Source organism: Pyrus communis, chromosome 11 (assembly GCF_963583255.1).
Source record: "Pyrus communis chromosome 11, drPyrComm1.1, whole genome shotgun sequence".
Lineage (NCBI taxonomy): Eukaryota > Viridiplantae > Streptophyta > Magnoliopsida > Rosales > Rosaceae > Pyrus > Pyrus communis.
In genome coordinates this window covers 21,306,004-21,377,101 of record NC_084813.1, presented here as the reverse complement: position 1 = coordinate 21,377,101, position 71,098 = coordinate 21,306,004, and the positions used below count along the sequence as shown (strand labels likewise).

Below are 71,098 nucleotides of genomic sequence, written 5' to 3'. Positions count from 1 at the left end.
TAATACGAAATCAGGGCACAAAAACTATAATTAAAGATTTAATTATGGTAAAAAACTAATTCATTGATTAATTAAGACAAATGACTGAAAACGTGAACTTTTCAATTGTTATCAGTATTACATGGACTAAAAGAACAGGAGAAGTAAGATTTCATGTAGAAGATCGCTTGTATAAACTAAATCCAGTAAATCAGAGAAAAATGTAATACAACAGTACAGACTGGAAAAGAGAGTACAAAATCCAGTCTACTGCTTAAGCATGACTCTAGGTAAGATTCTTTTCCCTTCCGTTAAAGTTTGAACAGACCAACATATCACATTAAGGAAAACAAATCACCTTCTCAGCCTTGGCAGCAGCTTGTGCAGATTTTCCGTACATTTCTTCTCTAACAGCAAGTTGACCCTTCAATTTCTTATCTTTCAAGCCCTGAAAACACAAAATCCAAGATGCAGTGACAAATAAACATGTTTAAGTTTCATGAAAACTCAAAGTTACTAGGCCATACCTCCAAATTTGCTTCTGCTCCTCTAAGAAGCTTCTTCACTCTTATCTAACTCATCAGAAATCTTCTCCTGAAATTAAGGTACTGCCCATTTTATTTTCTCATTCCCTTTTAAAGAAAATTATGTGCACATAAGAGCCTAAAGTTCGGCTCTCACGTTGGTGAGTTAAACAGTGCCTTAACAGTGCAATGTACAAACGGTGAGAGCTTAATCCAGAGCTATCATAACCAAAATATCAATACTCGAAAATCTCCACCTAACAAAACATCTAAAAATCATATTTTCAATGAGGTTGAGTAGAATCATGACTGCAAGCAGATCTTGTGGGACTGTTACAAAAAATATAAACCAGTTGATTTCCGTAATAAAATAATATCAGTTGATTTTCAGCTGTACCTGTTCCATTGCAGGCACAGTGTCAATAGTGCCACCATCTTGTTTCACACCCATTTAGCTTACAGCAGTTTCGAATCCTTCAAACGCAAAATGCCTTGAAATTTGATGAGTAATACAATTCAACGACATTCAAATTTTATTTTTCCAAAGAAAAAAAAGATAAACTGGTCCACATAAATCTTTTGGCTTGAAAATCCGCACCCACAAACCAACCCAATTCAAATGGTGAATTTGTTATAAATGAACACTACGATTTGAGGATCGATCACATACCAGCTTAACAGCCACCTCCTCCCCACTGTGTACATTTACACCTAACACAAGAAGAGCAATTTCATTACAAAACACATTAAATTAACACAATGAATAATTTTCTAAGGAAAAAAGGATATCAAGCACTGATTACCAAACCTAAATAGAGTTCTCCGAAAGACCCACTCCCAATCTTCCTCCCCAACTTAAACTTCCTAGCAATCACATGCTCCATGATGCAACAATGTCGACCCACAGACTCAAACTGGCTTTATTTCACAACAATTGGTGCAAAATTCTTCCTTCCCAATCAAATCCAGCTGCACGGCATGCTCAACGGGCGAAAATATGCATATGCCCTTTTGATTCATCCACTCTGAAACCTGTAACCTATAACACATTATTACGAAAGTAGGGGAATTTCCAATTACTTATGATACAAACAAACACATTAACTAACAAAAATCCTAATTCCCTCTTTCACTCACTTTCTTTAACTAAAATTTAATTACTTTGATGCTTCTTTCAATTTGCTTTCATTTTCTGAGCAACCAAACAGAGGATAACACAAATTGCAAGGTAAGAAAGAAAGATGGAAACCTCGAGGGCTTGGGAGAAGCGTTTCCGCTTTCGGAGGTCGTGAATGATGCGCTGAAGCTCGGTGACTCGGACTTTGTTGAATTTGGGGCCAAAAAAAAAAAGTCAATATTCCATGGTTTGTCATTTGTCAACTTATACAATTCAAAGTAGCACATCTCTAATTCAACATATCCAATTCATATCAGCACATATCAAAATTTCAGTTCAATAAACCACAAAATAGATTTAGAACACTATAAAACCCTCTTAGTAGCAGAACATAAACATCAAAATCCAACAGAAAGACAAAGTAGCATACCAGTTCTCTATCTTGTATGCAGTTTTCAGGTGGATCTTCCTAACTCGTCCCAAAAAACCGTGTATATAGTTCACATGCATCCAAAAATTAGAAAGAACCAAGGAATACATAAGGAACCAAGAAATGGGAAAAAAAATCAACCAACAGAGGAATGAGAAGCAAACACCAGAAAATTTTGAAGAAGCACAGAAATGAGCACAGTGAAACCCAAAAATTCGAATGATAGTTCAAGCAAATGGAAAAGAAAACAATAAAGAATTATTTTCAAACAGTGCATAACCTGTTGAATCAGGGAGGCAGATTGTCTGCCCTTATGTTTGGATGATCTTTCCAACCCCTTTTATTTATGTAGTCACGCTTAAGTCATGTCAATATTTTATAGTCTTATTATTTATTATCTTAATATTTCTATAAAAAAATTCAATATAAAATGTTAACCTAATTTAATCGTGACCGTACAAAATAAAAAAGGATAGGAAAAGCACCCAAACAGGAGGACAGATAATCTGCCTCCTTGAATCAGAGGGAAAAACTGAAAACCCATAACTTGCCATACACCCCTCTGTCACTCTCTCCTCACTAACCCTGCGCACTAACCCATTAATTAACCCCAAAAAATGTACACAGCCATGCTTTCTCCTCTCTGTGTCTATCTCTATCTCCCTATCCATCTCTCTATAAAATCGGAAACCCCCCAAAACACGACCTAACATACTAAACTATTAGAAAATCTAAGGCACCATTAATCTGAAATTCGAATTGAAACACTGTTCATTTCTACCGTGCCAATTTCAAACCTTTCTTTAAACTAAAGTAATTGGTTAGTCGAAAGATGATGACAATCTCATCAAGTGATTGCTGGATAAAATAAAGGGATTGGACATGAAGATTACTTGAGGAGGAAGGACTTTCTAGTCCAGGAAAAGTGTGTAAGGTCACCTATTTCATAGGTCCTTCACACTCAAGGGAGGACATCTTTTGTAACGCAAAATATCCATATTGCATTTGAGTGAGCAAAGGAAGCCGTTTTGCACTTTGTTCAAATCCGATGTGTGCGACCCTAACAAGGCTCTCTTGGTTGTGTACCTGGGTCTTATTCTTGGAAAGTCTTCATCTTTTCCCTAGTTGATTATTGCTGGCAATCTTGCGCAAGGGTTTTTCTTCTTTGAGGATTTTCCCTTGTAAAGCTAATTTTTATATGTTTGGTATTTTTCTATTTTGCTTTGTTTTTTATCATTTCTTTGCACAAAACGGGATTAAAATTGACGTTCAATCTTTTAGTTTGAGTTCTTAGTTTTACTTTACATTTTCAGAACTCTTAGCCCATGAATTGAACAAAATTTACAATTACTGTGACGATGATGGTGATTCTGTAGCCAACAGAAGATATTGCAAAAGTGGCTGAGACCGATCACAGGGAATCTGCCTAAATGTCAGTTTAGCGATGTATTGTATTCAGATTTATTTAGACTTTTGCAACAAAAAAAATTATGTGATAGACTTTTGTAGATTTCTTAGAGTTTAATTGACTAGTAGAAACTACATGAAATTTACTATTTTTTTTAAATATACTTCTACAGATCTTTCAGTTTGGTAATCTAATTGTAAACAGTTTTCATACACTCACATACCTAGATCGAGTCAATTATGTCACTCGATTTTGATACCTAGTTTATAACTAAATTAGGTTGTATAAAGCTTAATGAGGTAGTGATTTTTAAATTATACAAGAATTTCACATCGAAGAATTGACACATTTACATATGACTTGTATAATGAATGGTCTTCGTTTCCTTGTGATAGCTGCTAAGGTTTTTTTTTCCCATAGTTTTTCTTTTTCCCTTAGAGATTCATGCATGAAGGATCTCATAAACTAAACACAATCATTCCTCTCTTCTACTTAACCAAACAATAATTCGTGCGCAAAGCAGCTCATGTAACCACAAACAATAACCTATTGATGACTGCCTCAGAATCTAAGACCTACGAAGAACGCTTGCACAAGCCAACATGGTAGCTCACACGAATTACAATATATCAAAACAATTACATAAGGCTTGGTAAATATTCAAAAGAGAAGTGGATATTTAAACAAAGAACACAAAAGTTTATTTGAAAAGGGGCTCATTGCAGGCCATGGTATAATTTTGTGGATCAATGTTGCATGAGACAATTACCAGCGGTCTTACATTTTTTTGGTATTCTCATAGTTTATTTGATAGTATGCCTAAAAAAATAAGAAAGTAAATTATATAACTTGGGGACACTGATAAAGTTGCATGAGTGATCACCATCAATTTTGCATGATTAAACTTCAGTCTGTGACTCGGTTAAATATAATTAACATAATATTCATCATCTCCATCTTTTATGTGATAGCATCCTAGCTATATATAGGTTAGGTTAAACAGAAACATATGCGTACTCCAATGAATGTGTACTAGTCCATTAGAAACGGAGATCAAGCTCAAAAAATTAAAAATGCCAAACACTATACTATCAGAAATGATCAGAAAAAATACAATCGCAAAACTAAACGTATTCTAATGGATCATAAAACGTACTAGTTCATTCGAATTAGAATAACTTATAAAATAATTCATTACTATATAGTTAAAATAGTCAATTTATTTTGGTCCAGCCGCCTAATTTCATTTCCATATATCCAATGGCGTGGCGTATTTAAACTAATTCAATTCCTAATTTTACTTTCTTTGTAGTAAATAATAAACACAACAAATTGAAATACCGAAGCCGTTCTCTTATTGATGGTTTTCATTTTATCTCCACAATCTTTGTACAATTTACATAAATGATTCCATCCGAGTTAACTCAATAATTGAGTTGTCCGTTTCAACTATCTGTTTCCATGACGCTCGTCAACGGAGTAACTCCCGAGTCCCGATCAACTCTCTTAACTTTTTTCCGCCGGAAAATTTCCAATCTCCGGTTGCCTTAGCCCTGACCCCAACAGTTCAAGTACATGACTTTTTGGATAGACTCGTCCGCGTGGTTCCGTCTCTCCTCGCAATTCCCCAACACTCCGGAGAAATCCGACCCAACTGCGCCGGATAACGGTCGGAGATCCGATGATGCGTCGCCGCCAGCGAAAGACGATCGCCCCCGGTTTAGCTGAAAGGATTTTAGGCCGGATTTCCACTTATGTCCATGGTCGACAGGGCCTTGCACCACCGCCACGCTCGCCGCCATCCACACTCGACTCAGTTGATTCATCGTACAAAGTTGTACCTGTTAACTTGAAAATTGAAGGTGAGATGATCGTTTTGTTTGTTGATGTGTGTTTTTGAGAGGTTGGTTTAAGTGTTGTACTGAGGAGACAAAGGCGGTTACTTATAGGCACAGGTGGGAAGTGATACTGCGTTTCGTGAAACCGGTGGTTTATGGGTGAGTGGGAAGTGGTTTTGGGAGATAAGTGGTGACTTTAGTTAGGCGTGGTGGCCCATTTGTTTTGGCGTTTTCTCTTTTGCTTTGGAGGTATCAATGATTCCCAAAATTTAATAATTGATTGTGTCCACACTTCACATTGTGATTTTATCCTCAGTTTCTCGCCGATTTTGATTTGTGATGTGATGTTAATATTCTTTTTTATTTTTGCAAATTGATGTTAATTATGTCATTCGGTTTAGGAGATTATTTATTGTTGATTGTGAGCTTAATTTTCAGAATCTCTACTACATGTGTTTCGGTAACGTACAAACTTCGTAATTGGAATTGTTATATTCTTAATTATTATTTTAAAATTATATTTATAAAAAATTATTTAATTAGAAGATAATTTAATCATTCGTGCATATCAATTGATCAATTGTTTGAATAACAAATAATGTTCTCATGATGAGTCATATATTTGTTGATATATATGAATTGCTACATGTTCTATTAAGTGACTAATCATTGACAAATATAATTTTTAAATAGTGATTTTGAAAATTAACATCCAATTATAAAGTTGATCTGGTAAATATACGTTAATTATAAATGGGGGATAAGTAGGTCATCTCCCTCTTGCAGAAGAACACAAGCATTATCTTTTCAAAATGAATAGTACTTCTGTTTTTACATGTAGTTTTATTAAACAAACTTCATAATTAAAACTGTTCATACTTGATCATGACAATATTTTGCGAGTCAAATCAATTACGTGTGGGTTATAGACGATTGTGAGGAGTACAAATAATTGAGTTACTATCACAGACACGAAGCATGGTGATTAGAAGATTGGTGTGCTTTTAAAAAGAAAGTGGAAATTGTATAAACGATAATAATTGCATCCCGTCTATGAGAAGGATGTACATATTCTTTTGTTTACGAATAATGGGCTTGATCAAAATCATTCAATTTATTAAGTTTTATTAAAGATCACACGTACTAAAATTATTTAAATTGGAAAATATTTATTCATATAAACGTATCATATAAATAGATAGTTCATTATGAAAATGATACTTTATACCTATATGTCTTTTTGTTATGTAAATTTGGATGCTTAATTAATATCCAATTGAAATATAATTTTCTATAGGTGATTTACAAATAAAAATTAAGAAATGGAACAATTCTGATTATAAAATTTGTACGACTATGATATTTGTCAGGTCTTGTGCTCCTCACCAAGGGACTTACTTGTACATTTTCACTTGGGATTAACAAACCTTTACAATCCAAATACCATAATCATAACTGTTTCTTCTCTTTACCATTATATATGTAAATAATTATATTTAAATTAGAGATCTTTCAGCTATTTATATACATAAAACAAATGGGTCGTTTATCATAAAGATACTACTAGTTACCAAACAGTTGATTAGTTTGATTAGTTTAACACATCTGGATAACTAAACGATTTCTAAATTGAATAATTGTTTTTCAGACATATATGATCTGTAAATGATGAAGAAGAAAAAAGAATGATTCCGATAATAGTTCATTAATCATGAGTGATAGAACAAGTAAATTCCCGTGGAGAGACATAAGCATTATTGTTAAGAAAATATGAAAGATAAAGCTAATTATCTTTATAAAAGTTGATAATTAAATACTAGATTGAGTACTCAAAGAAAAACTTTCTACTTTTATGTATTAATATTTTTTTCTACAAGTTATATCTGGAGATAAACATTTGAATTCGGGACACCACTCATAACGCGTAACAATCATTAGATTATACTATTCATTATCTTTTGATTTAATAACAACATTGTTTGGACAATACACTGTTCCTTATCAGACTTTTCTAACAAGCCGGATGAGATCGATCGCGATATGCAATGATGAACCCTAGAAGAAGAAATGAAGAGAAAAAGAATCCTTGTAGTAGCTAGAAGGCAGCCAATGAGGGCAAACAGGTGTCGTGCTTATCCGAACTTTCCCCTTCTATCTCATGACTCATCGCTCGTGCATCCAGCCAGTGCAAACACGTGTACGTACAACATCGTTTCATCGTCCCCTGCTACCCTCACGTCCTCTTTCAGCATGGGGCTCGCCCCTTGTCCTCTTCCCCCAGTTATCCTATAAAACCTCGGGGGTAGTTTCGTCTTTCCGATGGAGAGCGGATGAGGTTACGGAGGGAGAGGGACACGTGAGCAGGCAGGTGCCAGTGGTCCTTTTGGGCATTTTGGCGCCATTGGGTCGTCATGCTCATGGGGGCATGCATGGCCATCACGTGCTTTGACGTGGGGTCTGTCGTCTCTATTATCCTCGGGTTTTGAAGCTTTTAAAATGAATAAATTTTTGCTTTTGTTTTTAGTATTCTGATCTTTGAGCTTTTTGGACGGGTGAGATTTCATGCAGCGCGAACGAACGGTGTCTGATATCAGTCGGTTGATCATTCGACGGTCACTTCTTTTTCCCTTTTCTGTTGAAACTCGACCGACGACATTAAACTTTCATTTTTGTAACAGAACTTTGTTTTTTCTTCAAATTTTCATTTCATATGTGTCGAGAAAATTTTGTCTGGACCTCGTGTGAGTTGTATTGTATCATGCCGATATATTTACGGATACAAATTTTGGGAAAATTTGGTTACGGTTGTACGGTATCATCAATCATGTTTATGCAAAGAAAACTTGCTTGAAAGGATTGTATATTCATATTTGTACTGTTTAGGAGGATATTTTAGTTTTTAAAGTTAATGTCACATTTTGAATTTGCGAATACGTAATACTTCGTCAACATGAACCTTCTTGCTAAAGAAAAATAATTTCTAACTTCTGAAGTATGTTTACATGGACATGAAACTTTTATATATCCATATTGCATCCTCAAGAATATCTCCTTCCCCATCTAACTTCTCAAAATGTTTCTAGGTCAATAGTATTTTTTTCAATCACACATCTATTAAAAAATAACCTCTTTGGAGTTGGAAAATTTGTGTTGGTCACAACTTTATGACAATATAGAGGTTTTACCGTATAACTAATTAGGTATTGGCTAGTTGTAATCTCTATTACAATTGAAAACTATCTTCAAGTTTGAATTCTCACCTCTGTTGAGAGGTGATCAAAAGAGATATTTTTCTGATCTGGTTAAGTTTAAGTAGTTGACATGGTATAGTATGAATCTATATGAAATAATTGTAGATACATTGTTAGAGAGATTGGGATTGTGTACTTAAATATAGAATGGTTGGCAATAACCCTATATATGTATGTGGTGATAATGAAGATATAGAGATACTAACTGACTGAAATTGCCAAGTTAATAGAGAAATGACCTTTTTGAATGTGGAGAGGAAGAGGAAAGGTGGCTTACGATTGTAGGCATTTCCTAGCCCACACATTAGGATAAATCGTGAAATACAAATGGATTGTAGTTCGAGTTGTAAACATTACAACAGTTTTATATTCGATTCTGTCTTCGAATATCACTTATTTTCAGTTGTTAGATATTCTTAAACCATTTCTAACCCTTGGCCTAAAATCTAAAATTTTTAGCCTAAAAAATTTAGGTTTTAACCCAGAAACAACTTTTCTGGCCTAAAATTTTAGCCTCAAATTATTAAAGAATGAATTTTGGCTAAATTTTTTTTTTCTTAAAGTGACTTTTTTTAAAAGAAAAAAAAAATCTGTAGACTATCCTAATTTAATTTTATGAACATTTTAACCTAAAAATATTTAGATTTTGAAAAATACTGAAAAATTATTAACCGACATCATGAAACTCGTTAAACACTATAAAAAAAATATGAAACACATAAGATTTTTTTTTTTTTTAATTACTTTAAACGTTAGATTTAAATTTGGACCGTTAAATTTTTGTTTTTACCGTTGAATTTCATCAAATTAAATCTTAACCGTTGGATTTAATAAATTTATAAATATCGAACTAAATAAAATATACATATAAGATGGGTCAGCCCACTAATCCTGGGCTAAATTTGGCTTTATTTTAGGTTATAGGTTTTAGGTCGAATTTTAAGCTTGTGTTGGGTTAGATTGGATTTGGGGGAAGGAAGGAATAAAAGGGGGAAAATAGGTTATAGATCAGGTTGGAGATGACCTTAGGATTGAGTTTAGGATGAGAAGATTCATCATGGCTGTCACATACAGTGGATGGGGATCAAATTACAACTTGCTTCCCACCATTTACATTCTGTTCATTTTTATCATTACTGCAGATGGGTCACATTATATACAGTGGGACTTCCATTTCACTAAGGAGGTCCACCACCCATCAGGCATCAGTTTTGAGAATAATAATTGTGTTTACTATATGCTCTCGTCATTATCAGAGTGGGGAAGCTGGTGGAAATTGAACAACAAGAACTGGTCCCCATTGTAGAGATATCTATTATATCTACAGTTCCAAAAGTGCTTTTACAATATTCGCTTTTGGACTTTGTCAACAAAGAGAACATGAAAAGAAACCCAACTGTGCTGCTGCTGGTATTGGAAACCAAATGTTTTAGATGTATCCATTCCTTTTTTTGATAGATTTTGCACTACTGGAGATTATTGTTCTTAGTATAATCCACTAATGAAGATGGTTAATTGATTTTTGATTCTTTGTGGGTTTCATTTGCTGTCACTTAAGCTTTATCAATATTATACTAGTATATGCTCACATACAAAGTGTGTATAAAATGTTTTTTTTTAATTTTTAAAATTCAAGGAGAGAGAAAGAGACTGAGAGAGAATGTGAAAGCAAGGAAAAAGCGAGAGAGGTTGGTTTATTTATTTATTTTTTAAAATTAGAAACGTTAAAATCACTTATAGGTGATGCTAAAATAAATAATAATAAAATTTTGTTTTATGAAATTACGTTACTGCCCTTACCTTTTTTGTTGTGATTAAAAATTAAATAGTCTTTTAACCCTTCTTTAATTAACAAAGAAAGTTCTATTAATATGTAGTTCGGATAATAAATTTGAGATTGAACATACATAAGATCTTCCAAAAAGGGATTGAGGAGTTTGGAACTTTGGATAATGATAACTTTTTAATTATTTGTAATTACAGACAGGTATTCCATTGTTAAAGAACATTGTGATACCGATAATATATACTTAGTTGGGGATTAATTTATACTAATTATAGGCAGTTACCTATCATTGTCATTGGCTTACATTCCAATTCATTGTTAAGATTAGTTTAAAAGATAAGATCTCCTCTTATTCTCTACATCATATATATAATCTTTTATATTAGAGGATAACTTTGCCATCTGTCCAGCTCAAGTTACTGCACACCTCTTCTTCCGATAAACACTTTGATATGACTCTTTACAAATCTTCAATTAAACTTGGAACTTTTTATGCTAAAGGGGACCACACATGCAAGATGGAACACCAAACGATTTAAGAATTTTTTGGATGTGTTTTAATAAAATGTTTTTGAAATCAGATGAATTTTGAAAAAACACTTGAAGTGTTATGTGAAAGAAACACGTAACTGGCGTTTTTTTTAGGAAGCACTTCAAATGTTTTTGAAATTCAAAAATATTTTCTCTCAAAACGATTTCAGTCATTTTAAAAGTGCTTCCAAATGTGTCGTTAGTGTCCCTTATTAATGAAAAAAGTTCAAAAGTTATTTGTAAAAAGTTCTATCTATTTGTATTGTATTTAGTGTCTCTTTAGTGGAAAAGTTCAATTTCCTACTGAAAATTTGCAAAAAGCAAGTTTTATCTATTTGTATTTCTTTATTCTTTAAGCCTGAGTTTTTTTATTCTCTCTGTGTGGGACTAAAAAATTGTAAACTAGAATCTCAAAGATCATGAGCAAGATACTCCATGAAAATAAAAGGGATACCAAGAAATGGTCTTTGATGGATAAGTTTGGTATTAATATGTTTGTTTTATGGTTAGTGGACCAAAAAATAAGAATTAAACTCAGATCTCAATCCACTTTCCACTAATTCCATATAATTAGGAAATGGAGAGCAGCCTCAGTATTGCTCTCTTTCAAGCTGTCAACTCTGAAGCCTGAACAATAGCAAAAGTATAGTTGTACGTGTTTAGAACCACAACTTTCATAAAGTCATGAGTAATCTGAATCAAGATCATTTCAGATCAATACATACACGTATATCATGATCCTTAAAGTGTATGTCAACATGGAACAAATAATTGCACATAGTTTTTGCAAATTCAGCAAGGAAACCGTAAATTCGCCGTATCAAGAGGTGTTCATGCTGCACGTCTCAGGACAAAAAATGAAGCGAAACAACCAGCCAGAACAGAGATTATATTTCTGTCAAATTTAAAACATTCATTTATACTATCTACAGGTTATAAGGTAGAGATGGGGACCCGAACGAAACAGTACTTTATTATAATTTTTCTCTTGAAACATGCTTCCAATTAGAAAGAAATGCCCTAAACAAACACAACTCTACACTGAATCAGCCCCTTCAACCTGCTGCTGCGCTAGGTATCTTTCCCTGCGCTCTTTCTACAAACGAAACCACACATACCGTAAGTAAGAATGTGCACAAGAAGAATGGTCTAAACAAACACAACACCGTCACTCTACCAAAAGAAACAAAAACAAGTTGAGTGCCTCACCCATTCATCTATGACAAGTCCTTCCCCTACAATCCGGGGGCCTGCTTCTTCTGGAGGTTTCTTTCGGGTTTCAAGGGCAGCTTCAGCTTCGGCCAATTGCCGCTTAAGTTTCTCCATTGCCTTAAAAAAAAATTTGAAAGTGAAGGGGCTTGTTACTGAGGCTAAAGCTAAGACAACCAAAAAAGTATGTATTGTGCAAGAAATGGCAAATTGGTCCATCTACTTACAGGGGTAGGGCGCTCAGGGTCAAGGAAAACAACACGCAAAACCTGCTCAACCACGACTTCGTCCCTCTGCTCATCAAACTGCATAAAAAAATATTACAGTTGATGTTTAATATCTTTGAATTATGATGCACACTGGTTTCTATCTTGTCATAAAGTAAAAAATATACAGCAGATTTCAGGTCATAAATCGGATATATAGCAAGATCAACCTGTTGCAGAACCAAGAGATATGGTCTGAACAAATTATAAGGAAGCCTTAATTAGAAATTATGCCAAATGTTTGCTAATGTAGTATGTGACATCTGAATTTTCACTTATTAACATATGGCGCAGAAGGTTATAGACAGCATGTGCTTTCACAATTGCAAGAATATTCCCAATTTTCACACACTGGAGAAAACAACCGCAAATTTGATATCTCAAAGTCTACTCACAATATTTACTGATATTATCTTGAGGGAAAGTAAAAATGTTACTGTGGAAAAACAACGTAAATGAATATGGTAAAAGTTATATTACGAAATGCCTGCAACTATACCAGTTCTGGTACATAGTCCATATCTCCCTTCACTTTTAAGCTCATGATCTTGAACTTCACCCGGCTCTTCTGGTCTACAGCTGGTTTCTCATCGTTCTCCGGAGGTTCCACAAACTTGAAAACTGTCAAGATTTAATATTACAATTTTCAACAATGAACGTGCTAAAATATGACTAGCTAGTATGTTATTCATTGCAAATATATGGATGTGAAATATAACCCGAAATAATGGAAGATCATGAAAAATGAATTACCAGTTGCAATAAGACTTTCACCAGGAGCAAGTATTCCCCCAGGAGGACGCATGTAACAACTCTTTGGTGCAGTTGTTTGGAACTAAAGCAACCAACACGTAAGCAGTTAGATAGCCGTATCAAATTCGTAATAGGAAAACTCCTGATACTGTCATCCAATGCTATACAATTTTCAAAACTATGCTAACCAAATTTGGTCGTAAATCTAGTCGAACAGTCAGTTTGTCCAATTAGCTTTGACTAGTTTCGATAATGTTAGAGGTGAAATACATAACAGGGGAACTTAGAGGATCAATCCATACCTTGAAAGCTACAAGAGACTTGCTTGTGTTTTTTATCCCAATTGCACTCCTGACCTGTTTACCGGGTTCATCTTCAGACGAAACAATCTCAATGTGAGCCAAATATATCTACCTTGAATCATCTACCAGCGAAGGAACTCAGCCAACATTACACTTTTATAATGATTAGCAAATATTTCTGAGTGAAAAGCTTATAAGAAATCCCAAGTGGAACAAAACTACACAAGTGGATACTTAAAAACAAACTATCAAAGAACAGAGCATATCAGATGCACAGACACCACTTAGAACCGTCCAGATCAGCAAAAAGAAACAACATTTGGAACTACTATAAGGGCTTGTTTGGGGTCTGCTTGTAGAATGGTTAAAACCGCTTTCTAACAACCAAAAACAGCTTATGGCTACGTTTGGCAGAAAAAATTAAAGTGCTTTGACGGGTTTCATAGAAAAACAATTCTAGCAAAAGTGCTTATAAGCATAAATGCTTCTCATCGAAGCATCACCAAACGGTCGCCAAGACTTCCACAGTTTAACTCTTGAAACTAACAAATCATGCAACTTAAGCAAATCAAAGAACAAAAAATGTGGCATTATGTTTTATGTACTAAAGGTTGAAGACCCAGTTAAACATTTGTCATTGAAAAACAGAGTCTAAGCTTAAAAGCACGACATTTCACGCAACCAATTAGACAACCCAAAAGAAACAAAGGTCAACTTTTTCCATTGAAATTCTTAGAAACCAGAAAAACCCAGAGCACAATTATTACATAACAACAAAGATAACTAGAAAGATGCAAGTAAAGGGGCTTACATGGAAAAAAGAGCTTATTCGGAGGATCAAGATGCAGCCTTCTCCTAGCCGGAAGCAAAGACTTGGTCACGTACGACACCGTACTGGCGGAATGAAGAGCCATCCGCTCCGCCGCAGACTCGTGAATCTGACCCAGCTGGTGGTGAACATTGTGATGCATTGAAGACAAGGTCGAGGACGACGACGAAGAAGCGTTCCCAGACTGCCAAAACGGCATTTTGAATAGACTCCAAAGCTTCCCGTCAGGCCCAGATTTCTCAGCCTCCACAGCCATTCTCGACCAACTCGCCGGAAATCACTTCTCGTCGCTAGCAAGTGGGTTTCGCCAGAGATGGTGGGGAAAACAGTGAAAAGAGAGATTTTGTTTTTACGCGGATTGAAGGAGAAAGCTGAAAGATTGAGACTTTGGTGGCAAGTAGTGTTTGTGGGAGGCCTTTATGGGGTGCGAATGCCAAATGTGGATGAATGCGACCTTTCGTTCTGGACTTTTTGAATTGTCGGAACTGGCGGTGGTTACTTTTGCTCACTCCACTCTGTTCTCTTCTGTCGTTGTTGGCTGTCAGTTGGCAGATGTGGATCAAAGTTTAAAAACTTATTGTGGGCAACATATGGACTATATATTTCGATTTCATTCAAATTATTGGACTATATATTTTTTTTTAAGTAATATCCTAATCTAATATCTTTTTTTGTCTGACTAACGTCGTAATCTAATTCAAACAATGGGAGGGAATTCAAATTTGGATTGAAAGAGGGATACATTACCCTAATTAAAGTGGTTACGCTAAAATAAAATTATTGAATTATAAGAGCATAGTTGTATGTTTTTTCCTTTGTCGAATCTTACGCTAATTTGATTTTTGGGTGCCATCAATTTTATACAAGTACATACATACATATATATATATATAGAAATATAGAAATATTCCATGACACTATATTTTAGTCCAACATGGTTATTAACTTGATTTTTATTTTTACGATTTCTTTCCTTCTCCACCATCATTAATTATTTTTCCTTTCCTTCTCCTGAATATCTCCTCCCTCCTTACCCTCTCCCCTTTCCTTCTCCACCTTTTGGATCTTTCTTCATCCTCCCATGGTTGCCTCATAGAAAATTTACTCGCATATTCAAACTTCAAACCACATAAACAAATCCTGCATCTGTCCTCCATTGCTCCACCTTTTGAATCTCCATTGCTCCACCATTTCAATCTCTAGTTTTTTCATAAGTTTTTCTTAATCTAAAATATTAGCCGTTTAATTGTTACATATTTTTAGGTCTGTTATATTACTATGAAAGGAAAAAACAAATTCTTATGTTTTTATTTTCTTATTTTTTTATTTTTTTATTTTTTTACAAACGATATTATTTATACTAAAGGAAGGAGATGATCTTGTAATAATGTAGTTCAAACTCGTCTTAGGCAAGAATCGAACCTAAGACTCACTTACAAGTGAAGATGAATACCCCTAGTCCGTAGTACTAAGTGGCAAAAAAAAATAAATTCATATGTTATATACATAAGTTATCACATTCTCGCTATCGAAATAATTCTTATTGATCGATTCCTTTAGTAGATAACATTTTCTCTTCAATCCATTGTACTTCACGTTCAACCTCTCCCCTTAATATAATTTGAAGCAATAATATCGGTTGGAAAAGAAAAATTGATAGCTTGGTCCAAAGATAAAATTGACAACTAGGAAGAATATACCCAAACCGTTGGTGGAAGAACTATAGCTTTGGATACGACATGGACATGCACCAAATCCGCACTTTCTTTCAAATCTTCGCATGATTCTTTTTTCCTTTGATCTCTCTTTTTATTCTTTTGTTCTTAAAAGAATGGATCAATCGCATGAGGCCATAATTAAAATAGGCTAATCATGTTTAGAGCATTAGAACATGTTCTCCTGGTGGTGCCATTAAAGATAACGACGCAGCAATCAGCAACTCCACTGATATTCCCATGCGGCCCCCTCGCCAGTGGGTCTTTCAAAGGCATCTCATCTTTTTCCCATATTTCATGCACCATAATTTTGACCTGCCATTTTGCACTTGGGAAAATCACAAAGTTCAAACAGCTTTTGTGTAAAGTTACTTCCGTTCCCTTTATTTTTCTCACTGTGTTTATATAATAAGTTGATCGAGCCAAGGGCTAATTGCTTGGACCAACATAATTGACTAGTGAAATTTAAGATTTAAGGGTTTCTCTCTCTTAATTATGTTAAACACATCAATTTAGTCTTCCAACTTCCAAATCGCTCGATGCGCGTTTATACTTCGATATATATAATTAATTTTAAAGGGCACGTAACTAATGTCATGTCAAATAATATGATGACGACATTGAGTGACTTTGGAGTTTAAGTTGGAAGACCAAACTGATGAGTTTCCCGTAATTTGGAAGTATTTTCAATCAGAATCCAAATTTTATTGTTTTATTTTTGTTAAAGATGAAATTCAATTCATTATTTGCTCTTGTATGTGTCATACTCTAAAAGAGGAGGACCAAAAATATGTGATTTCCTTCTTTCTGAACAAATTAAAAGGATATCATACTAAAAGACTCCAAACACACAGCATACGTAACGCTTGGTAATGATTTCATAAACATGGGAGTGGGCAGGAATAGGATCTTTCCAGCTCAGTTGGGCCTCAACAACTCAAGTACATTATTAGTCTAAGTGGTCCTTCTAATTGCTTCAAAGTCCCCTTATTCTTTGACACCATTCTTTTTTCGAAGAAGAAGATTCTCCCACTTTGTGTAGAAAGTGGCTTCGATCATGTTGCTAATTAGGAGTCTTCATTTGGCACGTGGGCCATGGCCCTGCCCGGCCCATCGGAAAAAGCCCAACCTGATTCATTATGGGATACAGGCCGGGCCGTCTCATTATATAGAGAGCTAGGCTTGGGCTTCGGTGCTTGAGCCCAGGCTCGGCTCATAGGCACGTCTTATTTAAAGCCTAGGATGCCCGGCCCGTAGGCCCATTTCATTTCACACACGCATGATACACTTATACTAGTTGTTCCCATTTCAACCCAAACCCAACTCACTTTCTCTAGTCACTACTCGACCTTAAACTCAAACACATCCTTTCTCTCATCTCCAACTACAGAATCGAATCGATCTAACGGTAATTAACATAATGGTGAACAAAAATGTATCCTCCAAAATTTTGTTGACGAGTGTCCTTATGTGATTGGTGTAGTTAAGTCTCATGTATAAATAGGGAATCATTGTCACTATTTCCTAAATTCCGATTCCTCTGTTATCAAAGAGTCTCATGCAGACTTTCCTTTCCTTGCTTTCATCTTCTTTTCTCATCTAATTTCTGTCATCAATTCTATATTTCTTCACTTAATAAAATGCAGTTAATGAAAATAACAATTTATGGATGAATCTCCAAACTTTGTAGGGAATAAATATTTACGTGCCAGAAGAAAATGTTTCCAAAGTACGTACAGATTACAGTGACCTCAAGCTGAGTTTAATTTGGCCTCAGTTGGGAACCCAAGAATTTAGATACATAACTTTCCTCATAGACTCCTCTGCCGGCTTTGCTTTCTCTTCTCGCATGATTGTGTTTGAAACCCTAGCAGCAGAGGAAGGAGAAGAATACAGCTCCTTGGCCTCAGTTGGGAACCCAAGAATTTAGATACATAACTTTCCTCATAGACTCCTCTGCCGGCTTTGCTTTCTCTTCTCGCATGATTGTGTTTGAAACCCTAGCAGCAGAGGAAGGAGAAGAATACAGCTCCTTGGCCTGAGAAAACGACCTGGTGAGATGGTTCTTGGCATGCTGGTGCATCAGTCTTATGGGGTCGTTCCACCTGCACACCCCTTGGTCTTTCAGTACTTCCACAACTCCAACCGTTGCCCCCACGATCCAAGCGCTACTTGCTGCACTCATCATCTAAATTTTCTTTTTTTCCTTGGGACTCTCTTTTGATTTGTATTGAACAAAGTATCGGAATTGAGAAAGGTTGAGTTGAAATATTTGGCAAGGAGGATGTATTATGTAGATGGGATATTAAGGTTGAGTGGTTTGATTTGGATACACGAATGGATGGAAGCAAAGCCAAAAATATTGGGTAAAAAACAGAGGTTGCAGAAGTTGCTGCTTGTTTTCCAAGGAAATCCACTGGTTTTTGGTTAATTTTTAGTACTTTTCTGCTGGTTTTCACACGCGCACTTTGTTTCATCAATAAAATAGTGCTTTTAAGCAGCAGACTAATATGGAATGGAACTTTACACCGTGCACAACATTAAGAAAATTGCATGTGCATCATCACTGCATACATCACTTTCTCTAAATTTTTGTTTTTATTTTTATCAAAGGTAAATGTTATTACCAAGGAAAGATATGTATATAGATGGAGGCCCGATTACACAGAGATATAGACCTCCACAACAACACAAAAAAGAGTCCAACCCAAGCTTTTGAGCCCTGAATTTCTCTTTAATAATCGCAAATACTCTTGCGATGTAAACATTTCTATTAGACTTCAATAAATTCTACTCTTTGACAAACAAAAAAATCTTTAGAGCCCAAAACAGAAAAGCACAATACTAAAAAACCCGAGCAGCCAATTCCCTCTGCTGCCGCCGGAGCACCAACCATCCACCAAGAACCAGCTTCCCTTGTAGATGCCGAAGATCCAACAAGGCAACAACCTGAAAACGAAAAGAAGAAGGCTCCATCTACCTGCAACAAGAACCATAAATATCCAAATCGCAACCACAAAGGAAAGGAAGCCAGTGGAAAATTCCACAAGCAACAGTGTCGAGAATGGTAGACAACTGGATAGTGGTGGTGTACACACCTGAGCCAGAGCTCTATGCACCATCCGATAAACCCACAAACGCGGAGAAGGGAAGCAATTACAAATATGGAATTTTTTGGGAGTGAAGGCAGACTGAACCAATTGGGATTAGGTAGAAGATGAATTGATTAGAACTATGGAGGTGAAAAAACAGTAGGGAGAAGATGAAGGGGAACGTCGGAATTTTGACTAAGTTATTTACTAATTAATTGCTTGATAATTCTTGATTTCTCCCTGTAAACAACGCTTTATCATAATAACAAAAAATAATTATATTTATGAGATTTAATGCAGGTTCGATTCCCACTCATAATATGCCTTCCCCCTCTCTAAGAACTAATTAAGATTGGATTGTATTGCCACATGGGCTTGGTAGTTATCACTGTACTAGTATACATACACTATTGTATTGCCTTCGGTTCATTAATTGGAATTTAGTGATTCCTCTCTCTCTCTCTCTCTTTCTCTTACTTTCTTCTTTTGCGATTCATCTTTTTCTACAGAGTTACAGATTTATAACTCTGATTCAGTACTGTTAGGATAAGGAGTGCTAATTCATTTGACTAAAATACATGTTGGTTATTTCTAACTCCTAGTAATCATTATTTTAGTGAAATTAATGAGGTAGCACTCGCAACATCAAATTCCAACACTTGTCCCTTGTTATATATCCATTTTGCCAGAACAACTCTGTCTGTAAATGAATATTACTTTTAGAACCTCAGTAGTACGAGTTAATTTTATTAATAATATACAGATAAAGTGTCGATAACATATCAATAACAACAACACTTATTAATACCAACATATTGATACACACTAGTTTTGTTTTAATTAGCAAAGTCTAGCTATTTGAAGTTGAATATCAGAGTGCGCGATAACTAAGACTACAAAATAATAAGAATATTATTAACAAACAAGAATGCTAAAACAGCTACAAAATCCCAAAGGGCTACATCGTGACTAACTTGTTATTCATGCTAAACTATAAACTATATTTATAGAGAGCAAAACCTAGAAACCCTAATTCGGATATACTAACTAACAAGCAAACTCAAATAATTATAAAATACTAATATTTTCTAACATACGACATGGGTTTGCAAACAAGTAGATGCGGATTGGCTCCGTTAGGCGGATTGGCAGGTATGCAAACTTGACTTGACTTGACTTGACTGGCGAACTTGCGAACTTTTGAATTGATTTTGACTTGCTAGTGTTGAGAGTATGGAAAGAACCCGTCACTATACGGACGAGATTTCCATATCTCAATTGTACCCACAAACGAACAATGCCAAAAAATTCTAGTAACTATCACTCGAGTGGTCAGTACTCCAAACACTCGAGAATTCATTGCGAACGGCAACGGCAGATACCCAAACTTCAAAACAAAGCCAACAACTTGTGAGGGCCTTCAAACAAAAAGCCAACGTTTTTTTCCTTTTTATTTTCTACTTTTTTCTCTCTCTTATTCTTTTGGAATTGGATCCTCTCTTGAGCAGGAGATCTGAATCCTCCTGACTCATTAACATGGACTATTGGATTTTGATCCAACGACTACAAACAGGGAATTCCTTTGAAAGTTATAATAATTGTAGTGGTTGGATCAAAATTTAATGGTTGTGTTAGTGGGCCAGGAGGATCATGGTCTTAGGAGACGATCCAATTCCTTATTCTTTTTTTCTTCATAGCACGTCTTCTTTCTTTTCTTTCTTCCTGCATCCTTCTTCCATTCTCTTCTGTGCAACTGCAAACTAGTACAGCAATCATCAAACTGCATTGAAACTCCATTGCAATCGTCGGACCAACAAAAAACAGCAAGAATAAGGTTTTCAAACTAGCAGCGGCAGGGTTGCAGTGGTTCGACAGATCCGACTCATGGGAGTCGATTGAGGGTACGAGACTAGTCGATGCGGGTACGAGACTACGGCAAAGTGCTTGGATAGCGACGGAATCGATTCAAGTAGTGGAGTCGTGATTGCGGGGCGGCGAGGTGGTGCGAGGGTGTAGGTCAGAGCTGGGTCGATCTGGTAGTGGACATGCTGGTGCGGGTTGAGCAGCACCGATGGTACTAGCAGGCTGGGGCAAACAGACGCAAACCTTTTTCTAAAACAATACCTTATCAAAACTAATACCGAGCAAACTAAAAAATACAAACTAGCTACCAAGAACAGATTCAATCCCGAAGAATCAAACCTGCTTTAGACTAAATTGAATATCAATGTGCGTGATAACCAAGATTACAAAATAATAGGAATATTATTAAATAAACAAGAATTCCGAAACGGTTACAAAATTCCAAGAGGTTACATCGTGACTAACTTATTATTCATACTAAACTATAAGATATATTTATAGAGAGAAAAACCTAGAAACCTAATTCGGATGGGCTAGACCCATAAACTAACTAACAAGCAACTCAAATAATCATAAAATACTAATATTTTCCAACACTTGAATATTCAAGTGCATGCACAAGAGAAAAAATGGATAACTTCCATATTTGACAAGATGAGTAATTTAGATGGTAATAAATCAACACAGAAATTATATCCTCGTTGATCATGAGAAGAAACTAGTTGAATCTAAGGAATTTGGTAGAGGGGGACTTGTTTGACTGCAAAGTCGATTAAAATTCTTTTGTTCACCCATGAAATTGGAAGGGAAAGGCATACAAATAATCCAAAGCAAAGAGAGAGAAAAAAAAGGGCTAATGTTAATGTTGATCACATGATAAATTATTCATCATATTAATTTTAGATACATTACAGAAAATTCAGAGATCTAAAATTAACAATCAATTTATTGCGAAAAATTACAAATTCCCTTCAGGCTACAGTCTACAAGTTGTTCAACCATGGCCAGCGATTTGTTGCTTATCAAAATTGAAAGAGTGGCTGAATGAATGATCAATTGGGACCCCAGCAGCTGAGGTACATGACTTTCCTGAGAGACTCCTCAGACTGCTTTATCTTCTCATCTTGTCTAACTTGAATTGAGATCAAAGCAGAAGATGAGGAAGAGAACTTGTTGGCCTGAGAAAACGACCCAAGTTGGTTCTTGGCATGCTGCTGCAGTAATCTTATAGTATAATTCCACCTGCAGATCCCCTGGTCTTTCAAGGCCTCCACAACTCCAACACTTGCTGCCACTACCCAACCTCTCCTTGCTGCTGCTGATGAAATAGTCATATTTTCTATCTGTATATATTTTTAACAAAGAACTCTTGATGGAAAGTTGCAAGTGAAGAAAACTGATGATTGTTTGGTGTGTTTGAATTTTGATTTGATGAAGAAAATGGTGAGTGGGTGTTGCTTTTATATGGAGCGACACTTCAACTAAGTTCATGAATGTAGGAGGAAAGTGGAAGCCCATATAATGTGGGAAAAACCATGGGAATAAAGCCAATGGTATACTTAGCTGGTCACACTCACTCATTGACAGAGGAGACAAACTTGTTGGGTAGGACCAAGCAAAAGCACACGGTTTTCCTTTGAAAAAATCCATTTAAGCCTCAAGTATGGGAGGAGATACCACTTGTTTTAATTTATGGAGCTAAAACAGGGGCTCCGTTATTTTTTATTTTTTTATTTTTAATAAGAATTAGAGATGTCATTTTTAAAAGAAGTTGGGATTTTTATCATAAAACTAATTAATAATATGGGGGCTAGCTCAATTTTTCATAGGCACATGGTCTATTCTTTTTCGATGTGAGATTCTTCCTTCCAACAATTTTCCTAAATTAGAAGAATGGTTATAAGAAAATATTTAGGTTTGAGTCTCATACTAAATGCCATAAAGGGATAACACCATGAAACAGACTAAATTGGATTGGACTGGATTCTCACTAGTGAAGTCATCCAATCTGATTCAATCGTGTTGGTTTGAAATTTAGGGATCCAAAACCATTAAAATCGGATCGAACCAGATTGGATCAATCAGTTTGGGCGGTTTGAAAGGGATCTTGAACCCCTACAATCGTGGCTAATCTTCTGTCCTAGTTCAGACTATGTTTCTAATTCTGTTCTTTTTATCTAATGGAAAGTTTTTGCTCCCTTTTCTTTTGGTATGGTTGGAGGTTGCTAATTCTTTGAATCAGTTAATCACTCTTCTGGTATGGTTGAACGTCTTGCCAGCGACCACGGAGGCAGCCACACCGGAGAAAACGAGATGCATACAATTTTGTCTCAAATTTGAAAATCACCTAACTACGTTCAGCGACATTTCGAGGAAAGTGAGAGTATAACAGGCGCTTTTGTCAATCCATCATAGCACCATTTTTTGTGGGGACAATATTTGAACTTCAAATTCCATAAGAGCCCTTCTTCAAATGTACCGTTGTGAAAATAAAAAAATTCAACTCAATAGTGATCAGCAATTCTCAGATTTATATGTTTAATTTACATGGCAATTGTCATAACATAACAAAATTTACATCAATTTGCCAGGACCTAGCAGACATCAATTGCCTGTTACTTACGATCCCAAACGATAGCCTTTGCTAATAACTCAAGGACCCCTTCATGGGGTGTTCCATCAGCAAGCGCTTACACAAAAACATGCAATCTTAATTTGCTCTTGTTTCTGTGAATGAATAATTGGGTTAGTTGTTGGGACCCCAGCAGCTGAGGTACATGACTGTCCTCAAAGACTCCTCTGATTTCTTCATCTTCTCATCTCTCACTTTACTCAGAACTGAAGCAGAAGGAGAAGAGAGCTTGCTGTTGGCCTGAGAAAATGACCTCACTTGGCTCTTGGCTTGTTGGCCAGCATATCTCAAAGCAGAGTTCCATCTGCAAATCCCTTGGTCCTTGAGTGCCTCCACAACTCCAACACTTGCTGCCACTATAGCCCTGCTTGCACTTGATGAACTCATGATTTCTTTTCGCTCCTTTGGGTATTCTGAATTCTTTTGGTAGTGATTGTGAATGTTTAAGTGTTTGATGAAGGAGATGAGCATGAAGTGCTTTTTATATAGGTATTAGAAAGGGTGGGCCTTTCCACCAATAACTAGAGGCGGTTTAGAGAGCGTAAAGCCAAAGGTATATATTTCTTTTCTTCTCTTTCTGTCACAGTCATTGCCACTAACTATACAAATGAGCACACGGTTTTCCATATAAAATCCACCTTAGCCTCAGGTATGGGAGGAAACACCACTTGCTTTTGTTTGTTTTAGTGGGAAATTGTCAAACTGTTTCCAAGACAAGATAATATATTCAGCTAAACAACTAAATCCCTTTTTTTTTTTGGGATAAAAATTAATTGACGCAGATTTCAAAGATTTTAGATTTCATTTTTCTAAATAGTGCTATCTATACATTCATTTTTACCTCCTACCCATTCTTATTTGTTTTTGTTCATTGATCTTCTTCATTCATTCAATCCAACGGCCAGAAATTAAGAGGATGAATGAGAGATAAAATTTGGTGTGTGGATAGCATCACCCTTCCTATAAATAAATATCTAAGAAAATTGCTACTAAAAAATTACTACAAAAACAAACTTATTGAGAGTATAGATCTTACATCAAGTAAAATAAGTCTTATCTGATAGTTTAAATGGTTTTGGAATCTCTCACTCATTGTGAGTTGTGTTCGGATGGATAGTCACATTCTAATATGAAATCAAAGCAAGCTATCCACTTGTTGAGTCACGGGCCTACGTGCCCACATGTTAGCTAATTAATGTGGCCCACGTGTTAGACTTAAAATGACCTCATACTTCTTTGTCAATGATTACGAGATCATCAAAGAGTGGTGTAGTCTTTTCCTCGTGATGCCTTTATAGTATTTCTCCGGCTGTATTTGGACTCTCCGGGTGGTAGTCTTTTTTATGAGTTTGCAATTGCAGTATTTCTTATTGCATGAGTGGCCTCTCATTCCTGATCGAGAAAATTCTCATGTGGTTTTTCTTGCGCAAGGCTTCTTGTTGAGGAATAAATGTTATTATTCACTTTCTGATGATACCTGCTTTCACTTCTTGATTTTCAAGTGATTTTACCCTGAAATAATTCTAGCCTTTCTTAAATTACTCTCAAGCATGTCCAGTCAGTCCAGTCACTTACAAGCTTCATACTTAAATACTTGACTGCTCAATTAGTCTTAAACAATTTTAACTATCAGAGTAGGGTTGAATATTCTTAACTACCTAAACAGGCTCCAAATTACGTGTCCAAAAAGAAATTACCTAACTATGTTCATAAATTTCAATGGAAAAGAGAGAGTATACTGTATGCATTTCTGTCGCTCCATGTCGATGGTACCAACTTTGGTGGGAAATTTTACACAATGTCAATGATTTCCAGAGTTCTTGCATTCTCTCCTCGTCGCCCGTATATAGCGTATATGCTTGCACAGGCCTATAAATTTTAATAATTTTTTTTAATTACTGGCAAATTTTATCCAGGATGAGTCTACAATTCACCCTATGCGCGATTGTGCCTTTGCTAAGTGTGTCTGGCTTGCTACTCCGATTGGTATCCCTCCTTCTCCGCCTTATGTCCTCTCGATGTTGGATTGGATTCAGAGTTGGACTTCTCACCTTAATCCATCGAACTTTGCTCTTGGTTTAATGGTGCTTTGGGCGATCTGGGGTGCACGAAATAACCGTCTCTGGAATGACTGTACGGACTCTCCTTACATAATCGCTGCTCAGGGTCTCTCTTGGTGGCAGGAGTTCCAGAGAGTTGCTCCTGCCCATTTCTGGGGGGTTTCAAAACATTTTTCTCGAGAGTGATTCACCCCAGATTGTGACGCTTCTACATAATTCTTCCAATTATTTGTCCGACATTGGACTCTTAATTGAAGACTCGCGTGTGATCCTGTCTTCAACCACTGGAGCTTATGCTACCATGGTATTGCTCATCACTTTGTATGGTTTGCCTTTACTTCAAGTTCATCATGTAACTGGTTTCAAAAACCTCCGGACCTCATCTCAAATTTACTGTTTGACGAAGCTGTTTTGTAATTGATGTTAAAAAAAAAAATAAAAAAATACTGGCTAAAGATGAAAAAAGAAAAGAGATCAAGGGCGAAATTCTCAGCAACAATTTCTGTTCTATATGGTAATTGTTACAACGAAACAAAACTTACATCAATTAGCCCCAAGTAATCATCATAATTAGCCGTAATTTACAACCCTAATCTTTGCTCTTGTTTTTGTGAATGAATCATTGAATTAGTTGTTGGGACCCCAGCAGCTCAAAAACATGACTGTCCTCAAAGACTCCTCTGATTTCTTGAGCTTCTCATCTCTCACTTTACTCAGAGCTGAAGAAGAAGGAGAAGAGAGCTTGCTGTTGGCCTGAGAAAAGGACCTCACTTGGCTCTTGGCTTGTTGGCCTGCATATCTCAAAGCAGAGTTCCATCTGCAAATCCCTTGGTCCTTGAGTGCCTCCACAACTCCAACACTTGCTGCCACGATAGCCTTGCTTGCACTTGAACTCATGATTTCTTCTCTTTCCTTTGGATATTCTGAATTCTTTTGGCAGTGATTGTGAATGTCTTAGTGTTTGATGAAGGATATGAGCGTGAAGTGCTCTTTATATAGGAATTAGAAAGGGTGGGCCCTTCCACCAATAACTAGAGGCGGTTTAGAGAGTGTAAAGCCAATGGTATATATTTCTTTTCTTCTCTTTCTGTCACACTCATTGGCCATTGCCACTAACTATACAAATGAGCACACGGTTTTCCTTATAAAACCCACCTTAGCCTCAGGTATGGGAGGAAACACCACTTGCTTTTGTTTGTTCTAGTGGGAAATTGTCAAATTGTTTCCAAGACAATATAATCTATTCAGCTAAACAACTTTATCCAATATTTTTTTGGGATAAAAATTAATTAACTCAGATTTCAAAGATTTTAGATTTCATTTTTCTAAATAGTGTTATACATACATCCATTTTTAACTTCTACCCATTTTTATTAGTTTTTGTTCATTAAATTCAACGGCCGAAAATTAAGAAAGTGTATAAGAAGTAAAATTTGATGTATGGATAGCATCACCCTTCCTATAAATAAATATCTAAGAAAATTGCTATTACAAAATTACTACGAAAACAAACTTATTCCAAATAATCCAACACCTAATTTTAAATATAAAGAACTTGACCTATATAAAGGCCTTTGACAAATTGTTGTTCCCGATGTGGGACAATAGGAGCTCAAAACTCCATCACTAAGTGTGTCCTCTGCGGAATCCTGGGTGAGTCTACAATTCAGCTTATCCGCGATTGTGCCCTTGCTAAGTGTGTCTGGCTTGCTATTCCGATTGGTATCCCTCCTTCTCCGCCTTATGTCCTCTCGATGTTGGATTGGATTCTGAAATGGACTTCTTACCTTAATCCATCAAACTTTGCCCTTGGTTTAATGGTGCTTTGGGCAATCTGGGGTGCACGAAATAACCGTCTCTGGAATGACTGTATGGACTCTCCTGACATCATCGCTGCTCGGGGTCTCTCTTGGTGGCAAGAGTTCCAGAGAGTTGCTTTCCCCGCTTCCCCCTGAGACTCGCTACTCGCCCCCAAGTCCCTCATAGGTGGTCCCGCCCTCCTGCCCATTTCCTTAAAGCTAGGGGGTTTTCAAAACAGTATCCTCGAGAGGGATTCATTCCAGATTGTGACGCTTCCACATAATTCTTCCAATTATTTGTCCGACATTGGACTCTTAATTGAAGACTCGCGTGCGATCCTGTCTTCAACCACTAGAGCTTATGCTACCATGTTCGTCGCCAAGCCAATGGTATTGCTCATGGCCTTTCACAGTTTGCCTTTACTTCAAGTTCGTCATGTAACGGGTTTGAGAAACCTCCGGACCTCATCTCAATTTTACTGTTTGACGAACCTGTTTTGTAATTGATGTAGGGCCTTGTAACTCTGTTTTTGAAATGAAATGAATCTATCGAGAACTTCTTCAAAAAAATAAAAAACTACTGGCTAAGGATGAAAAAATAAAAGAGATCAAGGTAGAAATTCTCAGCAACAATTTCTGTTCTATATGGTAATTGTTACAACGAAACAAAATTTACATCAATTAGCCCCAAGCAAACATCATTAGTTGCCGTAATTTACAACCCTAATCTTTGCTCTTGTTTTTGTGAATGAATCATTCAATTAGTTGTTGGGACCCCAGCAGCTCAAAAACATGACCGTCCTCAAAGACTCCTCTGATTTCTTGAGCTTCTCATCTCTCACTTTACTCAGAGCTGAAGCAGAAGGAGAAGAGAGTTTGTTGTTGGCCTGAGAAAATGATCTCACTTGGCTCTTGGCTTGCTGGCCTGCGTATCTCAAAGCAGAGTTCCATCTGCAAATCCCTTGGTCCTTGAGTGCCTCTACAACTCCAACACTTGCTGCCACTATAGCCTTGCTCGCACTTGATGAACTCATGATTTCTTTTCTCTTTGATCTTCTGAACTCCTGTAGTAGTGATTGTGAATGTTTTAAGCGTTTGATGAAGAAGATAAGCACCAAGTGCTCTTTATATAGGGGGATTACAAACGGTGGGCCTTGTCACCAAAACTAGGGGCGTTTAGAGAGTGTAGAGCCGATGGTATTTGTTTTCCTTTGTCACAATCATTGATGGAGACAAAATTCGGCTGGGTGGAAGAAATGACACACACTGCCCACTGGATTACAAATGAGCATACGGTTTGCTTGTAAAAACCATTTAAGCCTCAAGTATGGGAGGGATTGTATGAGTGGAAATTGTCACATTGTTTGACACGCTAATCTTCTTTTTTTAAAGATGATACAAATCTTAAAGAAATCCTCCACCGATTATTAAATCATACGTGTCTAACTTATCCTATGTATGATTTTTGGGGGAAAAATTACATACGTATGTCGTAGATCAAGACAAGCTATTCTACTGATTACCAAGTAACTCAAATTTTTGTTTTTTATTACTGAGAAAAAATAAAATTACAAAACAAACTCATACAGAATAAAATATAGAGAAGCTAGGGAGAGAAAATAGACCAGATAAATATATGATATGAGTAATGCTGTATATTAATATTCTAATACGAACCATGTGATGTGTTAACAATATAAAATATGCACGTTAATCAACATTTAAGTAATAATTCGATCATAGATAACCACGTCATAAATAATTTATAAAACTTGATTAAAATAATTGATCTCTGTAATATTACTCGATATGATATATGATATATATATATATATATATATATTATACACACACATATGATTAAAATAATTGGTCTATGTAGTATTACTAGATATGATATATATATATATATATATATTATGGATTTTGAGATGCCTTATATATATTCTATTATTTTCAGATCATTACTTCCAAATTTCTTTTGAAAAAAACTTGCAAGCATATGGCGCCTTAATTTTATTTTATTTTTTTTATTTTTTTATTTTTATTTTTTTTGCTACCTGAATTTTTTTCACTTTTGTGCCTCTACCACTAGATTACGTTTGACGATCTAGGCTAAAATAACTTTTGACAATGTTGTTACCTGAATCCAATTTTCACTCAAAATTCCATTTAGGTTAACAAACGTGACTTGCACAAGACAACATTTTAAGGACAATTTCTTCAAGTCAAGCTTCAAAGAATAGCAGACGCATTTCTTACACACACAAAAAAACCAAAATTTTCACTCATGTAATGCCAATTGTAGATGTTTTGAGGTCATTTCCTCCAAAACAATTTGGATATCTTTTAATTTCTCGTATCCGTTTACGTAACCGTAATGAAAATAGGAGGAATTGGAATGAGGAGGAGTCAGAATCGTATTCTTGTTGAAGTTGTTTACTTAAATGTTCTAGAATCGGAATAGAAATGACACTAATTCCATAAAACTGTTTACTAATTCAGTAGAATCGGAATATAAACCAGTATGATTACTAAAATACGCTTATCCCGAATCAAATATTTTATATACTTTTTCTAATAAAATTTGATATAATATATAATAGTAAGAAAAAAAATTAAATTGCTTTTTTATTTCATAAACACATTAAAATGTTTTTGTTTATTTTTTTAATAAATTTAAGTGTGTACTTTATGTCACATCCCGCCCCGGGGCGGATCATTTCCCGGGCCCGCTCCACCACCGTAGCACGATATTGTCCGCTTTGAGCTTACCATTCCCTCACGGTTTTGTTTTTTGGGAACTCACGAGCAACTTCCCAGTGGGTCACCCATCCTGGGAGTGCTCTAGCCCCCTTCTCGCTTAACTTCGGAGTTCCTACGGAACCCGAAGCCAGTGAGCTCCCAAAAGGCCTCGTGCTAAGTAGGGATGAGAATATACATATAAGGATCACTCCCCTAGGCGATGTGGGATGTCACACTTTAATATTTAAATTTTCTCGCTCAAAATTGTAGTTTCTTTTCTTCGGCATATGCATGGAGTTGTGCATAATGTGAATGAGGGCATAATAGGAAGAAAAAAATGCATTCCTGATTCCTTCACCATCTAGAAATCCAAATACCTCACCCATGGAGGGAGTCCAATACCTCCAATTTCAGGAATTGAATTCCATTTTTCGTGTGGGTCCCATACGCTATTGATTCCTCCAAATCGTAGTGAACACAAGAATTATCTGTAATCGGAATCGGATTCCGTATTTTCATTCCGATTACGTGTGCATAAACACGACCTTAATCTAACCATAACCTAACTCGTATTTTGTAACTCTGCTCAAGATTGATGATGAACTAACCGCATTTTATCTTCTTGATGATGAACTAACCGCATTTTATCTTCTTGATGATGAACTAACCGCATTTTATCTTCTTCTCATTATCAAACTCCAATTAATTTTTAATTATGTAATTATTAGTTAAAAAACTTCTTTAGTATCACAAAATAAGTTGCATTTTTATCTATTTTTTAAAGTGGAAATTACGTGGAGGGTCCTTACAAGAGCTTGCAAGTAAATTGGCCAACTCTCTATGTTACTAATTAAATTTATGATGGAAACTCAATTTTGGGCGAAGTCCACCGGTCACACGCGCTCCACGTCATCATAATTGTTTTGTCCATATGTTTTTTTTAATGATATACCTAAACCACACAATGAGCTAGCCTAATTTAGTATTAATGTCGTAATTCACAAGCGTCAAACTTAAGACCTCTTGCTTACAAGTGAAGAGAAATATCACTACACTGTTATAGTAAGTGAATTATTGTTCATGTGACAATTCACCAATATTAAAAATAAGAGTAATGCTAGGGAGACTAAATGTATAGATTAAATTTTATAAACTAAATGATATGGAAGTTGATAATTGGAAAATTACTTAAGTGTTGATTAACGTGCTGATTTCTTATTGTTGACACATCATTTAGTTTATAAATTTGGTTTACCTAGCATTACTTAAGTGTTGATTAACATGCTTATTTCTTATTGGTGACACATCATTTAGTCCATCATCTCTGAGACTTTGTCATTCATATTTTTACACATACCTTGTATGTGTTGAATTTTTAGATTAAATATACAAACAATACTAATTCAGTGACATGGATATGTGGCAATTTTCAATATGATTGTCACATGTACCAACTTCAATTCTATTTCTAATGAATCTAAGTGGGTACATCCTCAAATTTAAGACTTGATGAATTCACCATGAGCTCCAATTTATGTCAACCAGCCTTCATGCACGTGCGTCATGGCATGCTACGCGCGACTTACACGTTTTAAATGAATTTATATGCGTTAATTGACAAAAGAAAGTCAAATATTGGAAGCAACCCCTTAAGTGTAGATAATATCGTTTATTAAAAAAAAAAAACAATAATTTGACAACTAATTTAATCACATTATTATACGTGTGCGAAAGACCTTTTTTATAACCGACATTACACGTCTATCAAGATATTTTGAACGTATTTAAAAATAGAGAAAATAATATTTAATGAACAACTGATAGAATCACATTATTACTAGCCTACAGTGAGGTACTAATAAAAAAAATAAAAATAAAAACTATACAAAAAATATTGTCAAAATAACGAAAATACCCTTACCACAATTCGTTATTTTTTATGAAGCTATTGACACCAAAAAATACTATTCATTGGGCTTGTTGGCTTTATAAAAGAAGATAATTAAGGTCCCCAGCAGCTCAGGTACATGACTTTTCTTAGAGAATCCTCATCTGCTTGGTTCTTCTTTTCGGATTTCAGTTTGTTCAAAACCATAGCAGAAGACGAAGGCGATAGTTCCTTTGCTTGCAAGAAAGATCTCACATTGCTCTTGGCATGCTGGTGAACAGATCTCATGGTGTAACTCCATCTGCCGAAACCTTGATCTTTCAAAGCCTCAACAGCTCCAACGCTAGCCGCTACTATCCACGCTCCTCTTGTTCCACACATCTTGAAATATAATCAACAGAACAAACAGCTTAGTTCTAGTTTAGTTTCTTCGGTGTGAATATATATAGGAGAAAGATGAGGCTAAAACCAGATGGATTCAGAAAGGTAAAAATACAAAGTTGCAGTGGATTTGTATATTTCAGGAAGCTGGCTTTGTCCTTTTGAGTTTTTTACATATGAAGTGACAAATTATGCAGTGGTTTTCAGTGAAGAAACCAGGGATCTTGCACCTTGTTTTTGCAAAATTTGATCAAAATAGTAACCGAAGGAGGACCCCAATATTGTGATCTCAGCTTATTTGTCTCAGTTGCGTGCTATCATGCCATCAAGCACCCATTCATCCCTGCTGTATATTCTAGTGGTTATGGTCTTATCTCCATCGTTCAGTATGGCGTGCCTGATGAGTACGAATACAATCCGTTTCGTGCTACTGTACGTTGTGTACCGGATCCGTTTTCATCTTATCGAAAAGAAGGAAACAAAATAATCTTATCGTTATGCTTCGTACCAACTTGATCCGTTTTGCCCTTTTCAAATTACGGTTTCAATAATCCTATACTTGCCTCTGCTCGATCAAGTTGCGGCCATAACTTCACTTATTTGTTGTTAGAATCAATCAACATCATCCCCACATAATTTAAGATGAAAATGAAATGTCACTTGGTGATCACATTATTTACAAATTTAAACTCATCTATATATCATCAGTACTTTTTGAACTCTAAAAGCTAGTAGCCATTACTTCAATCAAGAAACCCAAAATTTAACCAAAACCCGTTTAACATGATCCGAAAAGCCACATGCTTGGAATAAATTAACAAATTTTGTAAAAATTAGAAGAAGCTAGGCAACATCAATCATGCCTAATCATCATCACAAGTCTTCTGAAATAAGGTTTCCTACCATCTATGATGCCGTGACGAAGAAGATTGAAGTAGAAGAGAGACTGATCGCGTTACAGTACTAAAATAACTATATGTATACTGTGCATGTAATGTACTATCTCCTTATTATGCTACAACTATGCAGTTGAGCTTTCTTCCTTGGAAAGAGAGAGTTTTGGATTCAAGCCCTCGTATGGGATGTAATTTTTGTTAAGGCAAAATAACTAATTATATAAACACTTGCCTTGTCATACTCTGCAATTTTGTTCTTGACAAATACAAACTTGTGCATGGGAGGGTAATGAAATAAAGGAAATAAATTAAAAACCGTCATTTGTTTCATCCTATTTCATCATCTTTCAAAATTTTCACTCTTTCTTCATGATATAAAAGAAATGTTTTGAGCCGCCAAGAGGTCATTCTGTACTTCACTTTTATAAAAGTACAAAGGAAAATTTATACGTAGAGATGCAGGATGACATTTTTAGAGTACCAATAGCAACTCGTATAAAAAACACATAATATTTAACATTGCACGGGGAAAGAGGGAAGATCAAGATCTTGATGCATACAATTAATCCAACAAAATTAGCTATACATATTATTAACACTAGAAAACAAAAGGACTAGTAATACAGATCGATGACCATATCGCATCTGCATGGACCGTCTAATTAAACGCTAATTAACAAAGGATAATTGGGAGTTGAATTTCCAGATATATATTAGTAGGTAATTAGGAATAGTAATTAAGACTCATCGTCTCTCATGTATTAGGACCCCAACAACTCAAGTACATTACAGTCCGAAGAGATTCCTCAGCCTTCTGTTTAAGCCTGCACCGATGATCACAGCTGCTGGTACTATTCTTGTTTACAGCACCAGAAAAATCTGTGGCCAATTCCTTGCGACATGCCTTGCCTTTAGATGCTTGATCTCTATTAGTGCTTCCTCTTCCTTGCATTGCTTCTGATATTTGAATCATTTCAAATGAAAGTAGTGTTTTAGTTGTTGGGGTGTGGCTTAGAACTTGGGAAACCAAGTTTCATATATAGGCAGAGAAAAGGTCATTAGCATATAATAGCTGCAAAATTTTACTGGAGTAATTTAGTTTAACTGTAATTCTAATTAATAATTAGATATGACTCTCTAAGTTTTTCTAACTCTCAGAAATGTGGATTGCAGTAGCAAAAGCATCAGCTGGAGAAAATTTTCATTACTAAAACACGGGTAGTACACCATGTGATTTTATATAAGTGGTTGAAATTTTATTTTTTAAGTTATTAACTTTTTAGAATACATATCCCACAATTTATATAGTAACACGTGATGTACCACCTTATGTTCCGATCAGTCACATTGAAAAATCTCCCCACCAGCTGGCCCTTCTTTTAAAAAGTAAAAAAAAGATATGATTTGCTATCTGTAGCAAGCCGAGTGGAAAGTAATCCACATGACATTGAGAGTGATTCAAGTATTTAATTGCATTGAGGATCAAGGAGCAACACTGTGGTGTTCCACTTGGCATTATGTTTCCGCACTCGCTTCAAATTTATAGCAATCAACAGATAAAACCATTTTTTTTTCCTCTCACTTTGCTTGTTTATTTTGATGGATTCCCAAGCTAAGCTCCTCTTCTCGTATACAATATATGATCCTATGGTGTTTAATTAAGGAAATGGTTGTGGACTGAAACTAAAAAACAATAGGGTGCACGTTCCCTCCATCGACATTGGAGCAAAGAAAGGCATATTATCACATGGGTGGAAGATTAGCATATACACGTTTAGCTCTGCAACGGGATAAGATTGACACCTAACACACTTTCTTTAATTTCCTTTTGAAGTATTGGATTTTGCTCACTACTTTAGAAGCTAATCACTAGATTCACTACCACTCCTGTCATGTCCCGATCCCGACATACGTCCATGATCGACACATGACGTCATCATGTATCTGTATATTCAACAAACCCCGCCTCCGAGATATGTACAAAGCATAATTCAAGATTCGAATTGCGTAATAATTTTTGTATACTTTATGGTTGTATATAACCTTAGCATTAGACTGCATACGTACCCTATAAAGGGATCAAGCCATTCGTAGTTCACCATTCACTAAACTCAGACATTTATCCCAGTGCGTTCTAATAGGAAGGCATAACATTCCTCAATCAATTATTGGGACTTGACAAGCATGAATTACTAGATTCAAGTCTACATAACAAACCCACATGACAATCAAGATTTCCATTTCATCCATCTTATAAATCACTATGTTTCAACATAATACTGCAATTTATAGCATGCAACATCTCAAAGAAACCAACGAAGCACAATATTATTCTCTATCTACATTGGTCAACGAACCTAATCATAGTAATAACAATCATATTCAACATCATTCCACAATCACTCCAATTAATCAATCCTCCAAAGAATCAAAGATGCACGATATTAACATTTAACTACATTAATCAATCAATAAGATCACATATCAATTCACAAAATTTAATAAAGGAATCCTACGTAAATCCCTACATGGATTCCAAGTAATAATTGATAAATCTAATCTATAAACACAACGTCTACTGTGAGAAATTCCTATTCACTGGAATCTAGGGTCGGATTAGCCTTATGGAAATGAGCAAGAGTAAGGGTTCTGGACCACTCAACGAAATCCAACAACATAGGGTTCCGGACCACTTAACGAAACCAAAAATATTAAGCGACTACTTGTAATTTACTTAGACCTTTCATTTGTACAATCAGTGCCTACACCACGAAAATGGTGCACCGGGCAACAAGAACTTGGAAAAGCTGCGAAACTCGTGTGAGTGACAATAATACAACATATGTGAATCAATAAAAATAGACCATCGATCACGATTTATAAACTTCAAATATAAAATCATATTTTAGGAAATCATAGTCAAGTCACTGAAAACTCCGAAGGAGTCACCCAGACATCCAACAACTTTTCTAATTCCAACCACAAAGATTCTCAAAAACTATCGTTCATAAATACACTAAAAACTAGGCTAGAGGGACACAGTTCTGCCGAAGCCTACATAAGTAACCAAACAGGAAGTGGCCCCCCCATAGCGAATTAACCAAGCAAGGCTACCCTGGAGAAAGTAACCAAGTAGGCAGTGACCCCCCATCGCGGAATAACGAAGCACGATCCGTAAATAGTATGGTCCCCTATCACGGATTAACTAAGCAGAACCACCCCTGAGAAGGTAACTAAGTAGGTCGTGACCCCCCCCCCCCCATCATGGATTAACCAAGCAGGACCATCCCTGAGAAGGTAACCAAGTAGGTAGTGACCCTCTATTACGGATTAACCAAGCACAGTCACACCTACAAACTGTGAGGCAGTGATCACCCATCGCGGATTAACCAAATATGATCACTCCTAAGTATGTATAGCCATAAGGATCGTCCATCGCGGATTAACCAAGCATGATCCATAAATAGTACGGACCCCCATCGCGGATTAACCAAGCAGGACCATCCATGTACCATTGCTACATGGTCTAGACTCGGTGTCACCTAACCTCGTGACACTAGGGTATCGATCCCCTACTAACCCTCACGTTTCTCAAACATTTCAAACCTATATTTTAAAACACAATTCATAAACAATTCAATTAGGCAAGTCACGTAACATTTCATAAAGTAGATCGATGGCAAACTTTATAAAAACAATTATTTAACATAAAACATAATTTAGAAATCCATGCTATATCCACAAAGTATACTAGCACGGGAGGTTTTCAGGGTAATAACTATATCACATGTATTAAAGTCACCTGCCGAGATAAGTCCGCAAAACCTCACCGAGTCCTTAGCAATACTAATTTTAGTATTTCAAGCAGTTCTAGACATGCTAACCAAAAGTCAACTTTCAGTCAACAGTGGGGTCCATAACTCTACGTAACTCAATCCGGAATATCTGTTCACTAATTTCGGATCTATAATTTCCCAAAAGTTTCATTTATCTTCTAGACCAATATCCTAAAATTTCATAATGATCCAACAGTAGGATCTTCGTCAATCACAATTCAAGTAGCGGTCAATGTTTGGTTTTACAAACTTAGAAATTCAATTCGGGAAGATCCGTACATTGGATTCTCACGTATAATAACATATTAAAGTTTGGTATCAATCCAACGGTCGGATCGTCGATGCATATAATGATCAAGTGGCGGCCTTTATCAAAACTATGTTCAAATGATGGTATTTTGTCAATCGGACGTCACATATGGAATCGAGGCATCAAAACCTAGGAAGGTCAGGTGGGGTCTCGGGGCACTAGCTGTGGCCGCCCCGACTTGCTGAAAAATCAACTAATTCCAAAAATCACCAAAATTTACAGAATTGTAGATCTCAATGAGGGAAGAAATTTTCATACCTGGCCCGAAGTCCAATTATGTTGGGAAGTGGCCTGAAAACTTCTCGATCTGTGGCAAACCTTGGAAATAGATGTCCTCGATTCGACGCCAAAACGAACTCTAACGCTTCAACCAATGGATGGGCTTTGTTCTTGAGGTTGAGAGGAGTCTAATGGTGGTGGTGGTTGACAAAATTTGCTTCACGAATGGCGGATCGCCGCCACGGGACGCTCAGCGCACCCGTTGCCGTTCTTCGCCAAATTAAGTGAAAACTCATCAAGTTTTGAGTGTAAAATCAAGAAGAAGGGTCGTGGAGTTGATTCTAAGAGGTGTCCCGGCATAATTCATCGAAAATTGGCTAGAAAATCATCGGATTCCATGGTCTCCGGCCGGGTCGGGTCGGGTCGCAAGGAAGATGGGTTGGGGGTGATTCCATGCTTCTCTCCCCTCTCTCTCATCCCCTCATGTCCCCTTTTCTGATTGGGATGTTTCCCCCTTATTTCCCTCATTTCCCTCATTTCTCTCTTCCTTCTCCAATCACAACCACACACGTGGCACATATCAACTCTCCAACAAATATGGAGCCTTCCAAATTAATAATTAAATTACCATTTTACCCCTAACTTCATTCGTTAATAACTCCTTCGTTATAACTCCAATTACAAACCGTTTGCTGCCACGCGTTCCTATTGACATGTACTATCCAAATATGTAAAGAAATTTGAAAAATTATGAAAGGATCAAATACGTCCTCGAAAATTCTGTTTTGTTCATTAAGGGCATTTTCATCATTTTACTTATCGAGAAATTTATACACCACAACTACAAACGCGTCAAAACTACGAATACGAAAATGACATACGAAATGTGTAATTTTAAATAGTGAAATTTGGGGACGGGATTTCACAACTCCACCCCATTCATCCTTTTTTTTTCTTTTTCTTTTTTTTTTTAATTTTACTATTAGGAAGAGGAGAGAAAGCTCGAAATTATTATAATAATTTAGAGGAGAAAGGAATTTTGAACTCTGGACGTATGCATAGAAACCCAACAGCCTATCTGCTACAATATTGGACCATTCATGATCATCATGTATCATTTGTTACACATGATGCATAGACTTAAATTTATGTCATGTACTCATGCATGCATTCTCATATATCTCATTCAAAAACAACCATGCCATTTGTACCATATTCTCTAGCTATATTGATGACCAGTTGGCGAATAAATGTGCCATATCTACGTCTGTGGGAGCAACATATATAGAAAAAAATGTGCTCATTAATAAATAGAAAAACTAATAAAAAAGGTTTGAAAATTTTGAGTTTTAACGATAAGAACAAAATAAAGGATAAAATGAATAGTACCAAGATTGATTTTTTAATGTAAAAATATGATTTTTCATTAAAGTAAACAGTACCGAAAGTTTTTCGTTAAAGCTCCCATAAATAAATATGATTCTAGTTCCTATAGTTTGAGCAAAATTTCACTTTCAGTTCTTGTAGTTTCAATTCTCGCGATTTCAACCTTTATAGTTTATTAATTGTTGTTTGAGGACAATACCTCAATTGTGGTTTTGTTGGTCGCTACTACTTATATGACATATGTAAAGGTGGGCTGGTGTCTTTTTCTTTCTTTTCGCAATCTCTAATTTTGACTTTTCAATGTCGTAATATATATTACGCACACGCTTCTTAATTCACTAACTTCTTAAAAAAAAACTCTAAGAAAATGATTGTCCCTCAATCACACAATTATTAAACTACAAACCTAAATCGCAACATTTTTTTTTTAACAAACAATACACCAAACGGACTAATAATAATGTGGTTTAAATTCTTCATTAACGATAATTCAACATAAAACATCTCATTTATAAGTGAAAGTTTCAACAATTAAAGATCAAAGTGAAACTTTACTTAAACTACAGTAATTAAATCATACTTATTGACCCATAAAGTGAAAAGAAAATCTCAGTCTGCCAAAAAATAAAGCGGGCCGGTCCAATCCAATAATTCAACCCATTACAATTCTCTCTTTTGTACACGGCACTTCGCACAAAACTACTGGCTCACAAATCCTTTCAAACACTGGATAAGCCCGTCCTTTCGTGGACCTCTTTCTCTCCCACACTTCTCACCAACAATTAATATATAAATTAAAATTCTAAAACCCACGAAATCTTCTCTCCCCCTCCACCATGCTCAAAATTTTCCCGGAAAATTTTCAACGCTAAATTCTCTCTCTCCCCCTCCAATGGCGGCTGTTGCTGCTCTGTCTTTCTCGGCACTCAGTCAATGCTCTGATAGAAAATCGGTCGTCTCGTCCACTCGGAATTTGGCTTCCAACGCCGATGGCCTTCGATTCCGTACGAGCATTTCCAGCCATAACGGTGGAATTCGAGCTTCGAGTTCGAGCTCTCGCATGGTGGTTCATTGCATGGCAGGGTCGTCAGGTGGGTTTTTCTTGGTTACTTGTTTGGTGCCATTTAATCGTTTAAATTTGCTACATTTTCTCTGGAACTTGACTGGAGCTTTATTTTATATGTTTGCTGCCAAAGCTTGATTTATTTTTAAAAATATTGTGCATTGAACAATGTTTAAAGTATAATTAAGTTCGATCTAATTATATTTAATGCACTTTCTTTCTTTCCAAGTTATGGTCGTTTTTGTTTTTTGACGAACAACAAGATAATTACACTAAATTCATTTAACTACGAGCCGGTATTTGAACATGGATGCAGAGGGTGGAGTATGGCTAAACCTTTGTCTGCAAATTATGGTCTTTTTTGTTAAAAGTAGGAATTTTGACTTACAGATATGGAAATGAAGGATTTTCACTAATCATTTTGTGTAATCATGTTAAATAAGACTAATGGGTCCTTAATGAAGCTAACTATATTGCTAAATGTTCATATTCTTCAGCTGCTCAGCACCGTTTTCCGTTTTATTTTCTTTATGTTTGAGTTGAATCAGAGTTTTTAGTAGTCAAAGTTTTGTGCTTAGCATTTTTGGTCATTATGTGGTATCATTACTTGATTTGCAGATATTCCGACTGTGGCGGATACAAAGTTGAATTTTTTGAAGGCGTATAAGCGACCAATCCCGAGCGTTTACAACAGTGTCCTGCAGGAGCTGATTGTGCAGCAACATTTGATGAAGTACAAGAGGACATACCGGTATGATCCTGTGTTCGCTCTTGGTTTTGTCACTGTATACGATCAGCTCATGGATGGATACCCAAGCGATGAGGATCGAGTGGTAATCTTCCAAGCGTACATTAAAGCATTAAATGAGGACCCAGAGCAATACAGGTTTGTCACTTGTGTTTTCCCTTCTTCAGGGATCCGTTTTCTCTGTCTAGTGCCTCGCGTAACTTTTTCAAATGCAGCAATGTGGTATGTAAATTGAGACTCTGATATTGTAATGATGCAGTCCTTTCTGTGATAACTAAGGAAAATCCCATTAAGAAGATATTTTCTTTTCCGGTCATCAGAATCATACTAACTTCATAGTTCTACATCAGAATTTCCTAGTTTATGGCAGAAGGTTGACTGATAAAATAATGTGCTTAAGATGCTTTAGAAAAAGAAAAGGAATCCTAATTTACATATGATCAATCTCTTTCTAATATGTTTGAGAAAGTCTCTATCTTTACTAGATAAGTTTCCATGCTAAGCACTACAGAACTGATGCACAAAAGTTGGAAGAGTGGGCTCGGGCGCAAACTTCCAGTTCATTAGTGGAGTTTCCATCCAGAGAAGGAGAAGTTGAGGCAGCACTGAAGGACATTGCAGAGAGGGCAGCAGGAAAAGAAAGTTTTAGCTACAGTCGTTTCTTTGCTATTGGGCTTTTTCGTCTTCTTGAGGTGGCAAAAGCAACTGAACCAACAGTGTTAGAAAAGGTTAGACTTTCCAGTCCTATGAACATTGCAACTCGATGGATATTCATCCAAGTGATTAGGTTACTGCTAGCTTGTTTGAGTTAATGATTGTTTGGATTAAATTATTGAATGGTCCTGCATGATGGTCGCAATGTTTGAGCATTTACACTTTGGTTTCTGTTCAACAGTTATGTGCAGCCTTAAACATTGACAAAAGAAGTGTGGACCGGGACCTTGATGTGTACCGCAATCTGCTTTCCAAGCTGGTTCAGGCCAAAGAATTGCTAACGGAATATGTGGCCAGGTAACAAATCCCTCAGGATCACAGCAGTTAATGAATTCATAGCATTACATGTGATAGATAAGATAGACATGATAATAATCCTCAAATCGACTGATTTCGTAATCACAATTCAGACGACATCCACAAATTGACAAATTAACATCAAACCGGTTGATCCCCTATACCATCTAACATTAAAATTCATAGCTCCAGTTCGATTATCTATAGCTTAGTAGGAGTTTATGATTCAAGGACGGATGAGCTTTTGTGCTTACTTTCCATCATATTTGAATGCATTGAATTTGGCTTTCAGGGAGAAGAAGAGAAGAGAAGAACGGGTGGAAACACAGAAGGCCAGCGAAACAGTTGCGAAATGTCTGGGGGACTATAACCACGTTAGCCAGTAATCGAAGTGGTGGCTCCTTCAAAGCTGATCACTCTCCCCGAAGCTGAAGATCCCCAAATCTTTAAGGTTTTTTAGGTAGAGTTGGAGTTTTTACACTTGGGCAAGTACCGTTCATCAGCTTGTACGTTTGCAGTTTTAGTGTATTGCTTGCAGTGGTGATCCAGCAACAGCCTATGTACCGACATATCTTACATGCTTGTTTCTCATCAATTATCTTTAAGTTTTACGAAAAAGAAGTGTATTATAGCTTGTAACTACAATTCTCGATGTGCAAAATTTGGATCGAGTTCCCCATAGTAAAGCTAAATTTCTCATTGTCTCTGTCTTTCTCAAGACGACAACAAAAATGGCGTCAGCGCAGTCGCCAATTCTCGATTTAATTCAATGCTATTGGGTTTGAGAATAATTATTTGCATTCATTCACATAAATCAATCGTGTACGGCTAGATAACAGTGGGGTTGCTAAGTAAGAACCCTAGAAAGCAACCCGTCACAATACAATACTGAGAAAGATCTTCCATGGCTTCCTGCTAGAAATGTTACTAGGATGATTACGAAATTCCAAAAGAAATCTCACTTTCATAAGGGGATTTGGACGGGACTGAGAAACAAATTACTTAATAAGAAGTTAACTGAGGTGCGTAATATCAATCTCTTCCGGGAGCTTAAAGGTGTCTGCTGCACCAAACTTCTTATACTCTGCCGATTCACGAGTTTCTTCATCATCCCAATCCTCTTCCTCATTTCCCTCGCTGCTATGTGACTCAGGATTGTGAACGCTTCTAGACCTGCAGCCATGTCGAGCAAGAATGTTCACCTGGTGAAGGTGAGATATTTCAACCATGATAGTTTCATCATCGACTGGGAGGGGTTGCTTCCAGGGTTCCCCATCGATCCTCATGTACGTATGATCAATTACACCCTTGTGAAACTCAAAGCGAATACGGTGGGCCTATCATTGATAAAAAAATAATAGTGTGTAAATACCCACTGCTGGACAGTACAGTTGATTTATGAACATAAATCCAGCTTCTTGATCAAATACCTGGGCAAGACGAGTCCCATGTCCCTTCGGCGCAAGCAAAACAAGCCCATGCCATGCATCTCGAAATCCAACAACTTCAACAAGACCATCGTCTACATATGCTGGAGCAAAACCTCCCTGTAAAGTCATAATCCACCAAAATACGTTAGATTTGAGAAATACCAATATAAAGAGTATTTCAACTATTTATCTAAAACAAAAGGAGGAAAGGGGGAGTGTAGTGAACTAACATTATGCCTCCTAGCCGGGACTCCCCAAGGATTAAATCCACCAGAAAAGCTAGGCAAATTGAGGATCACAATTGACTTGATACTGGACATAGAAACAGAAAGTTTAATAAGACATAATTGCAAAGGGAAATCAAACGTAAATACATCAAGGTCCGGAGAGAAAACGGGGGGAAACAAGCAGTGCAAAGAAATTTGCATTGAGCAAGCAATGTACTTTGGAGGAATTTGGAGATCTTCCCATTGGCCATGGTTTTTTTTCATGATCTTCACCTTTGCGAACTCCGCTATCGCTATGTTCCTATTTCAAGAGAGATAATAAACTTCACATTCAGTAAAGAATGTTTTAGAAAGCAATTCCCTGCTGGACGGGCAACTCTCTAGATGCTCACCTTGAAGTAGATTGAGAAGGAGAAGAAAACCAGCCTTGTGAATGGGTAATCTTTGCATAAGTAGCCTGTATTTAGAATTAAAAAGACACAGGAGTAAGCATAGTTTACTGTATATGACACAGATAAAAATGAGCTAGAATACCCTGATCAACAAACAAGCAACCTTTTAGCTTATGTTATTTATATGAATTTGTTACAAGATTAAAATAGTTTTCATTCGTTCCATTAACACAATTGGGTTTTGCAGAAACTAAATACCTGATTGGTTAACTGATTTTTGAACTTTTCGGGATGCAGCTTTCGCTCGGTATGAAACGCATATGATACTTGAGCATCCATTCCTAAACACAACCACAAACATGTAGAGTTCATTTCAGAAAACACAGTTGAGTGAGAGAAGATATTGATAAACAATTAATCGGCTTATTTTGAATGTACAACGGTGGGACTTAAATGGACTGACAAAAGGAGAGATTTACTAGAATGATTAAGATAGCTTTGCAGATTTATGTTCAAAAATACTTGACAGGACTCCAAGGGAAGAACTCCTACCCATACTGAAGTAGTTCCAAAATCCCCCACGAAAGGTATGGCAGCCTTCCTGCAAAACACCGAAAGTTTGTGCCTATAAAATGTCCCCAAAAGTTTGTATCTAACAAGAAAGAGAAGAGCTTTGAGCTTAACAAAAGTAATGCAATCATTTAAAGTAACATTTTGACATGGAGCTTAGTTTTGCAAAGAAAAAATCAGCCACCAATAGCAAGCGGGCCCAGCTCCTGAAGCTTGACTTAGCAATAGCTGATTCTATCTGTCTGCTAATCCCTGAGACTGGTTCTTTTGGCTAATGAGCCAGATAAGTCAGAACTCTACTATATTGAGAATAGGGATAATTACCACGTTCAGCTCATTTGAATCAGAGACACGGCCAAATGCATGCAAAGAATGTGGTAGGTCAAGAGGCGCAATGGGATCACACGGACCTTCTTTTGGTTTCCTCATCCTCATGAGAATGTGCCAGCTATATCAGAATAAAGAAGGAAAAATAAAACTAGAACTTTTATTTACGGGAAAAATGAGAGGCAACTGGTTAAAACTACAAATAAAATGCAATAATGACCTAACGAGAAAAAGGGTGAACAAATTAGTCATAATGATTCATCACTCCATCATATGGAAACAGGTAAATCTAAGATATACGAACAATAAAGAGTAGATTTAAAATTATGAGATCTGATCATTTGATACATCTAGAAACAGGGCTGTGAATCTACAGAAGGTGAATTTACAAAGTTTAAGATGTGAAAGGAAACAATGATGACTGTCTAACCTGTCTATTTTCATTTCCTTGGCTCTCTTTACTTGGTCCAAAAAATGCTTCACAGATTGAGCATCTGTCCCAGGATTCTTCTTCCCCTGTATATTAGCAAACAGCATGTCATGCATGCACGATTCTGGCGATCAATTGCTGCATTTCTTACTACCATGACAATCACAAATTACATATAACATTTAAACTTCAATGAAAAAATGGAGAAGTTTTCTCCTCAATTTACTGATATACACAAATACACACACACACACACACACACACACACACATATATAATATCAATGAAAAAAGAACTACTGATATAAAAATATAACAAACATGTATATACACAGAAGTTACTTGACTCAGATTGTACATGATTTGCCTCACTTCACAGTTAAGAAAGACAAGGGAAAAAAGTACAAGTCTTAAAAAGAGATGAGTGCAATCAAAGTTGTAACTACCGTCTGCCTGCATAATGTCAAAGCATATTGTAATTTGCATGCAGTACAACTCAACCAGTCTTCCAAATATGAAATATCCATTTTAAGACCACGAAGTCATCGGGACAGGAAATTCCTTACCCATCCAAATGCAAAAGGAAGATTGTTTCCAGTTCCCAGAGGTACTGTTGCTATTGGCGGCGAATGAGATAATCTGAGATCAGAAACAACTCCAAGAAGCCAACCAGCAGTTCCATCACCACCTGCAACCTAGAGGGGCAATTCATGTCAGAAACATGAAAAGGTAACATCACACAAGGTCATGAAAAATAGAAAATTCACACCATTAATGTTGATTTAATTCAACTCACAATGATTCTCAATCTCTCCTGAATCTTTGTAGCGAATTCATCCCCATTGTGCTTGAGCATTTCAAGATTCGCATAGATTCGGCTCAGCCCCTTATCAGGAGCCTCTTGCCCCAAATCATAAACCTAAAAATTAGTTAGTTCAAGGTCAGGTTCAGAAAAACTTCGAACTAAAACCCAAACGTTATATTCAACCAAATATTCAAAACAAGAAATCTAACAACATTCAACCCTATAGAAAGTACCTGATTCTCGTTTAGAAGGGAACGGTATGTTACAAGAAGATTCCCACCAAGCTGGCCACCGCTTTTGGAGTTGATAAACACTAAAACCGGACACTGCGGTACATCAGCAACATTTTCACTCTTTGATTCAGGCACTAGTACATACTTAGGAATTCTGAAATCCTTCAAGAAATCCTCCCCGAAGTGAGAATTTGCCAGTATGCCTCTTATCTGCATTACAAAAATTATAATCAGTAACCGCGAAAAGAGCAGTTTTCTACAACCAATTTGAATTCGTGTCCTTCCAAAATACAAAATTTCACAAAACTAATCCAATACCATGCAATTTCATTAGTGATTAATCCAAGGAAAAAAGGATTTTTTTTTTCATTGGTAGTGATAAACAAGTTGAAAGATTCAGTCTTTGCAGGATAAACATATATCAAATGGCACAAAAATTTACTCACAGAAAACCCATTTGGAAATACAATCAGAAAAGTGCTGGATATTCAATTTTGGCAAATGAAAAGTACAAAAAAATGGAAAATTTATCTAGTGAGTTGAGTAGAGTGAGCCTCTAACCATGATCCAAATAAGCTAGAAGAAAAGGGTATCTAAACTACCCAGAAACTGGATCTGCGGGCGGTAAAGTCGATGAAATCTCGGATTTCCAGAAGGCTTTTCGGATCGAAAAGGATGAACCCAAAAGTGCAGAGGAAACGCGGAATAGTTGACTGGTTCGTGAGCTCAGAAGATTTTTATTTCGTCGTGGAAAACGCGAAGCGTGACCGCAGCCATTGAAACGTGTTCGAAATTATTGCGGGAGGAAGGGCAGGGAAAGTTTCTTGGATTGGAATTTACCGCTCGATCTTTTATTATCTACATGTCGATTTGAACGAGTGGGGGAAAAGTCCGATAGGGGAACCCTCTGTGCTTCTCCAATCGTTGTGAATGTGACATTGTGATTCATTTGTGGTCTGACGCGTCGGATTGGATTCCACTTGGAATTTTTGGTGGTGCCAAAGCCAATAACTTTGCTCATTTTTCCCACTAAGATTCCCACCCAATACTTGACAAAGTAAGTTACCTTTTGGGTGAACATGTTTATAGAGTGTACTACTACCAACGGAATTGTCCACAATTGTATGTGAACGATTCGAATGTCCTAATTTTTAAGTCATATTTCAAATTTTATCATTTAAAAGATTAAATAAATGCGAACACATTTGTACATTCGTGAGTGTTACAAAAAAAACAAAAAAAAAAAAAACAAAACAAAAGTGATAGCTTGCAATGTCGCATGTTTTGAAGTTTCATCAAGTTATGTTACTTCGTCACTACTCTTCTAAAAATTCTCCCATAGCGCCGTCTAGACGAAACCTAAGCGTTAGACGGCTGGTCACTGTTCTAATTAATGTCTAGGCGTTTGAAAATTAATAAAGAGCGACTGGACCTATTGAGACACCCGCCCAGACCCACCTAAGTAACAACTCACCTAGAGAGAAAATATATAACTTTCATTTTGCATTTTATTTTTTCAATAAATTGTAAGAGACTTGTTGAATATTTAAATAAACACACATTATATGCTCGTTCTCCATGTTTTCATTATGTTCTAATACTTCATAATATATATGTCATTTTATTTTGTAGTTTATGATAAAATTATATATATATATATATATATATATATATATTAGGTATAAACATACACTATTTACACGAAATATAATATATTTACTTAAACCCGTCTAGTCCATCTAGGCGCCCGCCTAAGCCCCGCCTAACCTCCTAGACATTAGACCCCAACCCGCCACCCGACTAACGCTTAACATTTTTTAGAACCTTGTTCGTCACTATCTCCATCTTCTCAAACCATCTAATTGACTTGTTCCCAGTACGAGTGGCACATAGTGTTTGTTTAGAACCTCTTAACTAGATAAATGGAGACAAACATGACGCGTCAACTAAAAAAACAAAGGAAAACTAATAAAAATAGCTTGAAAACTTTGAGTTTTAACGATAAGGACAAAATAAATGGTAAAGTTAATAGTACCGGGATTGACTTTTTAGTGTAAAAATAAAGTTTTTCGTTAAAATAAACAGTACTGGGAGTTTTTTGTTAAAGTTTCCAAAAAACAAAGATAAATGTACTCAAGCAGAAAATCAGCGCACGGCGAAGGCGAATGTCGATGAAGGTTGGTGCCAACCAACTTGGTGAAGCTGATGGAGTTGATCCCACTACGCTGGTGGAATCAAATCAGACATGATGAGGAGGCAATTAACAATGCATTACCTTAACCACGTTTAATATCTGCAATCCAATCCCTCCATCCTTGACTATGAAAGCACTCCCATTACACAAATGAAGTTTGAAAGGCATTAAACATACGTGACCTTAAATATAGGGTATATATTTGTACCAACCTATCCACTTCCATAATTTGACTGTCATTTGATTCCCATGACACAATATGAAATCAAGAATTTATGCAATTCATGTTATCTTGGCAAGATGAAACCTGTGTTTATAAATATTTCAACTCTTCTATTTTTTTTATTTTTTGGATGAACAATAACTTTTTATTACTTTGATTTGTAGTATTGTTAGCTAAGCTAGTCTAATGGCTTGCACATTTAAGATCCTAGAGCAATGTAAGGTCTCTCCACCAAAAGATTCAGTTCCCACAACCTCTCTTCCCCTCACATTTTTGGACATACCTTGGCCTGGCTTGCTACAAACCTGTCCAACGACTCTACTTCTATGAATCCCCTCACCCATCTCACCATTTCATGCAAATTCTCCTTCCATCACTTAAACACTCTCTCTCTCCCACACTCTCCAGCCCTTCTTCCCGCTCTCTGGAAACCTCACTTGTTCCCCTCCTCCCTCCATGCCTTATGATAGGATTTTTAAGTACCTGCGCAAAGAGGTTAAAATCACACAAAATACTTGCAAGAGAACAAGGTTATTGTAGTATAATACGGCTCAAGTAAGGTCGTTTTCCGTAGGGATTATTTAAAACAATTTATGAAAAACCAAAATTTTAGTTAATTAATTATTTGCAAACAAAGATTGGAAAATGTTGATTTTAAATTTAAAAATAACATAAACGAATTTTAATAAAAGTAATTTAGGGAAAGCAACTAATAACCAATTAAAAAGGAAACAAATCAAAGAGAGAAGGTTTTGAGAAACAAATTTGGAAAGGCACTAGGGTTCCTCCATCCCCTTAACAATCATATGTAGATTTACCAATTACTTACGAATTATTCATGCAACTTTGAATGATAGGTTTTCCTTATGCATATTCTACTTGTGGCATTCAAGTTAGAACATATATCAAACATGCAATCCATCTGCGACATTTAGATTAAATATAAACATACATGACTTATTACGCTTTGTGAAAACCTTTTGAAAAACCATGCAACACCTATGACGTGGCATTCGTTGTAGGTGAAATTACAACTATCAATCACTAGAAGCAATACCCAATTTCCCGGTGGCATTCCAACTGAATTGCATCCAATTACTTATCTAAACATCCTAATGGTTGCGAATCATTAAGACACAAAGACAGTTTAAAACACAGTGATTAATAATTCAAAGTATGCATGCATAATATCATAAGCAATTAAATAAAAATTACATATTCATACTAAGGTTCAAACCTTTGCCCTAGCAAAAGAAAATTAGCTATGCATACTCATAATTAAAATCAACATAATTGTATTAAACTACAAAAGGAATGAAAACACCTAAAAGTATAAGTCTTGAAATCTCTAAGCTTTAGCCTCTCAAATCTTGCGTGCATTCTAGCTATGGCTGGACAAAAAGGCTTATTTATACTACTCTAATTAAAATCCTCCTAGTAAAAGGTCTTAGAATCAAATTAGGAAACCAAATAAATTGAAATAAAATAAAAAACATAATCCTAAATTGACTTGATAAATTCAACCAAAAATCTGCACAGCCACGTTTTGGACCCAAATCAGCTCCAAAACTGGCCCCAAATAGTTGGATTTAAAGCTTGAACTATTCTGAACACTTCTCCAGAAGGCTACGAACCCATCCAAGATCATCGTGGTCTCCAAAAACGCAATTCAAGCCCAGAAACGTCACTTTCCAGCAACATGCATTGCTCTTTTAATAAATCGCCAGAAAATAACCGTTTGGTAGAAAAATTCCAAATTTTGACACGAACAAGCCAAGAGACACACGAACGTCTTCCAATTTGAATTACTCCAAAATTCATCTGTTTGATCATATTTCGCTCCAGATGAAGTCGAATGTCCTATTTTGAAAATATAAAGCAAAGTATCAAAATTCTACCAAAATAATTACCAAATTATACTAAAAATAGGGTAAAATATATAATATAATATTGACTCATCACCTTACATCCACTACGCCGCCAATGAGTCCTCTGTCAAATTCACCATTGTTGAGTCCACTGCCAACTTCACCCATCTTATAGGCAACCACCCAAGACATATCCAAGAATTCCATCACCTTGTTCCCCATTTGCCCAATTTTAATAATTTGGATTCTTATTCCAATTCCAATGACACAACCACATTTGTACTTCCTATTCTTGCATTACAAGCAACAATTTTCCCAAACTCTGGCTTATGCATTTTCATAGCGTTTCGCCATGTTGTGGATGTTGTGCCTTGGCTGATTATCTTCACCAACATACAAACCTACAGTTGAATAGTTTAAAATACAAGAAATAAAGACACCGAGAAATTTACGAGGTTCGGCAAAAACCTGCCTACGTCCTCGGAGAGATATTGCTCTTCACTATGAGAAAAACAGTACAAGTTACACATGAGTTAAATCGACATAACCCAATCCCATATCCCTTGTACACCCACTCACAGAATTTTCCCAAGAGCCTCACTCTACCCCAAGAGTTCTTTCACAAGAGACCTTTCACTCTAGCTCTCTTTGATTTCTCTCACCCGTGCCCATGGTAGAGCCAAATGCTCTCACCATCTCTTTGGATGCTTTCCTTCTCTTTTTTTCAAACCTTCTCCCTTGGCAAGCATTTAAATAAAAATCAGCCCCTTTTCTTCTCCTCCTTTCTTCCACCCGAAAGCCAAATAATTATGGCTTTGAAAAAGCCACAAAACAAGGAACAAATCAAGCCACAAAATAAGGAGCAAATCAAGCCACAAAACAAGGAAACATAATCCTCATCATGATGTTCCCTCATCAATATTGTTTTGTTTCCTAGCCTAATTTGGCTACTATCCAACAGTGGATGGACGGACTGCTAATCATTTCATGAAATGTTGGGCTTTCGTTTATAAGTCAGGAAGAGACTTATCTTGTATACATGAATCAGTGAATCACCTCCAAGCTATGATAGAAGTTTGATCAGAACCCCAAAAGATTATGAGCCGATTTTGTTCAATCAATACATCGGTTTGAGATCAACATGGAAAAATCATGGCAAGGGCAAGCCTTCTTCCATTTTCGTAGACAATTTTCGTGCAACATTTATACTAGGAAGAGAAAATATTCAAGCCCTGAAACAGTCTGTCTTGACTCAATGCAAGAATTGCAATGAACCAACCCCAAAGCGGTTGACAAAATTTATGGTCACATGTGGTTTTGTGTGGGTGTGCTTGATGAAGGCACTAGATGGTAGAGAAACAGCGGTGACTTCAATGAAGGGTGATGACCTCTTACGCATAAGGTTTGCAGCAGATATCCGAGGCCCCTTTCAAAGTCCAGTGCCCAATACCTATTTCGGAAACTGCTTGTCAGCATGTTATGTGGCAAATAAAAAGCGAGAGATAGTGGCGGAGTATGGGATTGTTAAGGCCGTGAAGGCCTTGGAGGGTGCAATTTTTTAGCTGAAAAATGGAGATTTTGAAGGGTTAAAGAAGACGGTTTCGTCTCAAGGGAAGTTAGTTGTAGCAGAAAGTGGTGTAGCCATTGCTAGATCGCCAACGTTGGGGAGTTTATGGGACTGATTTTGGATGGGGAAGAGTAAAGAAAGTGGAGGTGGTTCACTTTGTTAATTCAACAGTTTTTTCTCTTGGGATGGCATTGAGGTTGGCTTGGCGCTACCAAGGGCTACGATGGATGCATTTACTTCTTTGTTTGAACAAGGTCTGCGAATTTTCTGCTAAAATATGGATGCTTTAATTTCATTTACATTTGAGATAAATTTTAGTGTGTGACAGAGGTACAAAAAAATAATCAGTCATGCAATATTTCTTGGGGGCATTTGAGCATGATCCTTTTGGATCATCTCCTTGAATGGAGTGTGGTTCTTGGGTTTTGCTTTCTTAGGGTTTTTATATATATGGGGGCTTTGGCGCTGTTATGGTGCTGTCGTTAGTGCCTCATGGTCGTTGATGCGACGGTCTTCATAGCAGTGGCTATTAGGATGAGGGTTTTTATGCCTCTTTGTTGGGCTTAATGTTTAGGGTCATTGCCATATGTTTCTAGTCTGGTTTGTTATTTGATAGGCCTATTTGTGGGTTCTATGCTTCTATGACTATTTTAGCACCTCTGGATTCCTATTTTGTGGACCTTAATATGCTTGAATTGAAGCTTGTTTCTGATGCTCCTTGTCTCTGCATGTTCTTAATGAAATATATTGAAAAATTGGCTAAAATGATTATAATTTAACTCTCAATTTTTCCTGACCAATATTAAATATTGACGTAGCATGAAGCTAAAGGATTACAAGCGTAATTCTTTGAAGAGAAAACTTCTAGAGTCCACCCAGTTTTTCAGAGAAATCTCAAAAAGTTTGTTTGGTTAATGATTGGAAGATGAATTACATTGGGAGCCAATCAACTTAAAAAGACATAAGCACTACATTGGGGAAGCTCAAGAGCCTTGGGAAATTAAACAACATGAATTTAGACGAAAATTAAAAAGTCCGAAATTTATTACAAACTTTATTTTGTAGTTTTAGAAGTCTAAAACTTCAGATGGCCTTAAACAAAGGGGCCCCAGTATACTAATGAGTCTTGTTCTACTCGTAATTCTCTTAAAAAATAAGTGCCCAATTCTGAAACCAGAATATTTCTTGCTGCCTTTTCTGTCACCATATTGATTTAATCCAATATTTTTTTACACACCTCGACCGAGATCAGGTCATGCTGGCCGTCATGTGGAAGTGATGTAACCATATGCACAGTGCGGAAGCTAAGAAATAATAATAAAAGTACGAATAAAAACAAACCTAGCTATACACAAAGTAAATAACATGCATGTGCAAACGTAAGTGTGAAAAACAAAGTTCAGAGCACGGAATACCTAGTGCAGTCCGGGAGAAACAACACTAAATAAACACACCCAAAGGTGGTCCTACACTGGTTATAATCTGTCAGATAAGCCGAGAAATCCCCTGGGGAGCCACCAAAAGTGCTAGCCAACTAGAACCTGGAGGGGCGCAAAACAGAAAACGTGAGTGGGCAAAAACAAAGCTTTTCAAAAATCATTTCATAAACAAAGTTCTAACCCCTCGCCGTAAAACCTGCATACTTCCTAGAAAAATATAATATATACATATATATAAATCATGCTCAAAAATATGCCATGCCAAATGCCTCTAAATAAGATGCAAGTACTCAGGTAATGCCAATCCATGCCATATAAACTGTCAACCGGAGTCACCTAACGTGACTTGTACGGCTGAATCTAGAGCTCAAATCTCCAACTCACTAACTACACCTGCACACGAGTCGGAACCACCTAAAGTGGTCTATACGACAGGACTGGGTGTAAATAAGTACGCTCAAGTGCTACGATCACGTGAAGACTGGGCGAATAATCGCGGGTCACCTACGAGTCGGAACCACCTAAAGTGGTATGTACGACAAGACTGTGCACCTAACTTGGATCCAAGATGAGCGTGTGGTGCGAGAGGTGAACATCACGTGAAGGACTGTGCCCAACTCTGGGCGGGAGCATTAACACCGGGGGTGCAGGTTATGAGCTCTCTATGCATCTCAAGTCACTACTAAACATAAACATAAACCATAACTTACCTGGCACTTACCTATGCATCTGCAGCACCAAACATATGTATATATGCAACTAATAATGCATAATTAAACAGGCAAACATAATGCATGGCATATAAAACATATAAACGTTTCATTTCACTTTCTAGGAAAAACACAAGTATATAGGTATATACGGAAAACCAAAAGCCCACTCACTGATATGTAGAAGGGTCATAACCTCCTTGCCTCGAGTGACCGCGCTCGTCCTCGGGATAGGTCTCACCTATATGCGAAACAACTATAAAAACGTAAATTTTAAAGCACATAACCAACATTACAAAATAACTTCTCATACAATGCTCAAATGGGGTGTATGAATACACCAACGTGATCTACTCAACCTCACGAACATCCCCATATTTTTAAAATAATTTTCTGACACCGCACGCGCCCCCACGCCCCGGCCAAGGCACGGCCACACGTGCCGCCCACGCGCAGGCACATGCTTGGCACACTAACGGCGTCAGTTAACGCCGTTAGGAATATTCCGTTAAATCTAACTGATTCCGTTAACGCCGTTAGAAATATTCCGTCCAAACTGACGGAATATTCCATCATCTTCTCCGGCCAACCTCCGACGCCATCGCCAGCGCCGGAAAACCAGGAAAAATTCAAAACTTGATATCTCACTCGTTTTTCATCCAAATTTCACAAAATTGGTACCAAAATGAAGCTTACAACAAGAGGAACAAATTCATACCACTTTCAAGCACTAAAACCACCGGAAACTTGCCGGGAAAACACCACCAACTCCGGCCAAACCTGCAACTCACAATCCCGACGTCCAAAACCTTCAAACGAACCACCCCAAACCTCCTAAAGACCTCACCAAGCTTCCTACAAGCTTGAAATTCCCAAAAACACAAGAATTAACATGTGCATAAACAGTGACCAAATCGGGGATCCCGAGTTCGATGTGAAAACGAAGGTATCCTTACCTGAAATGGGTATGGTTGAACTTCTAAGGACCTCATGAGCACAAATGTATAGTTTGTTTCCTCGATCTACCACGTTCCCACTTGTTTTGGTGTTGTCCGTACATATGGAGATAGGAAAGAGAGAAAGAGAGAAAGAGAGAAAGAGAGAAAGGGAGAGAGAGAGGGACAGGGATACGGGACAGGGAAGGGATGAGGGTGAGTGTGAAGTGTGTGTGTGGTCCAAAATCAACCCACCAAAACCCCATAGTGACCACACAACGAAACAAACATACTAGGGGCAAAACCATCATTTCACCCCTACGGTACGAAAAGTCCGGGACAGACTGTCACATTTTTCAACTTCAGTTTTTTTTTTTCAAAATTTGAAACATTTTATTTTCTTTATATTTCTCCATCAGATTTGATCCATATCTTGTCTTACATCTGATTCCTCCACTTGAAACGATCTTGATAGCAATAGACTACAACTCCCTTATTAAGCAAATAAATTCTTCAACTCGAGAAACCCCAACTTTTAGTGTACTTAGGTGAAATGATCACAAAATTAATTCCATAAACAAGATTAAAATATGCCAATCAATAATCAAAATATTTTTACTTCCCCAATGTTCTTGTTTGGTCAACAATGGAATTTAACTCCAATTTATTAGATTGTTGATTCTTCATAGCCATAACATTTAGAATCACCCATACCTTGAATTTCTTGAGTCTCCACTTGTTGAGTTGTCATGTTTTGGGAGATCTCCTACAACGAGATTCTCAACAAGCTAAATTACTTGTTCTTTTTCTTCCACCTTGACCTCCACCATTTATGGGCGTGACGAAATATCAGTCTCCATCATTTTAGTTTCTTTTCTAATGATTGCTTGACCCATCATTTCTGAATACAATTTATAGAAATCGAGAAAGAATTATTTAACCCTTAGTTGTTTCAACCAACATCAAGTTTTGATAGAATTTTTACCTAGTTGTTGCCTAGACCCTTGCATTTGATCCCACCATAACCGCACATCACCATCTAAACAAGAAGCAACCATTTCCACTGTCTAAACAAGAAGCAACCATTTTCACCATCCTCCTTTCCAGAATTTGTTGTGTCTTGAAAGACCCACGAGAGAAAATCTTCAATGGAACCACTTCCCAGGAAAATAGAAATATCTTCAACATCAATAGATGACGTCGGTTATGGGCGAATCTCATACCGTGTTCATCTTCAATATTTCGGACTCCTTTACGAACAATGTCACTTGCATATGGTTCAATAACCTAGTGGATAGGGTGTTGAGTTTATACCCATGTGTCCCGGGTTTGAAACTTCCCCTCTCCTAAATTATTGTAATAGGCTCGAACTCTCCCCCCTCCCCTTAATAATAGTAAAAAAAAAAGTCGCTTAGAGTGTTGCTGCTCCCACGATTGATTGCCAATTGATGCAGCACAAGTAGAGGGATCCGAAATCTATTCCAATCTGACTTGTTATAAACCCAATTCTAACACTAGAATATTTTTTGTCATCATATCAATTGAACCCACTATTTTCCTACTTTAATTTTTCTTTTCCAGAAATTGAATTTTTTTTTTTTTTTGTCGGCATTGACCTGTATCTCATCCTACATTAATTACCGGTGACATAACAATCAAGTATCCACTAAACGATTTGATATTGAAAGTAAGTGAAAACCGAATAATTTCATTGAGACCTATAAAATAATCATTTGGACCAATTTCTGAAATATTTCGAACAAAAAAAGGCTTCAGATGCTAAATGCATAATAAAAGACTAAATCTTTGCTCTCTAATATTTGAGCTTAGCTAATATTGTTTATTAAAAAAAAAAAATTATTTGAGCTTAGCTTAACCAATTATTAAGACAGAGCCTGGTGAATGAAAACAAAAAAGAGGTTGGACACAGACCAGCTTCCATTCATTCAGCAGAGCCTGGTGAATGAAAACAAAAAAGAGGTTGGACACAGACCAGCTTCCATTCATTCAGCATGCCACTATGGAAACCAAAAAACAAAAGAAAAAGTCGATAAAAGTGCGAGCATATTGAAGCAAATAAAAAAATAAAAAAATAAAAAAAAAAGGAATTATGTGAAAGGCAATAATGAGAGATTAAAATACAATCCCACGCATCCCGTACATTTTCTTAATCAATTAATAATTTGCAAGGCCCCGTATCCCATACATATTATTTTATTAATACTCAGATTTTCCCACACCACTGATCCCATGCATTAATATAATCAATTATATATCCATGATCTCACTTTCCACATCATCACAATATATTTGAAGAAACAGCACAGTGGCCAACAAAGAACAAAATTAAAAAGGTTGATCAACACCAGAACAACCACTAACGTCGATCAGTTGCGTGTAATTTTGCCATGCATCGCATACAATTTTGGTACCACAATTCTAATCCACGTGTTTACAAGTGACAACAGCTGAGGCCTCATGAGGGAGGTCAACTCTTCATGCAGATTCTCTGTAATTATTCAATCCTCAATTTTGTAGTATACAACTGTAGATTTCATACTGTCATACACAACAACTACGTATAAATAATGTGCATGGATGTATAGAAAATTCAGGGATCGACCTGTGATTCTATTACGTCCACAAAACTTAGATCACATTTCTCATTTAAAAACCCTAAATCGATGATGCCCTCAGAAGATACAGGATAAGGAGAACCACTTGATATATATTCAAAGTTTGTTGGGAATTTTGGAGGCCACACATCAACAAAAGTTAGCTATCAACGATCATACGATACAATTAATTAACTACCAAATTTTATATAGTATAATTTACCGACCCTAGATTTTTGACAAGTAATTACATAAACTGGTATAATGTGTACGTCTAGTATAAGGCATGCATCCAGTTCATGATCGTAAACCCTTGAAAGCAATTATAGTGACGAAGGACGACTTGGAAAACTTTCCACGACCACAGATATGGATTTATGATACTTAGGTATGCATGATCTGGCCAAATTGATGAAACAGTTTCGGGCACGTGTCTATGGCCATAAACGTGTGATTGAAAGCTCGATCGACCTCCAATCTAAATAAAAATTAAATTAAGTGATGGCTAACATGTATGTCTAATAGACACCAAACAGGGGACAAAGATAAAATTATGATTTGCTTAAAATTATTTTATTATGAGGCATGTACAATAATATTGTAAAGTATGAGCTGAATTGAACTAGCAGCTTCTTCTTTGAAATTCAACAGCTGATATCATATATTTGAAACAAATGATCCTTATATAGTTACATACGAATATTTTAAGGGGTAGAAAAACAGCAGATCGATATTCATATTCTTCTAGATTTTCTCTTTTGGGAAGAAAGAAGAAAGATAGTGAAAATTGCAAAGCAAAGTGAAACAAGCAAGAAAGCTGCAGCAGCATTTTGACCTCTCGATGCAAAATCTTAGTAGATAAGTATTATAAGATAGTATTTGACCAATTCGGGTAATGTTAGATAGAGGTGGATGGACTGTAGCACCTGATTTTCAATGACTCATTTGATTTTGCAGATGGAGAGAGAGTACCTTGCCCTTACAATGCTACTGCGCGCAGATGACAGAAACTCTACGCACAGAGGACATTTGTCAGTTTTGAGATGGCTTTGATATGGGTTGACTTTATTGTTGGAAAGTAGGAAGTACACCTTGCTATGTGGCTTCATCTTAATGGTGTGTTTTAGAATACGTTCCAGCTTGGAAAGTTAGCAACGAGGTGTAACATGTGTAAACAAAGACGACACATCATCTTCAACTCATCTTTAACTTTTAATTTCAAGACTTTATTTTCACAAATAATAAGATAACTTGAACTAAATTTATCTATATTACAAGAATTAGAGGGTTTGAAACTAAATACAGTGAGTTGAAGAGGAACACTTTATTCATCCAAATAGACCATCACTTGCGAGTTTTCAAGATTTATCATTTTTTACCAAAACTTTTCGCAATTTATGGATTTGTTGTCACCTATAGTTCGTCATATGTAAAAATAGAATGTTGATATATTATCTAATTGTAAGTATATTATAGCCAACAAGAGCAATAAGTTTCAAATGTAGAGAAATTTTAACAATAAGTTAAAATTTCCCTAAAATAAATCCAACGAGCATTTTAAGTTCAAATTTCTTCTACCCGTACGATAAAAATGGCATACATATGTAGATTCCATAGAGAAATAGAGACGAAGAGATACAAATGCACGCATGTTGGTTTTTTCGAGTATAGTGATAGGAGAGTATGGACACAAATTGTTGGAATGTAGTTCTTTTTCTTTCTGTTTTCTTTGGTTAACGAAACACACAAAAAGGTTGGGCTCCAATCAATCAATCTTAAAACATGGCAAACATTACCGTATGTTCCTAAATATGTCAACATACAACTGAAATTTTGTCAATTGTTGTAGGACCAAGTAGAGAAGTTATTTTCAATTATTCATAGTAGATTCCAACCAATGAAGAAATTAACTGCACTTTTAGAAATAAATGACAATGTTTTAAAAGATGGTCAAAATATTCAATATTATCATGACAAAAAACACAACATCGATCAAAGGTTTCGCTTTCTTCCCTTTCATGTATATAATGTATTTTAACACAACAAATAAAAATGTATTTTGATTAATTAGACATAAATAATTGTAGATCTAGGAGCTAGCATCATTGACCATGCTGATGATAGCCCGACGTAAATAAAGTTAATAAGCTTTGGCTTCCTAGCCTTCATGAGCAAGTAATCTCAGAATCAGAAAGTTGATAGAAAAGGATCAAACACTTAATGAAACACGAAATTGCAAAAAACAGAAGGTCGATCAAGCTTTTCTTGTTGTTGATCAGCAGATCTAACAACCTTACCGTCCTATCCTTTTCATGAGTACTGCTTTAACAAGCTACAAGATTAGGGTTTAATGATGGAGAAAAACGAAAAAAGGTCAAACCCCAACAGCGTAGTATGTAGTATTATCTGCTGTGACTTCTCGGGCACAATTATATCCAAGCATGATTCTCTTAATTTACTTGGGTTCATTCTTTATCTATTTTTTCTTTTTCTATTTATTTTTTTAACGTGGGCTTATGATCCATAACTAAATATTATACATATTGCATTCATATTCCCTGTACTGCAGATAAATGGACATGTGTCCTCAGGCCGGCGCCAAATCCATTTTGACTTCAAAAATGTTTCCCAAACTTCACCCCTTTCCACTATATAAAGGCCTCATCTTTCCCTTTTGATCAGCAACTTAAACTACTTTCTGATTCTAAAGTCACAAAGTACCCTTGTCCATCCTAGTAAGTACTTTTGGAAACTCATCTCTCCACCTCCACATCAAGTTAGATAACAGAACCAGCTGTACCACTGCAAATATGGGAAGAGCTCCTTGCTGTGATAAAAATGGACTCAAGAAAGGTCCATGGACAACTGAAGAAGATGCCCTGCTAGTGAATTATATTCAGAAGCATGGCCCTGGAAATTGGAGAAACCTTCCAAAGAATGCAGGTATACACAATGTTCATCAAACAGTTTCTTTTTTTCTTTTGTTAATAATAAACAAACTGTCATCGATGAGATTTGAACTATCAATTTAATTAATGATTTGTTGTGAAAAATTGTATAGGACTCCAGAGATGCGGGAAGAGTTGCCGCCTCAGATGGACTAACTACCTGAGACCTGATATAAAGAGAGGAAGGTTCTCCTTTGAAGAAGAAGAGACTATAATCCAACTACATAGCATCCTTGGAAACAAGTAAGCTTATGTTTAATTGAAATTTAATTAACCGTACAAATCGCTAAACAAGTTGTTGAGGTATTTTAGGGTTTCTGACCTCCCAAAATCAAAATGATTTGTAATTAATAATTATATTACATCTTCTGATCAATTTTCTTTTTCCAATAATGTTAGGTGGTCAGCTATTGCTGCTCGCTTGCCAGGAAGGACAGACAACGAAATAAAAAACTACTGGAACACGCACATCCGAAAAAGGCTCCTTCGAATGGGAATTGATCCCGTGACTCATGCTCCACGCATCGATCTTCTTGATCTGTCCTCAATTCTCAGCTCATATGTGTGCAACAACCCAGCTGCTGCACTACTCAATTTGTCAAACTTGTTGAATAGTACCCAGCAGCAACAACCACTTGTTAATCCAGAAATGTTAAGGCTAGCAACAAGTCTGTTATCAATCAAACAAGAAAACCCGGAAATGTGTTCCCAAAATTATAATCTCCATCAAAACCAGATTTCCAATTCTCAGGAACAAAATAATCAAGTTCTCCCACCTTTACAATGCAATGATCAGTTTCAAAATCTTATCCAAGGGGGAGACTTTTCTGCTGACATGGCAAAACATCTGATGCAACAGATCAATGTGAAAGGTTACTCACCAAACATGACCAACTTGAGCTGCCCCCTTTCCCAAGAAAACATAGTCCCTCCGAATTTGAGTGCCGATCATCATCAAACAGCTGTCTCCCAACCAAACTATGTGCCTTGCAGCACTACTTCTGGTAACCCTAGTCCTGATTATCCGGAAAATTCATATTTCCAATCTTTTAACTACAACAAGAACCACGATTTCAGCTTCGATTCAGTTATGTCAACGCCTTATTCAAGCCCGACTCCTTTGAATTCATCAGGTACATACATAAACAGCACCACAGAGGATGAGAAGGAAAGCTATTGCAGCAGCTGGTTAAAGTTTGAAATCCCAGAGGGTACTTTGGACATCAGTGATATCATCTAAAATCTCTTGGTGGTAGCTCGTAGCTAGGCATAATAATCTTGTACTTTGTGTTTGTAGTTTTGTATTTTCTTGTAGTTGATGTTGATACTGAAATTCTTTTTTCATTGTTAATTAATACTACAGTCTTTGTTTTTTGTACGTACTAATTAAAATAGTAGCTTCCTATATATATATTAGATATCGATCAAAAGGTAGGGCTTGCATGCGCATTAATTTCTAACTAGGGTTCTTCCATGCACGACGACGAAAGTATAAGCATATGTAATGTTACCATTTTCTTTGCCAAACTATAGATAATATTTTTTCAAATTAATCTTATATATAAATGTGTACTTTTTTGAGAGTTCATCTATTATTATTGGGTACTATTATCTTGTTGGTATGTGTAGTGTGGGCAGTAGGACCATCAATTACAAAGTCAAATGTATTACAGAGAAGCAAATGAGAAAGCACTTTGATTTTCTTGCTTTGAAGATTTCTAAATTCTCATTCGATACTATCTCCAACATCTCTACGTACAGTAGTACTGGAACCTTTATTTTTCCTTTTCTTAGTTTATGTTGATTGCCAACTTAATAAAACAAAACCCACGGTGTTTTTGTTACATTGTAAGGGAATCATGTTAGCAAATTAAAGAGAGAAATAAGCAAACTAATTGCAAACTTTGAAGTTTATATTATTGGCTAAAAGAAAGAGGAAAACTACATAGAATTGGAAAACTAGTTGATAAACTGAGTAATTATAAAGTAAGCGATCCTAACATTCCAAATCCTACAAAGAATTGGAAAACTAGTAAACAAAGAAATATATAGGGAATTTCTAACTGAACAAACCAAATTTATAACTCCAGATCTAGTAAATAAATCAATTAACTACCAAAAAACCCCTTATTCCAACCTAATTGTAACTCATTTTTGTACCCGCACTCACCACTTGGGTAGTATTAATTTGTTAAGAATTTACAGTTAAGCCAACGGCTCAGAATTACACTGATATTATCCTAGCTTAACCACCTGCACAACCCGACAGATATTGGATTTTATCACAAAATGTCTCAGTAAGTAAAACATTGGATATAAGTTGTAATTTATCTTGTGGTGCGGTACTCTATTCTCCGATAGTACTAATCTGAGCGGCTTTGGTTTGGCACATTTTTATTGCTGGATCTTGTAAATTGGCTGTGATTGGTAGGGAGAGTTGAGACAAGTTCTGCATTCCTAATTTTGTAATTACAACTCAAATCAACAAGCAAACACAAGTATATTTCCCTTTTTATCTGTTCTTCATTTATTCGTCTAATATATCTACGCATTTGCATAATTAGCAGCATATAAATGTAACTTTGGTAGAACTCTAATGACGATTGTTTGTTATTGAGCTCTTTCCACCAGCTGCCTAGTAAACGATGACCATGAATGATTGATCTGGAAGAAGAAATTTTACCTTCTTTTCTTGGCCGAATGGAAGACAATGAAGCTTCTTGTTTTCAGTTTGGTCAAGAGAGCAGCTACACACATTTCGTGCTTCAATCTACTTCTAAGTCTTTAATCTTGGAAAAGCACTTAAAGTGCTTTTTACAAAAAAACACCAGTTATGTGCTTCTTGCAGAAGCATTTCAAGTGCTTTTGGACATGATAATATTTTCTCTAAAAACATTTTCAGTCATTTAAAAGCATTTCCTAAACAAGCTCTCATTCTTTACAAATTCGTTCTTTATGGTATCGTTTGGTATGCAGACGAGACGGGACGGAACGGAATGGGACGGGACGGGACGGAATGGGACGGGACGGGACGGGACGGGACGGAACGGAACGAAGTGGGAGAAAATATGCCCTCGGATGGAAATAAGGAGGAAGAAGAAGGAGACGGAGAGATTATAAATTTGTGTTCCACGGATGTGGAACGAGTCGTTCCAGGGGGTGAGGTGGAACCAAAATTCATCCAAAACTCGTCCCGTGGAACAGCTCGTTCCACCCGTTTTAGGCGCACCAAACGTGGGACGGAACGCCTTGTCCCACTCTGTCCCGTCCCGTCCCACGTACCAAACGGTACCTATAAGTAAGCATGCCGCAAAATGACTTTTTTTTTTTTTTGACAAACAATATTATCTACGCTAAGAAGGAGAAGGTGGACTAGCCTCACAATAAGTTAACAATAATGTGGTTCAAATTGATTAACTTGTTTAGGATTGAAAAGTGGGCTATGAGATTAGTTGAACCTCTATCACCTCGTGCTTAATTATCTTCTTAATTCACACAGAGAAAGCGAGACTTTTGACTTCAAAACGCTCGTAGTCATCTTTTCATTTTCTTCACGACAATAGAAAAGGTACATTTAATTTGTTCCAGTCATGCAAACGATAATTGCTATCGGTCACTATCCTTGTAATATTTCAAACAAGAGTAATGCTAGGGAGATTAAATTTGTAAGCAAAATTTTGAAAACTAAAAGATATAGAAGTTGATAATTGGTTTATTACTTAAACGTTGATAAACATATTTATTCTTATTGGTGACATATCATTTAGTTTGCAAATTTAATCTCTCTAACATTACTCTTCAAACAATGAGTTTTCTTCCATTTGAAGTGGGGGCAAAATTAACGAATATCCGATACATTTAATATATTTTTTAAAGGATATGAACTCAAATTTGTTCTTGCAAGCGACCTTTTATCACAGTGGTGGAAATGAATTGAATCCTTACATAACAGCATGAGTTCGAACTTTATCGATGACTAATCTAACATCCAATCTAACAAAAATCCACCAAAAAAAAAAAAAAAAACTCAAAAAAACCAAGCAAAGCATGACACTTTTATTGCCCCATAAGCAAAAAACTCAAAACGAATATGTCTAGGTCAAAAATAGTGGGCGAAAAAACCAGTGGGCGAATCAGTGCAAAATTAGTATTGGCGGTTTGATTTGATTGGTCGATTCTTAATTTTATTTTTCACGTGTTCCATTTTTGTGTAGAAAAAGTGCACATATGGGTCAATAAAACTATTTTTTTGTTGGCTAGAAAAGAAAAAACAGAAGCTATAACGTATGTGATGACAGTGATGGAGTAGGGGGCGTCTTTAACATGCACAAGGCCTTCCACTAATAACTTTTCCTTTTCGAGTTGTAATTCTATTTCTACTTTTAATTCTTTTTCTAGTTGTAATTTTAATAGCTTTTCTAGTTTTAATAGCTTTTCCTTTTCTAGTTGCTTTTCCTTTTTGAGTTGTAATTCTATTTCTACTTGTAATAGCAAAATCTGTTCCTGGGTCTTAAAATTGGGATTTACGTCATTTTGATTCCCTCCAGAAAAGCAAGTTTTTCTTACCTTCCTGTACGAGTAGTGAAGAATTATAGTGAGTTGTGGTTGGTTGTTGACCGATGGAAAGCATGGGAGTCTTTGGGCATAGGAGGTTCTCTCTCTCTCTCTCTCTCTCTCTCTCTCTCTCTCTTACGATATAAATAAGTCGAGGAATGAGCTATCATATGCCTTCTGTTTGAAAGGCTAATTTCCTTTTACTCAATGAAGAAAGCTAAAACTAAAAGAGTAGGACATCAATTGTATTATAAAAGTTTAATGAGAGATGCGAATCATAGCATATCCAAAGTAGTACTTTTGTTTTGTTTTCAAGGCAATTAAATTCTTATTGTCCGATAAGGCAAGGAAAGGCCTTTTCCCCTAAGGGCGAACTTAACCGGGCATCGAAGGCAACTCTATCAAGTAAAGCTAGTCGTCAGTCAGGGTTGAGACAGTAAGGTCGTTCAGGCTTGCTTGAGATGGTAAAGTCGGGAAGGCCTCGTTCAAGTTCTATTCTCTATATGAGGTTCGGGTAACCAAATATGAACTGGTACCATGGGTGACAGCGAAAGAGGCACTTGTAAGCGATAGCACTGGACTTGCTTACATAAATTAGTCTTACTAACTATTCTCAAGTAGAATGTGCTATTGGGATAACAATAGGAAAATGAAAGTCTTGCTTGTACTGATCTTATTTCTAGTTAATAGCACCTTTCATGTGAAGACTAAAAAGCAACTAAGATAATAAGAGATATAGCTAGATAATCATCTTATATCTCTTGATCGGACTAGTCTCGTCCAATCTGGTTTGGCTGACATAGACAAAGGGTATCCTTCTTGGGTGAACGTGCATGGTACGGTGAGTTGCTAGCTATGGCCCAATATAAAGCAATATGAATACGTTTTCTTACTGGGAGTCCGAATGAATGGATATTTTCTATTGATTATCCTACTCACTCTCTTTCTTACACTAACTTGTTAGCTATTTTGTTTGCAATTTACACTTTAAACTACTCAACCAATAGGAAGAATGGAACCAAAAAGGGAATCCAACTCGATTACAGGGCACTATAACTCGCGTTAAGGGGGATGAAAATGACTCTACTGAACAAGAAGAGGGCGAAGGATAGGTAAGAGATTTGTTGGCTTTACACCTATAACTTACTTGCCTTATATTACTCTTGCCCAGAGAGTTTATATTGGAAGAAAGCCTACACTTATATTTTTATATTCTACACTACCCAAAAAAATATTATCCATTTTTACAGGAAATAGCTGAGAGGGAACTGGATAAAACTTACATGCAAGGAGACTTTAATTGGATCGCAAGGGGAAAGATATATAAAAATAGATAACAAAAAAGCTACTTCAACAAGGGTGAGAAAGAGGCTTGTTAAAGCTTGAAAACTGGTCAGATTAGGATAGTAAAGTAGGAGGACCAGTGCTGGCATCAACCTTTGCCCAACCTGCTCGTTTACCCCAGTCTAGCTTGAAGAGGCCCATTTTAAAGTTGCTAAATGTTACTCAGTTCTTTTTTCTTCATTCAATTTGTTTGACACGTCATCACTTAATAAAATTTATAAACGATCAATCTAAAGCCGTAGTCGGCTTGTCAAAATTTCACAACGTACCAGGTACTAAACTGTTAATCCAAGAGGCAGGTACTAACATGTCTTATTGGATAAAGTTTAGGGTATTGAACTGAAATTGACTCCTTCTAAATCTACTTATAATTTGGAATTGATGATGTAGTGTACAATCGATATTTTTTTTTTTTTTTGAACAAACAATATTTCTACATTAAGGGTGTGGGGGGAGTTGGGAGGGGGGGGGGAATTGGGCTAGCAATAATATGATTCAAATTTGTTTTTGGTGAGAACCAAACCTTAGATCTCTCACCTGGCTACATTTGATATTATGATGTCTACAACTTTACATGCTCGGTGCATGAATGAGAATTTGTTGAGTAGGATGTGAGACAACCTTTGTTTTGACAACACATCACCTATCCAGTGTCGGTTACAAGATTTTTGAGGTTCGGGGCAACGCCCAAAAATGTGTCCTAACTTCATATAAGAAATTTTTAACTCGTAAGATTATGCTTAGAAAAGCACTTAAAACTCAATAATTTAGAAATACGGAAAACTAATTTATTTTTTATTGAGAGAAGGGAACTAAAAAACCTTGGGTTTAAAGTGTTTTTATATAAATCTTGAGTTGTTTCCTCGTCATTGTGGGACTAAAAAAAATTAATCATATTTTTTACTCTTTAATTGATATATATATATGTGTGTGTGTGTGTGTGTGTGTGTGTGTGTGTGTGTAAGCATTGTATGAGCACTAAATTAAACCTATTGGTGACACATAATATGATTTGCAAATTTGGTCTAAAAATCTAATCTACATTAATTAGTCTTTGTTGAATGTTAGACTTGAAGATGAATGGCTTAAAAGTAAACCTGTAATCCACATAGCTACTAGCTAGTAATTAAAAAGAAATTAATAATGAAACAGAAGTTCAAAAAAATTGGAAAGAATAAACATGCACATAGTATTTTGAGGTCAGGTCCTCTCGTTAATTTTAAACAACAAAAACTACTGCTTCTAGTTAAGCTTTTTTATTATTTAACCAAATTTTATAAATTCATACTCTTATGAAAAAAAAATTAGTAGAAATTTGAAAATAAAAAAGCAAACATAGTATTTTGAAACCAGGACCTCCTGGTTAATTTTAAATTGCATAAACCACCACTTTTGATTACACTTTCTAATCTTTTGGCCAAATTTTATAAATTTATACTCTTATGAAAACAATTTGTAAAAATTGTAAAGTAGATAAACACACAGTGTGTCAAACCCGCGACCTCCTAATTAATTTTAAGCAATAGAAACCACTAATTCTAGTTAAACTTATTGATTATTTAACCAAATTTTATAAATTTATACTCTTAGGGAAACATATATGAATATATCATCCTAGTAATTTTGGTGCCCCTAATTTTTTTGGGCCCTAGACATTACTAGGCCAGGGCCGGCCCTGCACCCGTCAACCAACCACCTCATATCCAATGAAGGGATCCCACTCTTGAAGGTTTGTTATTGGGTAGTGCTATCAACATACCTATTTTTACCTTTCACACACCTCTTTCAATTTTTGACTATTGAATCAAATGAATTGAAAAATCAATGAATAAAAATTAACAAGAGTCTATGGAAAGTAAAAAAAATGTGTGTATAGTACTAACTTTTTATTATGCCAATGAAAAATGATATTGAAACATCGATTTATTCTTATGCAACACTATGCAACTGTGAAAAAGGAGAAAAACAATGTGTTAAAATCACTTCCCTGTGACAATACACACACTTATTCTTATGGCTAGGATCATCTCCTGAAAGCTAAGCTCAGAGAGGAGCAGAAATACAAGACACCATGCCTTTCCTTTTCGTACAGCATGCGAATACCCGACAACAACCGTACTACTACTAGGAGTATACTGTACAAATTAAGACTTGACCCCATTGTCTAGATATGCAACACGGATCAGGATCATCTCCTGAGCAAATGATAAGGATTCTCCTGATCAAATATATTGGATCGTTGAAATTTTATCTAATGACTATAATAATTGTAGTCGTTGAATAAAATTCTAAGGATCCGATACGTTTGATCAGGAGGATTCTCATCATTTGCTCATAAGAAAATCTTGATCCATGCAACACCATGATTAAACCTTTTACGCTTTTTCTCTGCTGCTTTTGAATCTCCAATACCAATAAGCTAACTTTGCAAGAATCTTCTTTTTGCTTTTAAACCTAATCTTCTTGTATAATAATCTTGACTCAAAGAGCTACGCCCATTTGTTTTCTTTAAGTCGAAGTGGTTTGTTACTGATACCCTTCGTTGTGCAGTTGTAGTATTCTCTACACAATAATTTTCAAATGGGAGGACCCAACGAGTCTTTGGCGAAGACCCATCCCAACGCCCAAAGGAGGTAAAAAAAAAAAAAAAAAAAAAACTTTAATAAAAAGATCCGGTACTGTTTACTTTAACAAAAAATTATATTTTTACACTAAAAAATCAATCATTATACTATTCACTTTATGCTTTATTTTTCTTTTATCATTAAAACTTAAAATTTTCAAATTATTTTTATTAATTTTTCTAAAAAAAAAAAAAGCCTTAAAGCTAACAAATCAAAGTTATTAAAATGCAGGTAAAGAAAGTCTGTGGGGTATACGAGAGAGGATTAGCTTTTCCCAAAGGAACTTTTGGTCGGAATAATTTTTGCTTGATTGGCCCTTTTATGTTTGTCATGTGTTAGTAACAAGTTAATATTTTTTCATTTGTGGTTTGGACTGTTGCTTTTCCCTCGTATATATAATCTCTACAGTCTTTTATCTCTTCCATGAGTTGGAACCTACTTGGGGTTGTGCTAATTTGTCCTCTGTGGAAAGGAAATTTCACTTTTAATCCTAGAAATATTTTTTTTGGGTTATTAACCCTAGCTTAGTTGAATGAACATTATTTGACTCATTTGCTTCGTTACCTGCAAATTAAAGTCTGAAATATATGTAAAAATAGTTCGTTAAAATTAGAAACGATAACTTTTATACATATATCAAATTGTGATTTGTTAGCACAATAACTTCATATGTACGAAGAAAATCAAGTATTATATATGAATTAAATGGACACCATTTTGAGACATTTTACAGTTTTGCTTTTTGCTTATATGTACAAAATTTATTTTTCTTGAGTACAAGCACTCAACTCTGACTCATTTTAACCATTAATCCAACAACTTAAAATAAGTGACCAATAATCATTGGACTTCATTGTGGAGCCAAAAATAATCCAAAAAATCACGGAGCTGACACGTGAATTATTTTTGAAGAAAGACAAGATTGTCCTTATTAAGTGAGCAGGGATCAGCCTCATTCACCACGCGCAGCTGAAGTAGAGCAAACAGTGATTAACGACTGCTCAGGGCACCTCTGCCCGTAGGAAAAATTAAAGGTATTTATGATAGAATAATCCCTTATTCTTATTATAAATGCGCTCCTAATCAAAGAAGACATCTTTCAAGTAAGTTATCCTGATTCCATTTATTTAGTATATTTACCTAATTATTCTAAGATATTTATTTACACAAATATCTTAAAATATTCTCACCCAAATTCCACCCAAGGGCTAGCCACCTTATCTTATAAATACTCCATTTATCTCCAAAATTTGGGGAAACTTTAGCTACCCCTAAAAAGGATTTTTGCTTCCCACAAACACTCAAAACACATTATTTTCAGAATTCTAACTTTGACATTAGAGACTCTTTGACCAAAGCCCCTTCATTTATTATGGACGCTTGAGGCTTTTGACCTTAATCTTAGGTGTTATTATTTTGCAGGTGCAGATTCGTCAATCAAGGAAAGGCGGAAATTTGCATCCACAAATTGGTGCTTTCATTGAGAGCTCTGATCTGAAGGCTCGAAGAGGACTCTTGCTTTCAACTTTCTTCGTTCGTAGATCCACGACTACGATGTCAGGAAATTCAGAAACCACAACCAATGAGACCTCCTACGTTGAAGGACATAGACCAACCGGTGGAGATCGCGATGTGGCTCCATGCCGTTGCTCTTCGAGGTTTACCATGGTAAAGACTGCACCTTTGCCACCACGAGTTACCGTGGCCATGCCAGCAGCGGCAACCGCCGCTGTAGTGGCCCACGGGACAACCACCACTCAATGCGAGGAAACCCTAGGGCAGGAGGCCCACGACGCA

At 36.3% G+C, this 71,098-nt stretch overlaps 8 protein-coding genes, 1 long non-coding RNA gene and 1 pseudogene across 10 annotated transcripts in view; 3 read left to right on the top strand and 7 right to left on the bottom strand.

Annotated features, from left to right (window-relative positions):
• The window catches only part of LOC137708458 (uncharacterized), a 4,871-nt gene extending 2,591 nt beyond the window's left edge, over positions 1–2,280 (bottom strand). Inside the window, exons 1-7 of the long non-coding RNA XR_011064792.1 lie at positions 2,051–2,280; positions 1,753–1,823; positions 1,312–1,535; positions 1,174–1,214; positions 901–994; positions 507–573; positions 338–427 (exon numbers count right to left, since the gene is read on the bottom strand). This is a non-coding gene — a long non-coding RNA (uncharacterized lncRNA). The remainder of the gene's footprint in view (positions 1–337; positions 428–506; positions 574–900; positions 995–1,173; positions 1,215–1,311; positions 1,536–1,752; positions 1,824–2,050) is intronic.
• A 9,459-nt stretch (positions 2,281–11,739) lies between these two features.
• On the bottom strand, positions 11,740–14,614 carry LOC137708478 (vesicle-associated protein 4-2-like). The gene is made up of 7 exons (XM_068447562.1): positions 14,206–14,614; positions 13,395–13,465; positions 13,093–13,174; positions 12,839–12,960; positions 12,301–12,378; positions 12,074–12,193; positions 11,740–11,960 (listed from the first exon to the last, which is right to left on the bottom strand). Exons 1-7 carry the CDS (start codon positions 14,477–14,479, stop codon positions 11,901–11,903), a joined length of 807 nt encoding a protein of 268 aa, XP_068303663.1. The 5' UTR covers positions 14,480–14,614; the 3' UTR covers positions 11,740–11,900.
• Positions 14,615–23,391: 8,777 nt separating this feature from the next.
• Positions 23,392–24,055, bottom strand: LOC137709379 (uncharacterized). The gene has a single exon (XM_068448473.1). It carries the CDS (start codon positions 23,994–23,996, stop codon positions 23,640–23,642), a length of 357 nt encoding a protein of 118 aa, XP_068304574.1. The 5' UTR covers positions 23,997–24,055; the 3' UTR covers positions 23,392–23,639.
• A 2,004-nt stretch (positions 24,056–26,059) lies between these two features.
• LOC137709465 (uncharacterized) lies at positions 26,060–26,577 on the bottom strand. Its single transcript, XM_068448553.1, has one exon. The coding sequence runs from the start codon at positions 26,480–26,482 to the stop codon at positions 26,213–26,215; it is 270 nt and encodes an 89-aa protein (XP_068304654.1). The 5' UTR covers positions 26,483–26,577; the 3' UTR covers positions 26,060–26,212.
• A 1,423-nt stretch (positions 26,578–28,000) lies between these two features.
• LOC137708845 (uncharacterized) lies at positions 28,001–28,489 on the bottom strand. The gene has a single exon (XM_068448001.1). The coding sequence runs from the start codon at positions 28,416–28,418 to the stop codon at positions 28,146–28,148; it is 273 nt and encodes a 90-aa protein (XP_068304102.1). The 5' UTR covers positions 28,419–28,489; the 3' UTR covers positions 28,001–28,145.
• Positions 28,490–32,083: 3,594 nt separating this feature from the next.
• Positions 32,084–32,514, bottom strand: LOC137749375 (uncharacterized). Its single transcript, XM_068489470.1, has one exon. It carries the CDS (start codon positions 32,396–32,398, stop codon positions 32,132–32,134), a length of 267 nt encoding a protein of 88 aa, XP_068345571.1. The 5' UTR covers positions 32,399–32,514; the 3' UTR covers positions 32,084–32,131.
• Positions 32,515–39,853: 7,339 nt separating this feature from the next.
• Positions 39,854–42,571, top strand: LOC137749489 (protein THYLAKOID FORMATION1, chloroplastic-like). The gene is made up of 5 exons (XM_068489588.1): positions 39,854–40,136; positions 40,727–40,994; positions 41,368–41,584; positions 41,752–41,867; positions 42,160–42,571. Exons 1-5 carry the CDS (start codon positions 39,938–39,940, stop codon positions 42,251–42,253), a joined length of 894 nt encoding a protein of 297 aa, XP_068345689.1. The 5' UTR covers positions 39,854–39,937; the 3' UTR covers positions 42,254–42,571.
• A 71-nt stretch (positions 42,572–42,642) lies between these two features.
• LOC137749488 (diacylglycerol kinase 5-like) lies at positions 42,643–47,163 on the bottom strand. Of its 2 annotated transcripts, none has more exons than XM_068489586.1 (13): positions 46,842–47,163; positions 46,281–46,490; positions 46,039–46,161; positions 45,809–45,937; positions 45,244–45,329; positions 44,811–44,934; positions 44,469–44,517; positions 44,175–44,257; positions 43,917–43,981; positions 43,742–43,825; positions 43,528–43,609; positions 43,298–43,414; positions 42,643–43,204 (listed from the first exon to the last, which is right to left on the bottom strand). In XM_068489586.1, exons 1-13 carry the CDS (start codon positions 46,842–46,844, stop codon positions 42,881–42,883), a joined length of 1,479 nt encoding a protein of 492 aa, XP_068345687.1. In that variant the 5' UTR covers positions 46,845–47,163; the 3' UTR covers positions 42,643–42,880. The 2 variants fall into 2 exon arrangements, with proteins under 2 accessions (XP_068345687.1, XP_068345688.1); XM_068489587.1 differs by having other exon boundaries at positions 46,883–47,163.
• A 1,720-nt stretch (positions 47,164–48,883) lies between these two features.
• On the top strand, positions 48,884–52,406 carry LOC137709196 (coumaroyl-CoA:anthocyanidin 3-O-glucoside-6''-O-coumaroyltransferase 1-like; annotated as a pseudogene).
• An 8,235-nt stretch (positions 52,407–60,641) lies between these two features.
• Positions 60,642–62,019, top strand: LOC137709372 (transcription factor MYB41-like). Its single transcript, XM_068448464.1, has 3 exons — positions 60,642–60,774; positions 60,893–61,022; positions 61,179–62,019. The coding sequence occupies exons 1-3, from the start codon at positions 60,642–60,644 to the stop codon at positions 62,017–62,019; spliced, it is 1,104 nt and encodes a 367-aa protein (XP_068304565.1).
• The last annotated feature ends 9,079 nt before the right edge of the window (positions 62,020–71,098 follow it).

Coding starts and splice junctions, on each gene's coding strand:
- LOC137709465 (XM_068448553.1), bottom strand. CDS start 26,482: ATGAGTTCAAGTGCAAGCAAGGCTATCGTGGCAGCAAGTGTTGGAGTT.
- LOC137708845 (XM_068448001.1), bottom strand. CDS start 28,418: ATGAGTTCATCAAGTGCGAGCAAGGCTATAGTGGCAGCAAGTGTTGGA.
- LOC137709372 (XM_068448464.1), top strand. CDS start 60,642: ATGGGAAGAGCTCCTTGCTGTGATAAAAATGGACTCAAGAAAGGTCCA. Junction 60,775..60,892: donor AAACCTTCCAAAGAATGCAG/GTATACACAATG, acceptor AAAATTGTATAG/GACTCCAGAGATGCGGGAAG. Junction 61,023..61,178: donor CATAGCATCCTTGGAAACAA/GTAAGCTTATGT, acceptor CAATAATGTTAG/GTGGTCAGCTATTGCTGCTC.
- LOC137749489 (XM_068489588.1), top strand. CDS start 39,938: ATGGCGGCTGTTGCTGCTCTGTCTTTCTCGGCACTCAGTCAATGCTCT. Junction 41,585..41,751: donor AACCAACAGTGTTAGAAAAG/GTTAGACTTTCC, acceptor TCTGTTCAACAG/TTATGTGCAGCCTTAAACAT. Junction 41,868..42,159: donor CTAACGGAATATGTGGCCAG/GTAACAAATCCC, acceptor TTTGGCTTTCAG/GGAGAAGAAGAGAAGAGAAG.
- LOC137708478 (XM_068447562.1), bottom strand. CDS start 14,479: ATGGCTGTGGAGGCTGAGAAATCTGGGCCTGACGGGAAGCTTTGGAGT. Junction 12,961..13,092: donor TGAAAGTCTTATTGCAACTG/GTAATTCATTTT, acceptor AAATCTTGACAG/TTTTCAAGTTTGTGGAACCT. Junction 12,194..12,300: donor ACCCTGAGCGCCCTACCCCT/GTAAGTAGATGG, acceptor TTTTTTTTTAAG/GCAATGGAGAAACTTAAGCG.
- LOC137709379 (XM_068448473.1), bottom strand. CDS start 23,996: ATGCTCATCTCCTTCATCAAACACTTAAACATTCACAATCACTACCAA.
- LOC137749488 (XM_068489586.1), bottom strand. Junction 44,518..44,810: donor ATTCAAATGAGCTGAACGTG/GTAATTATCCCT, acceptor GGTGTTTTGCAG/GAAGGCTGCCATACCTTTCG. Junction 43,982..44,174: donor AAAATCAGTTAACCAATCAG/GTATTTAGTTTC, acceptor TTCTAAATACAG/GCTACTTATGCAAAGATTAC.
- LOC137749375 (XM_068489470.1), bottom strand. CDS start 32,398: ATGTGTGGAACAAGAGGAGCGTGGATAGTAGCGGCTAGCGTTGGAGCT.